We start from the raw sequence: 72,089 nt of genomic DNA on the forward strand, positions 1-72,089 counted from the left end.
TTGTTTTTCTTTAAACTGGTGCATAAGGGTACTGGACCATCACGGCTTCGAGTGTGGGCAGATGACGCAAACTCTTGACTTGGCCACTCTAGCAATAAAAGACAACCATTTCTGAAGCCAAAACATAGTTTCCTCTATATCTATTTCACTGAGAGTTCACTAGGGGTAGAGCCTAAAGAGATCCATTGCTGTTTCAATTTTTAGGTATTTTGGATCATATACAGTTTTCTTGATCTTTTCAATCGAGGTTGATTGGTTTCATTAGTTATAGCATTCTTTCAACAGGATGAGAGAAGCTTCAATTGGCCTGTAGTCGGAGGGAAATGCCGAATTAGAACTGATTGCAGCTTCAACATTCCCATGGTTGGAAAAGATTCTCTGTAATGTGGTTTCTCCTCGAGAGAGGAAACACAGATGCAATGGATGTTGAGACTCAACAGATCCAAAATTAACTGATCGAGGAGCTCTGATGCAACAGGCAGGGGCAGGTTGAAGTCTCCGAGAATTATTACTTTCTGGTTGCACTTGATAGAGGTCAGGAGCCAAGCAGAAAAATTAGTAATGCATTGGTCTGCAACAGGTGGGGGTAAGTAAACTGCACATACTAGCAACTGTAGTCCATCGACTAGATAGCAGCCCAGTGCAGCCTCAAAATCGTTACCACGGTAAGCACAAGCCTTGATCAGAGGGAACTGTTGCCTTTAGCAGATTAAGACTCCGCCTCCTTTCCTATCTTTCCTGTTCGCCAGAACAGACTGATAACCGATGTTGGTGGTTAAAGGCGATATGTCCATGTCATCACGAAGCCAGGTTTCAATAAGGATAACAAAGTCGTAACCTGCACTTAGAAGTATGTCAATCAGGGCATTGAGCTTGTTCTTCAGGCTCCTGGTGTTCTGCATGAAGCATTTCACATGTTTATCGTTGACAGGCTTGATCTGGATTAAGTTTCTAGGGTTCCTTTCCCTGAGGGATGGTGGCTGATTGGAGGTGGATTCCTCTTGAGGAGGGTGTGGCACTAGGACCCACTCTCCTAGTAATGTGCACTTGTATCTGGTTATCAGACTTGACAAGATGATTGCAGGATTTAGTCAGCACGGTGGCTGCTCTTCTTTCATTATGTTGAAAGGTACGGTCTGGTTTACTGCTTAGCTATGCAGAGAGATGCACCCTGCCCACCTCTGGTCTCGAGATAGCATATACCCCTGGTTGCACATTATGATCGCCAAAAGATGGCATCACCAGGAGACCTGCAGGCCAGATATGTGTTTAGATATCCAAAGATATCATTAATTTATAAAATTTGACGCCCCCCCTTCTTTTTACTTTATCTACACAATACATCCTGAATAGCCAAACTAATAGAACAAACTTATGTGCGAAAAGGTCAAACCACCGAAAATTTTCCTCATCCATTTCGTCGGAGCAATATGGCCTTAGTTGCTAATGCTCCTAAAAAACCAAATAACAACAACATCCATTTCGCATATATCCGCTCTCATATTGCATGTCGGATATTTCCTAATTCAGAATCGTCTCTTTTTGATCTCCTCTGACAAAATATCTTTACCCCATTTTGTCAAATTGATCTGTTTCCTTTATCGTTGAGCTATAGTTAAAGATTCTGTTGATTTCGATGTTCTTAGTTAAGTTCTTGGTTGATGATCTTAGTTAACGGACCCAAGTTGGTCGAAATTCTGATGCAGTTTCTTATTTACCAAAATACCAGATAATCGCAACCATTCCCAACGCTCTTCGTCTTTTCCTAACCGACAACTCTTCAAAGTGAACAGTTATTAATAATCCTCTAGGTACCACAGAATAACAGCTGGGATAGATATGTTTCTACAATGAAACATCTCTCTCTCTCTCTCTCTCTCATGGCCATTCTCAATCTCGTGTTGTTTGGCATTACAGTAATGCCAAATGGAATGATCGTGATTTTTATTCCTCTTTTCCTTAATTGAATTAATGTCTTAAATCATGCCACCAATATTTGCTTAGAACGTGTCAGTGAAATTATTCTTGTAAGGATGAGTTCTTTACTTCTCATCTGATCTACCCTAAAATCTCGTCCTTTATGTAAACATTGATTTTCCAATAAACGTGCTAAGGCATTCAAGAAAAAAAATGTGGCTTATCGCAAATGAGTTATGACCATGTCTCCAGCTTAATTTTCTGTCTATCCTAAAGCTCTCAACAATTGTAAAATAATTATTACTGGACCAAAGTTTGAACAAGATAATATCAGAAAACTTGTTTCTTGGTCCAAATTGTTGTCGGATATTTTGGTCTATTGCCAAATCCATCCTTCTGACATCCGATAAAAGGATGTCAGAGGAATTCTGAACAAAACTGGATGCCAAGGCAACTTCCAGGTCCTGATGATATTTCTCCGCTTGGTCTCAAAACCTGTGTTCTGCATTCATTTTATACTTTTATTCCACTGTTTTTTTTTTCCTTCTGCATGGAACTTATTTATATCCAGCCAATTGGGAAAAGAGCAAAAAATCATTCTTTTCTAATTATCGTCGGCCTCATTGCCCTTACCTCTACTCTTTCCAAAATATTGGAGAAATCCATCAAAACCACTCTTAAACTATAACCAAATGTTCCATCTGATTAATGATTGGCAATATGGATCCAGTTAATACCGATCCACAAGTGGATTGATGCTGACGGAATCCATATTGTTATTCATCTTTGGACAGATCTGAAATTCAAGCAGTTGCATGGGAATTTGATGCTTTTGATCGTGTGAATTAGAATAAATGTATGGCGAACACATTTCTTCTAAACAACCTCAAATCTTCTGGATTGCCGTCGTTTGCTTTGCAATTGGATAGACAATTTTCTCTCTGACTGATCACTGCGGATGATGGTAGATGATTATTTTATTCTAAACTAATGACATTTTCCACTGCCTTTAAATCTTATTCATAGTTCTTATGATGATAGCACACTACATTCCACCTTCCAGTTTAAGAAATTATGTTTGATACAAACAGCTTCAACCTCTCGAACACCATAAATTCCTTAAATGGTTTTCTCCCAGGTAATTCTCCAATGCGGCCAAAAGAAACTTAGTTAACTTCATCCCTTCTAAAACTTTGTTCTGTCTTATATTTCTCGCAGAAAAGAGTCTACGGCTGTCTCAGAATTCTCCACAAGATCACATCTCTATTGGGGTTTATCTTGGCTTCTAATCTCTCTCTAGGCATAAGCACATCACAAATGTTGCTTCCTCTGTATCAAAAACAATCAGATTTCCTTTTAATTAATTGCTCACTCTTAGGCCCTGTTCAAAGGAGGGCAGTGAGGCTAATTAATGACCCTTCTCTTATAAAGTCTCTTCAATGTTTCGTAGATATTCAGTTTTCGTTGCCTGCCTTTGTTATAGATACGTCCATGGGGACTGTTCTTCCACTACGGTCTTTCGAACAAGTCTGAACACGTGCCTCAGCCGGTCAACATCCATTCACTGTCCAATTCCAAACTCAGACACTCGCTGTCAGCGAACTTCTTGTGCCCTACTCAACCTTCAAATCATGTCCGGTCCTGAGTACTGTAAGGTCCACTACTTATAGTCTTTGGGGCCTTAGGCTCTTTTTGGAGTTTTCATTAAAAAAAAAAATGTATATATATATATATATAATAACGATTACTGAGTTTAATGAAGTTTAAATATATCATCCCCCCTGATTTCATTAATATTTAAAAGTCCACTTACGCAATAGATTTCTGTCAAGTCAAATAAGTTTATTTTTTCTTAGACATTCTTGAAAATTATATTTATTTCTGGTAGTTTAATAGGCAACGTAATAACCTCAATTTATAACACTGCGTCCATGAAAAAAAAAAAAAAAAACGGTTTCAGGGTTCCGTTTTTCAGAATGTATGAATGAGTTCAATGAATACCTTTTTTAAAATCTTATTTAAAAATTATTTAAATAATGTAATAACGCTATCATTATAGTCCTGCAAAAAGCGTTACAGATTTTATGGATCCACTGGGAGTTTTCTAAGAAAACATTGGGGACACTTTATAATGAAATAGACTATGGTTATATGGCGTTCATCCATCGCTATGGTCCCTCCACTGTACTCTTAACGAGACTAACAAAAATCCCAAACAACATTAATTTCTTTGTTTGCTAACAGATGGCAGCTCTTACCACTTGGTTTCAATTTGAGCAAAATAGGAATGAACGAAAAATGAGTTAGCGCGAGGACATATATTCTTCGTTGTTTTGAATCAACAATGAAGAAAGAAAACAGTTATAACTATTGCGATACAATATAAAAAATCTACTCATAACTGCAAACAAATAGTATATTTATATTTGACTGCTAAATGAAAAGATCATAATATTTCCCATAGTTGGAATAGAAGAATCACTCAGGATTGGCTATGGAATGAAGACTGTAGATATGTATCCTATGTAGGGTGGCTCCGGAAGTTCAACTTCGCTTTTGTAAAGTACACTGTGATGAATTTAGATCTCTGTAAAAGGCCAGAAATGTGTGTGATCTTATGTTTGTGCAGTGTGCGTTGTATTGTTTCTGGTCATTGTGCCACCAGGAAGGAGATCACCTGGAAAGCCTGCTCAGTGTCCGTGTATACCACGAGAAGGTTAGGCACAGCTAAGTGTGAAACGTTGTGGGCCCTAACTGTCCCGTGCTCAATGCTCAAACCGACTTTGTAATCATTAAATTAAAAAAAATAAAACAATAAAATTAATAATAAAATAAAATACAAAAAAATAAAAATAAATAGGTCTCATATTCACTGGTGGAATGAAAGACCATATATGCTAGACCATGGAAATAGAAACCCAGACAGAACTTCAAAAAATAAGAAGTAAATTAAAATAAAGTGGCCGACCAAAAAAAAAAAAAAAAAAAACATTGGTCGAGTGTGTGGCCAGTGGATAACAATTTACATTAGCATTAGTAGAGACATATGATGCAAGAAAGCAAGATTATTCCCATTTTACCCATCCATTTGCTCCATAAGTTTCTCCAATTCAATTCATTTATTTATCAACTTCCACAACGACAAATGGAAGTCTGTTCCGCTGGCTAAAGGCAAATCCCACGCATATTTAAATTTCCCTCAATTTGAATTTATGCTCCCTCAGATACGTAATCAGATCAAGAGGAAGAATCCCATCAGAATTCAGCGTGCTCAACCCATTCAAGGCCTTGTACATCTCAATTAGATCACCTAGAAGATGCCTAATCTTCAGAAGCTGCAATTTGCAGAACTTAAGCCTTTCTTAGTAAGAGCAACCCTTTGTTCCCCTCACCAATCTCGTTGCCTTTCTCTGTACTCATTCCAGCAGCTCTACATTCTTCCTAAAATGAGGTCTCCAGACCTGTATGCAATACTCAGGGTGTGGCCTGAACATTACCTTATGCAAAGGAATAATCACTTCCTTATCCCTGCTAGCAACATTCCTGTATGTCATTGACAAAACCCCTTGAGCTGCTCTGGCAGTCTGTCTGAACTGCCCAGAAAACTCAATATCTGACTACACAATTACCCCGAGGTCTTTTTCATTCTCCACTAACCTAAGTGTAGTACCACATATTTGGTACGTTACTCTGGAGTTACTGCTACCCATATGCAGTACTTTGCATTTGTCAACGTTAAACTTCAGTTGCCATCTCTCAGCCCATTGCCTAATTTTACTAGATCTTGTTGCAGTAGCATATTGTCATTCACCACCCTGCCAACCTTCGTATCGTCTGCAAACTTGGACATTAAGCCTGATATAACTTCATCAATATCGTTGATAAATATAGAAAATAACAGTGGGCTGTACACCGAATCCTGGGGATTCTACTAATTATCCACTCCACTTACTAACAATCCCGTGCCCAGGAGCCCCCAACTCGGGCACCAGCAAAATCCCGCCTGAAGCACAAGGCCAGGAAGGATGAGGAAAGAAAAATTGTGGTGTTAGGGAAAGGGAAAAATAGAATAGTTCTGTGGATAATGTATGTATCAGCATCATCTGCGGTGAAGGGTTGGTGAAGTTCCCTGCATAGATCTATGATCAGGAATCCGATTGTTGTTGGAGTAAAGAATCAACAGTGGCTAGTAGTTGGTTGTCTAGATGCAACAACCTGCTAAAGATATATGCCACTCAGAAAAGGATCAGCTAAATTCTACATCCTCTGGTCAAATAATATTAAGTTGCCGCTCCTCTGTGCTTGTCTATCATGCTACCAAATATACAAACAGTGAATGTGTGTAAAACGTTCCTCCCGTTAATAGGAGACCTGGGATTCAATTCCTGCCTAAAGGAGAGGAATTTTTTTGTGCACTTTTCGCACTGTGACCGAGCTCTACTGGGGGGGGGGGGGAGGAACGTTCTTTTTTTTTTTTTTTTTTTTTTTTTAATCCAGCAAAGTAGGCAAACCGACCATAGAATACTTTCAATTTACAGACAATGCAATGATGTCTCAAGTCTTTGTTTTAATTTAGTTTTACAGCTGTATATATATTTTCGGTCGATATATTTTGGTGGTGTTCCTCTGTCGTGTCAACCGTAAATTACATGCCGGATTTCTGTATATCGCCCCCCCCCTTATACCCTTATTTTTTTTACATATATATATTTACTTTGGACTACTCTAAATTTATCCCCTCTTTTTTAGCCTTAATTCTCCTTTGCCATGGCACGTATTTACATTAGAAACAGAGGGCACTGTGTTGTCGTTAAATTCTGGTGGTTGACACTTGAAGAGACGCCAGGATTGGGAGATTTGCGACAATATACTTATGTTTGTCTTCCCTTTTTTTCTTCTCTTCTCAACAACTTTTATTTATCTATACATAATAGAATTATGGTCGTTGGGTGCTTTCTGTCCATTAGTGGCCCTTGTCCATAAGTTTCCCCTCCTTTCTTTTTAAATAATTTTTATAGTTTATATATCTATATATAATCTGTGTGTCTCATCCACGCAAAGGCATCTATCCAGCTGACCTTTGAATTTCTCTAGGCTGTCGGTCTGAAACACCTACGGAGGTAACTTATTTCAGTAATTAATAACTCGCTGGTTAAAATAAAACTTCCTACAATCCAGTCATATCATATTGTGAAGATTATTCACCGGCTGATTCCAGATCAGCCGGTGAATAATCTTGTTTGCCCTTTCGCTAGCTATGGCTGGTGGAAGTGTCATCTGCCACTTGTGTAGCATACAGTATATTAAAATTCATATATCATACGTTCACCCAACTTTTACCTTAATGAATCCTGAGCAGTTTAGCTGGTGGAGAAAGAAAACAAATCAGCCCTCCCAAAAATTCCTTAAATTTATTCATAAATCTGAACCCAAATCCCAATTCTGCACCATCTATTACTCATACTAAATTGCTATTCAGCAAATATCCATGGGAATGGATGGGAGTTTCTTCTTCTTCTTCTGGTTTTCCCATCCATCCAAACTCTGAGTGTCTAATTCGGAGTCTAATTTAATGGCCAAAATTTTGTCTTTAAGAAATCTGTCTGGAAAGACAGCACTGTACTGTTTAAACAATTATTTCCTCATATTACTCAAGAGAAAAACATAAATAAATGGTGTTTATAAAGATTATTAACGAATTATGCTTTTCGTCATGGTGTTATAAAGATTTTTTAAATTTTTGTTAGTTATTTATATATTCTATTTAAATCGCAATTTAAAATATTCCATATCTGTTTAGAATTTGTAATTTTAACTAACAAAGATGTGACAGTTCTTTAGTACCACATATTTTGAATATTTATTATTAACTTTGATTTTTAGCTTCATACGCAGAAACAATCCGATTTTGCTGCCCTCTAGTGTAAAAACGATACAACGTTCGATCAATAATCTCGATTGTTATCAGCAACGTTAAAAACTAAATTTTATTTTGAACTTAATCACTTAAACGGTCTGCGTTTAAAAGTATCTTGCACAGTTTATTCAGAACTAGACTAACAATATGCGTTTGAATTTACAATCAAAATTTAAACAGCAACTCATTATTCAGTAAAATGGGTTGCTCATACGTTAGGATAAAATTAAGGAAGTCCTCGAGCAGATATTTTGTTTCTCCGAATAAAAAAAAATTAATCTCCATCTTGAATGCGAGGGCAAACGTTTCAAGTAGGGACGTAGTGCCCTTGCTGCACTTAAATTGCTATTCGGGAGATATAAGAAAGCTATGATCCAAAGGCTGTAGAGGTTTGGAAAAACTAACGACGTTGAGACCCAATATAGAATCAAACACTGAAAATAATGCATAATACATTTCCAGATGTTGACTGAAGTTCGCGTACTCGGTAATGGGGAAATTATAAACAAGATCAGATATCGGGAGTTCGTCTTAAAGTTATTTTAGGACTAGAGAAATCAGTTGCTATTAGATAAACAGTATTCGGAATAGCAAGAAGCTTTCCGTCTTAGTATTCTGGGTCAAGCTTCGAAAGTCCAGATATATAAATATGGACCAATAAAACTAGTTATTTGAAGCTAGTAACATAAATATCGAGATAAAAGTAGAGATACTAGTAGCCAACGTTCTGTATCATGATCTAAACAAGACTACACAAAATGTTTCTCGCAAATATTCTATTGTGTGTGAGTCAAAGTATTGCAGATATTTTTATATCAGCAACATGAACCTAATCCCTGCATCCTTTGAGAACGGAATAAGAAATGTGTCCAGGGAGGGACGCGCTTTCTCATTCGTTATTCACAACCCACACAAAGCAGTTTATCTTTAAAACAAAGATCAGCGAACATTTTCGCATGCTTATCAAAAGTCAGAAAGCATTCTAAGAATGTTGTCCTACTGATCCCTAATGCACAAAAGTAAATAATGAATTACCATGTTGAATGTTTTAGTAAAGCAAAGCTGTTCCATCACAGATTTTTCGAAACAAATGTTCAGTTTTTTATCCATCGTAGGGCAAAGTTTTCTTTTACATTAATTACCCAAACAGATAAATAAATTCATCAGGGATTAACAATTTGTAATAGTATAGCGGAAAAGTATTTCATCGTTTGTGTAAGAATTCGAAGTTTGTTAGGCAGACTTAGGAACGACGAGGGAATTTTCGTTAGTAATAACATTGGTTTGTTCGTTCAACTAATTAATTACGTTGATTAAGCGTGTAAATATTGCATTAGGGTGTTTCACTGCTCTCGATTTTATGTGATTGAATGAAATTCGTCCCCTGGGTTCAGCATCTGTTGCCCTGTCAGTTTTCAATATAAAAACCTCGTCTTGAGTATAAGTTGTGCTGTAATCGGACTGAAGCAACATTTCGGTTGATAAAAAAAATTAAGTCTACACAGTTTTTACAATATTCCAAAAGAAAAAAAACTTCGAAATGTTAAGATGAACTTAAGGTAGATTTTGGCGTACCAAATTTCAAGCTCAAGTTACGATAAGTAATCGATATACTTAAATAATTTTCACAGATAATGGTCTGATAGATCGCACTATCAAGGTGAACTGACAAAAGCAATGTTTAATTTTATTTTTGTTGACAAATGCTGCTTTTTAAGTTCGGTTAGAGCACTTACCATAGTACAACTGTCATTTTAATTCTTTCCTGTCATACCTACAGCTTCATTTGTGTTCATTCACAAATTTGAACTTTTAATAATCTTGCAAAACTCGCTGACAGTAAGTTTCTCAACAGTCGCTTGTGTAATCACTTCTTTGTATTCAGCACTCATTCGGTGAAGGCCATGCTTCTTGTTTTGTGCCCAGCATAAGATCATTCTGAAGACCTCGTTATGAGAGTACCAATAAATATCAGTTTTTTTTTTTTTTTTTCAGATTTATTTATACACGAAAATGCTGAATAGTGGGGAGGATATGAAATCCCTAAATGTCACGATGTGCTATTTTATTTATTTTTATTTATTTTTTGTTTTTATTTATTGTTGTTTATTTATTTTTATTTTTATTTATTATTTTTATTTTATTTTATTTATTTAGTTTTATTTTATATTATTTTATTAATTTCTTTTCCTTTTTTTTTTTTGATTACTGGAACACTTCAGAATGATAGAAAAAAAATTAGAGCGACACCAAATCCATATAAATTTCATTTTATTCACTTTCAATGCAAAATTCGTTGTATTCAACACTAAAACAAAATAATTACATCACGATAATTTATTTTTAAAATAGATATATCGAATAATATGATCTTTAAAGTGCGTCCAAATATCGAAATGTAGATGAGGGCTAATACGTGGTGCAACCTTTCTTGGAACACTTGCAATTGCTCACATCGGTTGAAAACCAGAGCTAAATAAAAGTATTGTCATTAGTTCATGTAGTTGACGATAGATGGCGCCTCCTAAGCTGGTTAAATTCTTGAGGTTAAATTCAACGTACTTCTTTGAGCAAATACCGTTATATTCCTCAAAAATCCTGAGGTTCTCTAGAAGTTTCAAGAAATTCGACTTTCTCTTCTTACCCAAGCATTGCTCCCCTGACCTGCCCTTTGGAGTTTAATTGGTAAACTGTATTTTTGTTTATTCAATTTAAATTTCAGAAAAATTTTTGTATTTCCGTCAAGGGCCTCATCAAGGAGGGCGCAACATGTGAACTGCGCTTTAGCGCCAGATACTGACGGACATCATCACGGTACGAATAGCGGAAATTTTTCAATATGCTAACGTTAAGTGGAGGCCGATTATTTACGTACTGAAAAATTGCAATTTGCAGCAAAGATTCGTTGAAAATCGCCATTTTTGTTACGAGTGTATTGCAACTGAAAAAAAAAGGTTGAGAACCAAGATCAACAGTTTTGTCATTTTCGAATGTGTGGGAATGTCCAATGTTTCTTAATTATATGCTCTCCTGGTGTAACTGGAAGGTTGATTTATTGGTGCAGTGTGCCAACAAATGTTATCAGGTCGAAGGTGAGAATACTTGGCCAGAATAAACGATTTATAAAATGATAATAGTTGGATGGGTGCGTTTTTTTAAATTTAAACATAAGCCAAATTCGTCCTAGACATCAGTAAAGAGACTAAGAGTTAATATTAATAGAGCAGCTGCTGTTATTTTTATTTTAATTCAAAAATCACTAAATTTGAAATAAAAAAAACGTATTAATCACTCGATTATTGTTATTATTATATAATTTTTTATTAAGACATCCCTTAATAGATATCATCAGGACCAAATAAAAGACTGTCTCTATCTTTCAAAATCGATAATTGAAATAAAGAAAACGGAATAATTCAATAATTGCTTATTTTAACCTAACATCCATCGACAAAACTCCTCTTCCAAACATCGTGATTTCTGTATGAATTCTGTATGCACCAAACACACAGGTGAATGCAGGCATCCACTTAAGAATAAAAACACAGGAAAGTTTAGTAAAACAACAGTGACCACTTCTTCAAGGAGTCTCTTGGAAATGCTCAAAACACACATTTCTATCATGGGCTTCTGGCAACAAAAGAACCATGAGCATCTTACGAGAGCGATCCAGGCAGGCACAATGGAAAATGAATCTTAAAGATGGCTAACCCAATAACTAGAAGGCAGTTGCCACCTTCTCAGCATTGTCTGTTGTAGTTCTCAAAAATTCGTTTAACGTGGTATAACAGTGTTTAATTTATTTTTCATGAAACAGTCGTACGTTTTGTGTCAATTAGCATAACAAAATTTCGATAAATGAAAAAGCCATCGTTTATTCTTAATATTGGGTGAACAAAAATATTTATACTGCACTATTCAACACCGCATAGAAAAGGGCTGGGCTCAAGTCTTTTAAACGAGAAGAATTTTCACTGGCTTTATTCCTACAGGTATTTGATATTGGATAAGGTTTAAATTACATTTTTCATCCAGAAAAACAAGAAAATTAAGCACAGAAATATACGAAATTTACATACCTAATAGACACACTGGCATTTGAGCCTTTGTAGTAAGACAATCACTGACAGAGGAAATGCAAACAAATGCGAATAAGTGCAAACAGATGGAAAAAAAAAACTGTGATGTGGAGTGACGTGTTGCCGTGATGTGGAGTGACGTGTTGCCTTGAGTACAGACTGCACAAGCTGTTCAATTGCAGTAATCTGAAGCCAGAATGGGGAAATTGCGTGATCTGTTAGACTTTGTAAAAGATATTATCGTGGAGTGCATGTTTAGCAGAAGCTACGATTCAATAAACGAAAGATATAACTTGTTTGTCAAAATCATCCATTTCGAAGGTTTTTAATGACTGGAAAGCAAGCGGTTCTTCCACATCTCAAAGGCGTAAATGTGGTAGAAAAAAAATACTTCGAGAACGAAGCCATCGTACTTTAAGGAGGCATGTACGAAAAAATACTATCTTTAGTGTGCAGCAAATAGCTGCATTCTGAATTCAACCGAGCCCAAACATGCCCCGTTCAATCCGTACCATGCGTAGGGAATTGAAGAAATGGGGTATTGCCAGTCGCCTGCCTATTCGGAAACCACTTGTTTCCGAAAAAAAAAGGAGGCGATTATTCCATTGAATAAGGTAATGGACAAGCCATATCTACTCCATACAGGTCTGGTGGCCTAATTTTAGGAAGGATGTAAAGTTGCTGGAACGAGTAGAGAGAAGAGCAACGAGATTGGAGAGTGGAACAAAGGGGCGTTCTTACCAAGAATGGCTTCAGTTTTGCATATTGCAACGTGTGGAAGACCTCCTAGGCGATCTGATTGAGGTGTAAGGCTTTGAACGGATTGGACAAGTTCAATGCTGTGGGATTTTTCCTCTTGCTCAGATTACGCACAAATCCCTATAGAGGAAGGACGGTTGCAGAATAGATGTATGGAAGTTTGCCTTTAGACAGCGGGTGGCTGATTGATGGAACAAACTTCCATCTGTTGTTGTGGAAGTTGATAGCTTAAATAAATTCAAGGAAGAACTAGACAAACTTATTGGAGGGAATTTTTTTTGAAGAAATTTACAAAACAGATACAGCAGATAACGGGATGGAAGGTAACGAAAATCTTCCTCTCAACTACATTGATACACTAACAGTATTTGAAATCAACCAAGCAGAATTGTTGAGCAAAATCCACAGTATGAAAAAGGATCTCACACGAGGCCCGAACGGTATCCCTACTTTCTTATGGAAACAATGTGGAACCACACTTGTAAAGCCATTACTTCACTTAATAAAATTGGTATTTGAGAGTGGAATCTATCCAGCTCAACTGAAAAAGGTCTGTTACCCCTCTTTACAAAAAAGGAGACCCATCCTCACCCAACAATTACAGACCAGTTTGTCAATTGAATACACTCTCAAAGCTAATTGAATTCATTGTAGTGAAGCAGCTATTTAACTTTATGAAACTTAATTTGTCAATTACTCTCACGGATTTATCAAGGGTCGTTCCACCTGCACAGATATGATTTCGTTTGTTTCGAATATATCCCAGGCGCTTGACGAAGGAAAACAAGTCGACTCCATCTTCCTTGATTTAAGCCAAAGTCTTCGACAAGGTAGTCCATCAGAGACTAATCAACAAACTGCATCACTGTGGTCTCAGAGGACAGGCACTAAACTGGATTGAAAACTACTTGGAAGGTAGAGAAATGTCTGTGACATTTAAAGGTAAAACCTCATATTCTTTCAAGCCTGAAATTGGTGTCCCACAGGGTGCATCCTTAGGCCCACTATTATTTCTTATCTACATCAATGACCTGCCAAGCACCCTTGGAGACTACCAAATCAAAATCAACGTATTTGCAGCCGACATAAAAATCTGTAAAGCAATTGGCAGTACCAATGACTGCATCATCCTAAACGAAGCTCTTCAACGAGTTATTCAGTGGCTGAAGGAGAACAAAATGGCAGTCAATGAAAACAAGTGTGAGCTGATGAGCTTTGCTAATGCACACAAGAAAAACAAACTTAATTTTTCTTATTGTATCAACAACAAGGCAATCAAAAGAGTTAGTACAGCCAAAATTTTAGGTATCTTTATTAAAGAATCGTTTTCCTTTGATGTCCATGTCTCCAACATTGTGAAGGCAGCTAGCAAAAAACTAGGTTTCCTGAAAAGAATTAACCGAGACTTCAATCAGTTGGCACTTTTCATCTTTCTTTATAAAATCTATGTTAGGCCAGCCCTAGAATTTTCCTCACAGGTCTGGTCCCCACATGTTGCTTACCAAAAATTAGAAATTGAAAATATTCAAAAAAGAGCAATCCAGTACGTTTGCTTTAAAAGTGGCCTTGAATACAATGAGAAATCTTACCAAGAGTGGTGTGTATTCTTTGGACTCGAAACCCTGGAAAAAAGAAGAGATAAAGCCAACTTACTCCTTCTTAACCAGCTGTTAAATGGTACCCTGAATTGCCCTCATCTTGTTTCACAAATAAATTTCAACGCTCCAACAAGAGCGTTAAGAAACTATCCACTGCTGAAACCATCCTATGCGAGAACAAATTATGGATACTACAACTTCTACAACAGGACTGCAAGATCAATGAACAAATCAAATGTAGAGATATTTGACATCCCCGTACACTTCAAGAGGCAATTGAAATTGCTAACCTCATCCGGTACCTGACTTAAAATGGACTCTTCTTGCAAGTTCTAAGACTGATTGTGTAATGTGTGTGAAGAAATACCAGGGCTCTGCGTTACTCCTACCCAAGCATTTAGGGGTGGTGTCAGGATATGGAGAATGTTTTGTTGGCACGACTGGGTTCATTGATACCAGTGGAAGGTGAAATGTCATCAAAGGAGTACCTGAATTTTGTATCTGGTCTACTGCCCCCTGCAATGTTACACTTTTATCCCGAAGGTAATGGCCACTTTATGGATGACAATGCAACAGCACATCGTGCAGGTTCGTGCAAGAATAGTTGAGAGAACATGACACGGATTTCCACCAACTTCCGTGGCTTCTACATTCACATGATTTCAATCCTATTGAGAATATACGGGTTCCACTGTCGAGGAATTAGGTTTTCGTCCTTCAACCTTGTCTAATTACGCCATATTTTGTTGGAAGAATTGTTACAATTAGGCCAAAGCATTTTTCACTCCGTGGCCGAGTTATTCGGTCTCAGGAACTCAATTTAGACTTAATACACATGGGTAGATGAAAGTTGTTTTTTTAGGTGACCCTAGTATAATAGTTCAGTTGTTTTTTTTTTTTTTTTACTCTCAAATAAGCATTTGTCATGATGTGAAATTGTATTTTTATTCTTTCATTGAGTGGGATATTCGGCCTACGTACTCAAATTAAAGGATTGGGTTCTGCGAGTAGTCTTGTGCTTTCAACCTAAAATGCGTTGCATGCAGTTAGTTGAAACTTCGGTACACCATGACATAATTCTCCTTGCTTAGATGAATGACCATGGGGAACATCGTCCTCACTTTTCTCGTTGATGACATTCACGGGCGAAAGTTGTAATTCATTAAACTTCGCAGAAACTTTAATACTTTATCCATACAAAGAAACTCGTAAGGTTAAACAAGAAGTGGCAGCTCACGTGCACTGTAAAATCTACAGAAACTGCGCAAGATTATTATAAATGACAACAAAGTTCATCCCGTTGCTTGCCCCTAGTTTATCATTTATTCTTAGAGACACAACATCGATAACTGGAAGTCAACCAGAAGCCTTCGTTACTTCCTCATTTATCATAGGAAAGTGTATTGGCCCGTGCGATGACATCGATTTTATTTTATGTCTTAAAACAGCGCCTCGTCTGCAGTCTTCCGATATTTTCTTCTTCTTCTTCTTCATCGTACGCCGTAACAGTATGTCATTAACGAGGGCAAGGCCCTAAAATTGGAAAATATACGATCGTTTGTAGGCTGAAGACTTGCAAATGAATTTTCTGACTCCTTAAGAAAAGTAAAGGATGCGATGCAGGAACACGAAGAGATTTTTTTGTTTATTTGAATCCATGCACAGAAATTCTGTGGGTTTCTCGATTTGTCAAACGGCATCTTAATGGTCGTGTTCTTATTTGGATGATCTAATTTAGTTCAGACGTCTTGAATGGCCAAAGTGAAACTATTTTCTTGCACCAAAGCATCTTAAAACTTTGAGAAGACATTGCGCTGTCTTTGAAGTGTATATTTTATGATAATTTGTTATTTTGAACGATAAAATGGAGGATAGCGATCGTGACTATTGCTATTCGTGAAGGTACAAGCTGAAACTCATACCAGAAGAGTGGGAGTTGCCAGTAACACCAAGATCCATCAATCTATTCATTCTGTGGCAACTCCTTTGTTAGGATAACAGGGCTGACATTGTACATTCATACAATGAAAACTAGCTGAAAACGATTATGAATTTTATGACAAGAGAAAAGGGCCGGTTTCGCCCCCCAGAAACGTTGCACACTCCAACGAATTTATCATCACCCCGACATCAGCGCATTCCGAGCTACATTTATGAAATATAATGCTTGCGATTCAAATATATAGTTGTGCCTAAAAAGTGTTTTAAATGATTAAGTAGTTATACAGAACATCAACATTAATATCAAATAGCTTTAAAGTAAGTAGTGATAAGAAAAAATAATTTACATTAAACAGTGATTTTCCAAATTTTAAAAACTTATTTTATGGTAAGACGAGATCCACATTATTAGTATTGAATAAAACCACAATGGGTTTGAGAAATCATCTTTAATTTTTGTTAGGGTGTTTGAAGAATTTTAAGGAAGAAATTCGTTATTTTAAATAAATAAATTTTAAGTTTATACTCCGGGAAGGCTACATGAGATCACAGAAATCTGAAAGATGGAGAAAATACAAGAAGAGAACATATTTAACAGTCACGTGACATTTAAACAAGGTCAAATCAAACGAGTCTGTTACTACAATCTAGTATTTGTCCCCACGGCTTCGGGTGGTAATCTTTAAAACTTATACATAAATCTTACGCTCATGATACTGCTTAAACGTTCTAAAGTACACTGAGTGGACAGAAATAATGGGATACCTGCTTAGTAACGGGTACACCCACCTTTCGCCTGGATAAGGGCAGTTACACGGCAAGGCATTGAGTCCACTAGTTCAAGAAAGCGTTCCACAGGTATTTCCATCCGTGGTTGTAGCACCGTTGTCCGTAATTCCAGGGGTGGAGGATCCAAAGCTCGAACGGACCTTTCCATAGCATCCCAAATATACTCTACAGAGTTCATGTCTCAGTGAACGGGGAGGCCATTCTATGATGGTGAAATCTGCGGAATGCTCTTCGAACCATGTTCTAGTCACCACATTTGTGTGGGGAGGCGCAGTGTCCTGCTGGAAGATTCCATTGCCCTCTGAGTGCACGATGACCATGAAGGGATACAGATGGTCTGCAAAGATTAACACGTAACTTGGACCGTTCAGGGATGCATCTATGCGTATCACAGATCCCAACGTGTGCCAGCTGAACACGACCCAGACCATTATCCACCCGCCTGAATAATTCCTTGTTGACATGACGGCTGCATAGCTTCGTGCGGTTTCCGCCAGATCGCACCTCCCGTAGGCTCGAAATAACTGGAAACGGGACTCATTGAACCAGGAAACCCATCTCCAATCATCCAGTGCCGATGTTCTTTCACCCAGTTGAGGCGTCGAGTTCTGTGTCGTGGTGTTAGCAGTGGGACTCTGGTGGGTCGGCAGCTCCCATAACCTACTGGGCTAATGATCGCCTGGTGGTCTTGGTGAAGATGTTTCTGACACCTACCTCGTTGAAGTCGGCGGTGATTTGTGCCACTATCGCTTTCCGGTTGGCTAAAACAATGCGAGACATACGTCGATGGCCACATTCATCCACCACCTTTCTCCCCTCACAGCTCTGTCCACGATGAGATGTTATTCCAGAAATGGCGTATTCCAGATACACTCTTGATAGTGTCGAACGGGGATAGTGCAATTTCTGTACCGCCTCCGCGATAAAATGGCCCATTAGTCGGGCACTCACTATCATCTCTCTCTTTCAAAGTTGATTAACTCACAACGTTTATCCGTACTGACATCTAATTATCGTCTACCTGAACGCAGTGATGCTGCTTAGCGGTGGGTTCATCCACTAGCGAGAGGGGCGACAGCGTTGCGTTGTCTAGGAACTCAATGAATTCTGCCCTTTCAATGAAAAAAAATGCTATATTGCGGTGGATGGGGGCACAGGATGTGACGATATTGTAGCAAACAGTTTTAAATATCCATCGTTCTTATCCTTTGAAATTTGAGTCATCGATTTTTATCCCATATCTCCTCCTGAAATCAGTAACTACAATCCCGGCTCTTGTAGAATCGCTCCACTTCCAAACGGAATTCGAACCCAGACCCCTGCAAATGAGCGATAAGTGGATAAACCGCGTTATACTGCAGAGATATAATTCCAGCTTCACATATTAACCTAAATTAGATAACATCTCCGTTAACAAATTAAACTTTTAAGAATGTAGCTTTTGACCTGTTAAGTACCTCTCCCCTTACCCCCCTCTGAGTACAGAACAGAAGGTCGGTCAACACGTTAATCTGTGGTATGCATAATACGAGGATGTACGTTCCTTTCTTAGATTAAACAGAAACGACCTTTTTTGAGGTTGCTTATTGAGCAACTGTTTAGAACTGTCCTCGGACTACTAAATTAAACCAGAATCGTTTGTTGATTAAGAACAAGGAGCCATCTGAAACCACTTAGAGACCGAAATGCGTTCTTATTTATGTCATCCATTGTAAATAAACTGCTGTCCGCGTTTTCCTGCAGTTGACCTGGCCTGTCGATGAACCTTGGAGTAAAAGGTGCGCTGGTAATCCACCTCGTGAGATACGGTCGCAAATGCTGACACGTTGCGAAGCTAACCTACTTGCAGGGCGATTTGGATGGTGGCAGGTTTGTTGAAAAGAGACGTTTTTAGGTCAACGGTTCTGGACAGCCTCTACAGCTTCTTATGTTTATTTCCAAGTACAAGATGCTCGGAGAAGGCAGCGCGCTTGAAAGATAACGCAGCGTTTGTTTCCAATGAATATTTTCTTTTTGTGCGGACACCGCAAAAAGAAAATATTCTAAACAAACGAAAAAGATTATACAGGCTTGCATCATAAGAACACAAAAAGAGATTAATCTGTCATTTCCTACAGCATGCAACTATGAAAAAAAAAAAATTACTTCGCTGAAAAGAGAACAAACTGTAAACACTGAGGAACTATGGCTTCTAATTAATGAATCGTATCTTTCTGCTATCAATCTGAAAGGTCAAACTGTTCTCTGGAATGTGGGTAATATTGCTTGTAATATATAGAACCCAAGGGGCTCGATTGCAGAGTTTGTGTTGTAGTAATTTAGGTTCAATTACAGTGTACAAAGAAGAAATTTTTCTCTTTATTACGTGTCATTGGTTGAGTCTTTCGTTCAGCTGACAGCCAATAATCTAAATAATGCCATTATTGGAGTGTTTTAGCAAAGAATGAAAACTATAGCTCTTGATGTCTATATTGGAATTCTTGCACCATGACAACATATAGTAATAAGGGTGTCTTGTTATCAAGGTCCAGATTACGATTGGTGGTTATGTTTGTCACAAAAGAGTTACGTTCTTCCTCCAATTACATTATTGATTTAAATAATTATTGATATAAAGGGAGAAGTAGCGTGCTGGAACATGCCCATGCCAAGATAGAAGAAGCCTTGGTGAAAGGGCAAATTTATCTACCAATACCGAAGGGATGATTGGCAGTCTGACGAGAGTTATACAAGATTTCACATAGTGGCTCAAACACGGATGTTCACTTTGGGAAGATCTGGCAAGGAATTCAATTTTAAAGCGTACTAACTCTCTTCTATAGAGACTGTTCACATCGAAGCGATAACGATGGTTCATTTCCTTCCACGTATACTGGAAACCCATAATCTAACTTAGTAAGGTGATGTACCTTACTAAGGTCTGCATCCCAAGACGTAGAGGAGAGTGCACGGAGGATATTCAGACATTTTGGTACACTCTGTGCGCAGCTCATGAATATTTTGAAGGAAAGGCAGCGTTTTATCAAAACTGATCCCCAAAGATTTTGTCTAGTATTACTGGAAAAGCATTCTGTCCAAGCCTTATTTCTGGTTGAAGATTACGCTTACAAAATGTACGCAAAGGTCTTTTGAGGAGAGAACCTAGTCATCTCATAATGCTATCATCATGTCAAACAGCATGATGCCTTAGACAGTTAGAGCTGTTTTTGACTAAGCTACACTAAATGGCTCATTATAAGGGAGAAAATCTTTAGACCTAAAGTTTCGTGCATGATTTTAATTTTTCTCTTTCAGGACTAGGAACTCTGAGGAGTAAGACTGCAGACTATTTAAAAATGTTTCCACAAGAGCATTAGCTATTGCAGTTGGGTCCTCAAGTAGTACATCCATTATAATCTAGTGCAAATGTAAAGCGTATCCATAATTCATTTCAACTCTAAGGGAAAAACAACGTACTTTAGTGCGTACATACTTAAAGGCTAAAAGAGACTCGTAGTAGGATATCTTCGGAATATACTCCAAGCTTTGCTTTAAGTCTTTTTTGTCGCTGTGCATTTTTAATTCCACCATGGTTTTGGAAATGATGGAAACCGGGTCCATGCAGCTGTAATTTCATTCCCGATTGCAGCCATGACAATATTTTGTGTTGCGTACGTTACTAAGGTTACAGGTAGTGATGTTAAATTCTTACTGCATCACTGATAGGCTCCTGGTTGACGGTGGTAATGTTAAATTCTCCAGCTGCTGAAAGGAATTCCAGTCAGCGTGAGCAGTCCTCCATTTGGAAAACCTTAAAGGAAGACTGTCTCCCACTAAGTAAGGAGTTTATCACAGAAATTATCACTTCATACGGGTTCTCCTCCACCTACCAAGAAGTGGAAGAAGGAGAAAAAGGGGAGCAAATCTATGGAATAAAGTGTTGCTTTCTACAATTAGAATGGAGGTGTCATTGTCAGAGAGTACATGCTCTGTGACGTCCCTTTCCATCAATATTAGCATTACCCCACAGGACGTTATGCTCATTGAAATCCCCAAGAAGAAAGAAACTGCATAATAAGATCATCAAGGTCTGTCTGGGGACGATGTCAGTCCCAACTGGTAAGCAGATGAGGTAAACCGTCAATAAAAATCCTACTGTAAAGCGAATTTCTATCTTTCCTATGTTGGTGGTAAGTAGCATCGGTTTAAACGGGGTCTGGTTGCCTTCAAGGATAGCAACTCCTCCACGAGTAGATTTCCAGTTGTATCCTTAAATAAAATGGTAGTATTATGCAAGGAAGAGTTGATTTCCTTTCAAGTATGTCTTATGCAAGCAAGAACAAACCAGCTCCTATTTTTGCAACATAGTCTCAATATCATCAGTATTTTGCCGAAAGCTATGATTTAAAAAAACAACAACAACTATATCATCGTCCCATGTGTATTATATGCTCATAAATTGCAATTGAATATGTTCACTGGTCTATTCATTTGTTTTGCTGGACGAAAAATCCGAGTTTTCAGGTCGGAAGGGGGACCTTGCTCTCCTCTCCGCTCCTGCAGAATCTATGACAGTAGGAATTTAGCCATTATTTTGACTTGATGGGTGTGCCAGTTAGCTTTCGAAGTGCTGAAGGCTTATTTTTCTCAGCTATTGATTTATATCTTTTGGAAAAAGATTGGCTTCGTCTTGTGTCCATTTCATCCTCCTTAAAGAGTTTTAAGACAGAGCGGAGTCATCCGATACCTTTTTCCTTTGACATACATATTTTCTTGTTAGAGGGAGGAAGGTTACTTCAGAATTTTCTCTACCACATTGTTTTGGTAGCGATGGAGGATTAAGAGGTACAGATATAGAAGTAGAAGCTGATTAGTTCGTCTGTGCGCGTTTTTGTGAGCTTAATAAGTAACTTGCTGTTGGGGAAATTACTCTTTGGGCGGTATAGTCATTTCAGTTTGAGTTTTTCGATGGAACATCTCCCTGATACCTTATGAGCGCACAAAGGTTTGTTGATATTAAACCACTTTTCTTGCCTCTTGACATATGTTCAGATCTGCCTTAAATCTGTGTTTCTTTTTTCTTCCTTCCACCCGTGGCATGTAGGTGAGTATGCAGGGTGCTCTTCAATTAACGCAGGTGTTAGGAGACATTGGTGACTTAAAGATGAGGTTTCTAGTAAAGACTAGTCGTCCATCCCGACTTCCAAATTTTGCAGCTGTCACTTCTAGTTTTTAGTTCAAAACAGCTTTCCTCCTCAGGCTAAGAAGATTCTATTCTGAGATGATGTCTCAATGACACATAAGAGATGAATTCAGTGTCTAACAAAAATCGATATTCCCTCCCTCGGTAGATGTGGCTGGGAGTTGTTAATTTTTGTAACTTCTGATCTCTACAATAATGTCGCCTGAGCGAAGCCTTTTGACTGATTTTGGAGGGCCTGTCCATCCTTCTTGATAAAAGAGGTTGACTTTTCCTTATGGGTTTCTCACTAGTAGAGTGAAGTATTAGGCATTGAGGGTTGAACCTGATATTTCTTCAGTTCACTGAAGAAATTTCAGGTCCAACCCCTCGATACCTCTGGAACACTGAATGTTTTCTGGTAGAGACCGTGTTGGAGTCCAAAAAGATTAATTTAAATTTTCAGGATTAATAGTATTTTTAATTTTGTTTCAGTGCTCGGGCTTCCCATCCACCATGAAGCCCAAGGAGATGCCCACCAACCGGCAAGCAATACTTGTAAATTAATTCGGGAGTTGAACGCCAGGGTTGCCTTGCCCAGGCACCAAAAATAATCTATTGCAGTATTGTAGCACTGAAAATCCCGTTGCCATTGAATCAACAGGACTACAATAACGAGATAAATATTCACTACTTTTCCACCTTCTTGCACCTCAAAAAATACATCATCGCACGTCAGGTGCATTTGACGTGTCAAAGATGTTTATAGCCTTTAAACTGTACTCTATACAAGTCAGTATGGGTGTGTATATGTTTACATTTCCCTGCACTATTATTACGACTTTGTAGTATTGAAATTCAAGAAAATAAATAAAACGCTTCTTTATAAACACATAAGTTGTATAGCAAAGAAAAGTACAATTCTAACTGTACTTTAAAGATAACTCAATGCTAGTTTATAATTTTTGATTGTTTGTTTCAGGTAAGATGTGGCTGTCATACTCGAAATCGTAAAGAGGGAAAACTGCAGCGACATCAGCTATTCAGAAATAGAGTAGTCAGCAAGACAAACTGAAGAAAGCTTCTTGTAGCACTTTTTATGAATATCGTTGCCTGAAGAAAATAATACAGTACTTTAGGAACTTTCCTTCAAAACTCCAACGCACAGCTACAATCAAAGAACATTTTGTTGTTAGTTTATAGCGCACCAACATTAGGCTGTATTGCTCGAGTATATTGGTATCGGTAAAGGAATGCGTGGAATTTCTCCCTAAAACCCTGGTTCATCTCGAAAAACCAAAAAAACCACAACAGAATACACAGTTTACAGATCCTCCTTTATTGGACTATTACTGAGTAAATATAAAAGCTTAAAATAAGAAATTGTGGATAGACTGGTGGCTGGAATGCCAGCGTGATCGATCGAGCAACATCAATTATAAGTACCACGCAGCAGAAACTGTTCTTTCCTCACTTCATACGTCCAGTCGCTGTCCTGATCAAATATTTCTGTTCATCCCAAAGAGTTCGGTCAGGTTCAAATGACTCTGGGCCAGACAGAAGGATTGCTGAACTTAATTTTCTTCAAACAGCTTTTTACACTGCTCGTTGTATAGGACGGGGCATTATTGTGCCGAACGAGGAGGACCCATTTACTCGGAACTCAGCCACGAAATTGTCCCATATATCAGTGTACGACTCGGCGTTGATTCACTGATGATTTTTGGCATTATTACAACCCACAGTCCTACCTATCAAGAGCAGCCTTGATCGGACCTCCTTCAAACTTCATTCTGGGCAAATCAACAGCAGTATACGACATTCTCCAGAAATTCTACCATCTACACTCGACTGTCTGATCTGAAAACTGTAAAGTGGCTTTTCGTTCCAATAGGAACGATGTCCACTGTTCCGTGGTCAACGAACAATGGAAACGACGTCTGGAATTCGTTGGTGTGAAGCGGGCTTGTGAGAAGTTGCGTTGCCTTAAAAAGCATAGATTGTGGACATCTAGAGTCCCAGAATGTTTTTTTTTAAGGACGCAACTCCAGATTAATCTTCACCTCCTCCTTCAAATATAGATGATATTTCTATCCATCTCTGTTTCTGGTGTACCTTACAGTGTGAGAACACCTACATCGTCTTCGTTGCCACTAGGTTGGCTGTGGTTGGCTTAGCGAGGTTCAAAGGTATGATTGTCGCGTAGATTGGCAAACAACCGATACGGCATCCGACGATTAATTTTCAGCACCATAGGCAATTTGCCGAGACTCATCCTGCAATATGAAGTTACTTCTCAAATCACTCTGCATAACGCTGTTTGAGCGTAAAATTTACTTTAAATACCGACGCAAAGGCACAATAGTAATTCTATTTCAGGACGTATTGTGGAAAGAAGTTTTCCTGTTATTTGTACACCAGCCAAATTAAGAAACTGTTCGATTTAATATTAACCACTCTCATACAAAATGTAGAAGACGCAATGGTGTCTCACTCTCTGCATTTCAGGCAAACAATTTTCCATCCGTCTCTTAGCAGCATCAATTGATGCTTTTAAAGTTCACTGGTAGACTACTGTTTCCAATACCATTTCAATTTAAGGTTACTAAAAAATCTTATACCGAAAGCTGGAAATGCAATCATCTTGGAGAATTCATGAATTTCGTCAACAAGACCCGCTCTTATACGAATTGAGATAGAAAACTTCAGTAATACTGTAATTTCAGTCGGAGGAGGAAATATAACACACGATTACTAGTCGCTCGTCCTTTATACAGTCAAATCTACCATTTCCTCGACTTTTTTTTTTAATCAAATGCTTTTTACAGTTGCTTTCCTTTTGAAGGCGATTAAACGTATTCACTGAAAATGGCTGTAGTAGCATGGTTTAACTGTAAGGTTAAATGTGTGTTAAGCGCCAAATCAACCAAGACTAGACTATGGGCTTCATATATATCTGCAATTATGTATATTCTTCTATCGGTTTGCTGCTTACCGAACGAAAAATTGCAACCCTCATCTGAGATCGACTAACTCAATCACCTTGGAAAAATGTCCATAAAAATTGCTTGCGTCACTGAAAGGATTCAAACTCAGGCCTTTTTCCAACCTATGTAGGAGGAGGGCTATTATAACTACAATACAGCAATTCAGAAGTTCAGCCATCACACACAAAAAAAACTCAAGTTATTTCTTGCAGCTGTTCTGTTTCAATGAAATAGATTACCATGAGATAAATCCAAATCACTTTTTAATGGGTTGTAGTCCATCGACGCAAAAGCAGTCCATGTTCTGCTGAAACCAAGGCTTTAGGATGTAGCAGCTAAATTCTGTTCAACGCAGGTTCCGGGTCATGGCCCATGCTGAACGGACCCTGTTCTCTCTCTTTCGGTGTTCATTCACAGCGCAAGTGGAAATCAAGTTCTTTGAAAGAGCGCAAACAAACTACAGCTCACATTCGATTTTCAGAGTGAGAGGAATCAATGTAGTCTTAAATGCAATCAACTAACTTGAACCCCGTTAAATATTCGTTGAATTTCTGATAGTTTCCTAACATATATATATAACAAACTCAATTCCACAATACAGATGCGAGTATGAAGCATAAACGAGTATGAAACATCTTGGTATAATTAAAACAATCATCCCCAAGGAAATAGAGCAGTCTGAAATCATAATAACCATCTATAACAATAGCAGCCAAGTAAGATTTTCATCTTAAAAATCTAAAAAAAAATAATGAAAAGACATTCACTGAACAAATATATAAAACATGATCTTGTCCCTATGCGAGAGTATGCTAACGAGTACAAGGTGGATGAGGGGCCACCCAATTCATCCACTTCCTTCTAGTGTTAAATAAAGAATTTTCTGCTATTTTTCTTTGCGCTCTTAGATGGTTTGGTCTTAGCAACACTTCTCATAATTTTATTATCCCGATGCATCTCTCACACAAGAACAGAACATTACATCTGACTGAACATTACATTGACAACTCTATTGGGTGTACTGTTTTAGATTCTATGCGCTTTTTAACCAAAATCATAACTCTCCTCCCTCTTGTTATTTCTGTCTTTTCTGTATACGTTGTACCTACCCTTATGTCAGAGCGGCACCATGTTTCTCATCTTCCTAAAATTCCCCTATTTGATGGCTTCAACTAATACTAGAAATTCGTCGCTTTTGTTTACTATGATCCTGGCACAGTTTGTGGTCTTGGTAACTCTAGCATCTCTCAATATAATTTCCAAGAAGCAGGCCTTGCAATCCGCCTTGTTTACTAGGCTGATACATATCCCAATAAAAGCGATGGAAGAATCAACTAGCCCTGCGTATGGCTGCCACTAAACCGTTAGTCCGTGTATCCCATTAATAATTTTCCTAACTACCCACACTATCTAGACAGCATCAGCAAATATTCGGTTACCCCTATTATTCAAGTGTATCCCGTCTTTTTAAAAATCAGTTTCATTTGTAAACAAGTGCAAACCACACTGGGAAACTTTCTATTCCCCAAGTCTTGCACAATCTCTCCAGGGCTGAATTAATTGACAAGACTGTTTTCATGAACTGTTATGAACTCTTCAGAGAACACACGGAGAATTTTTTACTAATTAAATAGGTTAATGAACACCGCTTAATGAATCGAATGCAAATGTCAATAAGGATGAGCAAACTTCTGCGAATAACTGAGTGTCGAATATTCATTCTTTTCGATGATGGAGAAGAAATAACTGGGCTGTTAATTATCCTGGGAACATCAGATCCATCTGCCGTTGCATTGATTTATTTATTGTAAAGCGCAGTTAGGTAATTGGATATGCATGAAGATGGCGATTGAATATTCATTCACTTTCAAGCCAGTAAATATTTTAGAAGCTTTCTGAATTTGCTACACCTAGGTTGAAATCACTTACCATATATGAATAGATTTAATTTCATGGCTTCGTCTTCAACTAAAGGGCCGTTCTTCGCTAACATAACCGTCTCACACGAACCAATCTGTGGACAATCAGTATAAATACCACAAATGCTTGTCACAACTACAGCAGCGTAATAGACTGAGAACAGATAACTCTAGCAGTTGCTCAAGGCAGCTAAACCAACTGTGAATCAAGATTGGCTCTGCCGAAAAAACGAATAATCAGCACAAAATGAAAAAGAGTAGATCATATGGCAAAGTCAGCGCTGTACTCTTGCAGGAATTTATCATAATTTAATGGGATTTTTAGACACGTAGGTACTGTTCTGGAAGTGAACGTTGGGTCATTTTAAAAAGCGCTTTTCAAAAGGATGTTCGAAGAGGAGGGCATAGAGAGCATGCATTCTTTTTAAGCAAGCAACGAAGTACCTGTTCAAGAAACTATATGCCCAAAATATCGCACCCAAATTTGAAATTACAGAAGCTAGGGGTGGTGCACGGATACAATTTGCTTAGAGAAACAAAGTACTAATGTTTTAATAAACCTAAATGATAAGTATATGCTGATTCCTGCTCCACTTTTTGTCTAAATTCACAATGTCCCAAAAGCAGACCTCAGACTACCTGAATCGAAGACAGGTGAAGATATTTCAGTCTCCAACTGAGATTGTCTCAGTTTGAGACTGGAAGATTTGCATTCGCTGGAGATATGCCACATGGCACAGAGATATTCAGAGTTTTTCATCCCGATAAAACAAGCCAAACTGAACGAAGTTCACTAACCAATAGATACTTTAAGGGATGATGTATTGGTCACTTTAGGATGAATAAAATCACCACCACCAATATGCTTGGTATTCATGGGTATTGGCAACATGGTACTTGTCAATGTCATTTTGAAAGCCTGTAACTGCTGTTGGTGGAACATTGTTGAACGTAGCCAATCAAATTATTTTTACCCAAATGTCGTTAGCTTATGTCAGTATGAGTGGGTTATTTACAATCAGCATAAAATGGCCACCAGGATAGGTTTAATGGCATGGATACACAAGTGGTACACAAATCAACAAATATAATACTGAAGCTATCAACATATTATGGTTAAGACAGTAAACCAGGGTTGTAACCACGTTTTTAGATTCGCATCGTTTTAACTAACAGGTGCTTAAGGTCATGCCAGTACACGAGGAACGATGCACATTTCACAGACGATTCGGCAATCCATCGAATAAGAAAAGTTTACATCCATAGCGAATAGAAAGATTAATACCCAAGTAAATTTTAAGAAAGACGTCAAAGTTACCAATCTGAAGGAATTCCACGAGATCGATATCACCAAGTTTCTTGCCTGCAGCTAAATGTAAGGCTACTTTCACCGGATATTGTTAACGGTGAAAAGTCCAACAGCTGAGAATGAACCACTCCTTAATGCTCAGGCAAATTCCCAAATTCTCTATTCATTAAAATTGTTTCAACCAGCCAAGACGGCTCTTTGTCTCAGCAACAAGACCATAATTGCGAAGAGATTCAGGCCTTAATTTTTTAAATGGCAGACTAACTCTCGAATTGCCATTATTACCTCTTAATTCCAAAATGCCCTGAATAACATACATTCATTCCAGACGCCTAGTGATGCTGTTGTTGCTGTATTTAGGCCCGCCCTTGAGCGACTTAAACCGTATTGCACTCACTCTCTCTCTCTCTCTCTCATGTTTGTAAATTGTGCGAGTTCTATGATCTACGTGCCGTCTGCTGAGCAAAAATCCTGAGTTTCAAGGGGTTAAAAAAACCATAGAACTCTCACGTGAGACAAACTAACTCAGCCACACAAACGACAAAAGCTCAGAAATTCCTCGCATCATTGATGCGATTCGAATCGAGGCTTTTTGCATCCAGTTTGGGGGGGGGTGCAATGCTTATATGCACTATGCCACTCGCGAGAGCCCTAGTAATACAACTTCCTCAAAAGAGGCTGCATCCACCATGACGCGAAAATACTTATACGTATCCTATCTTGATTTCGGTTGCGATACGTTTCTGTTAAATTTAGAACGTTTGCCTCGATATCTGAAAGGATCATGGTGTTGGCGAATCAAGTGGAAAACTTTCCATTCTGGTCTGTTTGCAAGTTGAAACCTGCATGAAGGAGTCCTGTCTGGTTTTATGTATTACCTTCGGTCAAAAAGGTAAAGCACTCTGGTGTACCACAGAATGTCCGGAAGTAATATTTCGATCCAGTAGGTGTGGTAAAAGTCCTCATAACAGCAATGGGTAAATTAGCCTTATGTGGTCATTCCCTAGGAGCCTAATGTGAACGGTTTAGATTGCAATCATTTATTTACGTCTTGAAGTCTGCATACGAGTGGAAGAAGAAATCGCACTGTCCGAGCTGAAGGAACACTGTCCGCCATATTTGAACCATTGTTACAGTTGAGTAATGTTTGGATTGAAGTGTTAATTACTGGAACTACCAGGGAGAATGATATGGAGGCATTAGTCAAACTGGTATGTCGACTATGAATTTCACGAATACCATTGTATGATGAAGATACATTCTTATCATTAATGATTGGCTTTGATCACCTTGCGATAGAGATCCTATGTACTCGATTCTGTTAGCTAAACCATATAATGGCGCCGCTAGCTTTTAAAGTCATAGAAATCAGCTGCTCTTGGTAGCTGTCATCGTCATTAGATTAACAGTTCATATGATATTTCAGGTTCGGATTCCATCAAATTTTGGGTCAGAATCAGATTAAGAGGGGGGGGGGTTAATCATTGAAGGCCATGAGATGACAGTATATTGTCTGTAAACTACATGTATTCTGTGGTCGATTTTCTGAATGCTAAATTTCTGGATGAAAATTCAGAATTTCTGGGACTCCATTTGTGATGTGGCTGGCACCACATTACAACTGGAGCGCGAGTTCTTTGACCACTGTTACTTCGGACATTTATAATACTTCTCTTTTTAATAACAAAAAAAGTAAACTGCAGCTATTATCAATCTACTGCGGGATGGAAGCCTCTTCAACAATTGATGTTGAGGGAAATGAACCATAATCTGCCACGCTGGGTCAATGCGGGTTGGTAGATCGACTGTATTTAGCAGTCAGGGCTTGAACCCCGGTCTACTCAAAGAGCGAAATGCTACTGCACTCCCGCTCCTGACCACTTTGCAGAATATGTTTTCAGACATATGCTGTTTCTCGCATTTTCCGGGGCAGATATGATAAGCAGCGTTCTCTCATAAATGCTTGTTTGCTTGCAAAGACCAAGCTCCATATACTGTTAGTTTAGTTGCGAGAGGAAATCTTAGTCATCAACAAGACAGGTTATACTGATTTCAATACTGGAAAATCAGTTTGAACCTTATTTGAACACCAAACTACCATTGCAGAGTGTAAATGTTGTTAATTTAAATGTTCCGAATTATTTTAACAGTATTTTCAGATATCTGCTCATTGACCACTTTAACACGACTCGGCTGCCAATTAATAGTCTTGAAATTACGTCTGTTCAACGTGTGTTTAAGGTCCGATTTTTAGCATGTTGGTGCTGGATGAAAAACCCGAGTAACTCACGGGGCGATACCTAACTCTTTCACCTGAGATTGGCTAACTAATCTCGAATGGAGAGGATTCTTAGGAATTCCTCACTCATAAGGGAATCGAACCCAAAAAGTGACGAAAGACCTTATAGTTGTCCGTGGTTCATTAAATAATTGATTTTATATATTGTTAAATAAAAAACAAAAACGAATAAATTTATTTTAATTTATTTTTTTCTTTTACATTCAACCTTATGGGACAGAAGATTTCTTCTGCAGTCTATAAAGCATTACCTTTCTCTTTCTTATAAACATCGTTAAGTTGAAAATAGGCGTATATTCGATGATAAAACTCAATGGCCGATATAAAATCCCCAAGAAACTAGCTTTCTTCAGTTCATGAAGAAAGCTGGTTTCTTGAACCAGCTTTCTTCCCGCAGTGAACAGAAGTTCAAATGTGATGAAGTAAATTTAACAGAGACGTCCCCAGGCAATTCATTTCAATGGCTCCTAAGCGCGAGAGAGTCATTGCAACCTGCAGAATGGAAACTGCAGCGCGACTGAAAATGAGAACAGCCATTCATTGACTATGGGATAATCAGCAAGTGGCTGCAGATGGGAAAATAAATTCGAAGCCACTCTCTGATAAGCGTTCGAGTTCGACCATATAGAGAGGCCGCATTTCCGCGGACCACAGATGAGTGGTCTTGTCTACAGCCTTCATTATTTAATGGTAGTCTGCAATAAGGTTCGATTCGTATCAGAAGGAACCACGGTAAAGTGGTAAAACGGGGGGGGGGGTCAGTCTGATAAGTTTATGTAAGTAGGCAGGAATAAAGTACAGCGCGATAAAAATAATTCATTCACGATAAACTCGAAAACAAAACAAAGCAGCTTCAAACATTGAGAAGATTCTCTAACGATGGAAAATATTGTAACTAGCCGAATGTCTTGAATCATGAACTTACAGAAAAACCATCGGATCGGCAAAGATAGCGATTTAAGCAAATTAACAGATGTCGTTCACTCAACCATTCATGAAGGAGGCCCGTTCCCTAAGAGGTAAGGGACGATGTTAACTGTTGCTTACTTGCTGCTGTATAAACAGTTAAAAATCGTTGACTGGAATTGAAATAAAAATAAAATGCGTACCATACGATTTTCTTCACCTTCTAATTCCCCAATTTTGCCTTCTCATCCAAGGGAGGTTTTCGTACTGTCATACGAAACGAGAAATTTCTACAACCATTTTACGCGGTTTTAGTAGATTGGCCATTTGCCAATCTACTAAAGCTCCTTATTGTTGATGCAGTTGGAATGCATCTAAAAGTCCAACGTGAATATATCTAAAAGGGAAGAAACATTGCCATGCGCTATATCTAAGCGTTTATAGGAGGATAGTATAAATTCAACAAGTATTGAAGTTTTGGAGTATAAAGGATACAGTTACGTAGCCTGAAGTTAAAGTTGCATTAATCCTACACTGCGAAGAAAGTTACCACGAGTTACGCCAATTATGCACTTCAACTGAGGAGGATATTGCATTTCAGAAACTGTAATATCCTCAGCTGAGAAATTATTTGCTGTTTAAAAATTTTTACACTTTTCGCATCTCTCATATTGTGGAAATAATTCATCACCAGCTTAATCAGTCCTAGACTGCTTATTACCCAGTGATGACGTGCCACTAAGCATCGGTTATCCGAATAATGGCATTCATTATAAATGAAGATAGCACATTATCCCCAAAGGAGCAACGCTATTTATCTAGAGTGCAAGACTGAGGCAGCCTGTGATAGCTTTCTTCAAAATATGGGATGGACGCACTTTTGTAAAAAAAAGAAAAAAATCCCAATGGAGACTGCATCGAAATTAAATTTATTTTAAAGACTGTTGGCCACAAGAATTTATAAGTTAAGTTAGTAAGAGATATACAACTATTGCTTTTCTATGTATAATAGAATTCATAGGATAACTATAATTAATACTAGCAAATAATAATTATAATAAATTAGCTGTTATCTCGATGCTTGTAGACATAATACTGAAGGTCCTGTGTACAGATTATTTATACGATTCTTAATTTGTTTTGAATTGCCATTAGAGAAACTCGATTGACATAAAACAGAGCATCCTGTCCACAAACGAGTTAGAGATTCACCTTCTGATTCACCATCGATTACAAAATGTTTCCTGATAATACTTAAAATGAGGGGGAAGCTTACAACATACATCGTGTTGGGTTCCTACTCATGGTATTTCGGGCTACAACAGCTGTTCGCCATCCTTAAACGCACGTGCCGTGTATTGTCACGGATCAATAAACCCATAGTTTGATTACAAAACCATGAGTGGATACTCCGTTATCTCAGTAACACGTGCATCTGTTCAGTACAGCCAAGTGTTGGGTGAAACTGAATTTCGACAGATTCTCCCAGGATATTGTTCTGAATAATGGTTGCGTGTTAATACTGGCTGGATTTCAGTGAACCCTTCTGTTAAACCTTTTGTGGATACACTGGCTATAAAGTACACATTTCAACAAGGAAGTTATAATATTTCAATTAATATATTTTTCCCACAAAACGGCCCATGAAAATAAGAGTAAACTTGGAAGCCCCTAAAATGATAATAATTTTATATCTCATCGGTACGCCATGATTTTATTCCGGTGGACTAAATTTCTATTAAATACTACACTAAGATATCAGAGATTAGAATGATAGCGTAAGGAACTAAAACCATAAGGTGTCTTTGGAAATTGTTTTAAGATCAGTTTACCTCTGAGGAGTGAAAAAAGGCTACATATTTGTGGGTTAAATTATGTAATAAGTAACAGTTATATATGAAGTTTTGTAATCTAGCCCACAAATATGCAATATCCATTTGATTTTTGATCTTCAACAGCCAATATATGGTCTGATGGCGGGTAGAGGCAAGGTTCCCGAAACGTCATCTTAATGTATAGGAATTTAGTTATTAACTGAATAAAGTATTTGAATACTCACGTGGTATGAGAGTGGGCATTACCAAAAGTATGCTGTTCATTGTAATCGATAAGTCGAATGGACATACACAAACCCATTGTCTTATCCCTGCAAATCCGTTTTCCAGTATAGCTTAAAAGTATTGCGGGGACGTTTGTGTTTCAGAAGGGCAAAAATACCACCCTAGTTGCTTAGACGCTAGTGAATTAATATAATTTTCTGAGGAAACTATATTTTATATTGACCAAAATAAATCTTGAAACTACCAACGAAACGCAAGAAATGAACTATTAAAATATAATTAAGAAAATAAAAATAATAAAATACAGCATAACGGAAACTATAAAGAATAACGGCCAAAACATTGTCCTGCTGGAAGAGTCCATTGTCCTGTGGGTGCACGATGACCCTGAAGGGATTCAGGTGGTCTTCAAGGATGGACACGTAACCTGAACCGTTCGGAGATGCGTCTTGATGTACCGCAGCGAAGAACAAATTATACACCAAGAAGCTTTCAGCGTGATATATTCCTTTATCAGCTTTGTAGTATGGCAAATCATCATCATTCTCAGAAACCAAAGAACATACTACACATGAGCTACAAACAAACCAAAGCAGATCGGTGACAAAAACAGAAAAAAGAAGGGGGTGGAGTCAAATCATCAGCCCCCATACGTTATAAGTTCTCTATCGCTCATCATAATGTAAAACAACCGCTTCAATAATGGGGTGTATGCTGGTTTCACGATTGCAATTAATGTTGTAACCGGCCACAGGCATATGGAGCGCTTCCAACCAGGAGCGCTTTCCAGAATTTCAAAATTGGAACGCGAGTTAAACTGATATGCTGCTCGCAACAGTAATATACCAAGGTCACGGAAAGGGAACCCACATGCCGAACCAAGACAGGAGCATGATCCACCTCTAATTTCAGAGTAAAATGAACTGAAATACTGGAGGAGCAGCGCCTCTGACTGGTGGGGAATGAACGCTCTTTAACAGAGCCAACTAGCACAGGCAGATTCAAAAAATGTCCTCTTCCAAGACCTCTTCTGTAATATATGCTATGGAAGTATTGACTAGAGCACCCACAGTTGAACCAGAATCTGCCATAGATCGTGATAAATATTCTCCTCAGATAACATTAATCTAAAAATACTGCCAGTAAAATTACACATATTTTCGATTACAAAAATAATACGATTGCCTTTTCCTTAAAAATTAAGGACTTTAATCATCGAAATGGTAAAATAAATCCCTCAAGCTGCACCACGAAAACATAGCAAAAGTCTAAAATTAGATAGACAGTGACCATAAATTTCTGTTAACCACATCAAAGTTAATAATTTCCAGAGTTTTAAAAATGCTGGTTGATAAGTCACTTACTACATTATACACAAATTTCAAGTTGTTATAACTAAAATGATAAGTTCTATAATAATTAAAACTTTTGGCACAATAAGGAACATTTGTAGGACTTACAGTAATTTTGGCATTCCTCCATCTACCTCTCCTTGTAATTTATCAAAGCTTTGTTTGTGTTGGTCGAGGAAAATTACGATAATCCTTCCTAATTGAACAAAGAAACCCGACCCAGTTCTAATACGTTATACCATTCTTTACTAGGCACTTCAAGGACAGATAAAGCATCGTTCATTTTCTAAGTAATCTCATATAAATCCTTTCTTAAGTAGATGTGCAGTTAGCAAAAGCTAAATAGAAATCCCCGACGATAGAACCGATTGTGAAATAAAAACAGAAGGAAATACTATCGAAGAAACATGACAATCCACATTCAGTAATTAGTTTTCGTAATTAGAGCTTTGGTAATGCAATTACTGAAGTACTAAAACGATAACAGACATGAAAACACAGTCGGGTTAGAATCAACATTAAATATACAGACATTTCTGGGTTTTATCTGGGTTACAATGAAATTAAGTCCAGAATACGAGAGATGCCAAATGGTATTTAGTAGTTTAATACTTAATAAAAAATTCAGGATAAGAATCTGAGACTGCTGGAAAATTTACAGACATAAGTTAGGGCAAATTGTGGACTCAATTTCACAACTGGATTGTCAGCTTTTACACCAACTAAACAACAATCCAAAAATAGAACCCACGCGATTTAGAAGCACTGAATTGATACCTTCGTATATGCCCATCTTCTTCCTTTCCCTCGCCTCAATGCCCAAAAGAGAACAAAGTTTGTTGAAAATACTTTACAATGCGTAAGTCCTCAGTGGAAAAGTACCACTTTTAAACGCGTGATGTAATTTCACCCTCATTAAAAGAAAAGGTTTTGAAAAAGACAAATCTTGTGATATCGATGAAAAAACTTCAGCCTGCTTATTTTCTGGGTGCATCATTATCTCGTGTTGGTCGTTTGTGTGCCTTTTGGGATGATGAAACACTCTTTGCTGCAAATTTCATATAAGAGCGTTGCGTAACTTGTTTGTTATTATTAATGCGAAAGCTGCTCTTTGTCGGGACACCATTTATCAGTTTTTTCGCCATTTCAGTTGTCTACATGGGGAGGAAGATGATGACAATCGTGAACGGCGTGCAGGTTACTCCACATGTAATTACGTCGGCTGAGAAAATACACACTCGGGATATTGTAATGTGAGAGTGTGCCATATTTTGTTATTGTCACGTCTAACACGCCTCATACTAATACTTATCATACAATGGAAGGGAAGATTTAAATCCATAAAATACACGTAAAGTCTCGTTACCATGGAGAAACACAAGCCACTACTCCACTCGCCAACACCAACTGTTGCGACAAACTTTCATTCCACCTACCCCAGCTCTTAATGATTAATGGGTCTGTTGGGTATTCCATACATCAAAAGACACCGCAGTCATGAGCATGTGTGAATGGTCTCATCCCCTTAACCAAATCACCCATTTTTCTTGGATAATACACATTCTTATGGTACGGTTCGCATGCTGAATTAAATACACATTAGTCACTTACAGCATGTTGCTCAGGTATTTTAAGATAGTTTAAAAGGTCTGAATAAACGTTTAAAAGCTTCTTCTTGGAAGGAGTATATCTTCCAAGAAGGGGTATTTCTTCTCTCTAAATATCAATGAAGATACCGTTAAGAAAATCTAAATAAGAACTGCAATCAGGCGATCTCCTTTATATTTCTATTCAGCGTGCTCCTGACATATCAATGGAAGCCAAGCCAATGTGTATTAATACAGAAGAAATAAATAATAGAATTTTATATAAAACTTTCTTAAAAGCCGGTAACCTTATCTTAATCTCACCCTTTTCTTCCCATAAGTCCTTAATCTAACTGCTTGTGGAGATCTTTAGAAAAATAAGCAGTGAAGATGAGTAAAAGGCCCGGTTCTTATTTAAATATAAATGCATTATTAAAATATCACAATTAAATGTCGCTTACTTGATCTTTTCAGTGGCACATTAATTGACAATCCAGGTTTATAATCTTCCAGCTTTCCAATTATCTTTTGTTAATGAGAAGTCACTGCCTTTGGACTAAATCCATGAGCACGTTTATGTTTTCTTTTATGAAAAGATCAAATTCAGCTAATTAGTATTCATTTGTTAAGATATTTAATATTTAGCTTTCTCTTATACCGATTTCATTCACAAATGTCAGAATATTAACTTCATTTCATGAAACTTTGAAAATACACTTACACTAATCAAATATTATTCTTATTTTTCCAACTATGGCTAAGCTAATTAGAAAGTAAAATTAGCTCAAATCAATGCAGACAAACGTCTCTAGGAATGTTGATAATTTAACCCAAATACAGTACAATCCAAAGGTAGACTATGCTGAAAATTCCTGATCAGGGACATCAGAAGTACATTGTCAGGATACCCCTGACATTCACTTTATAGTGTGATTACTATTTGTACGCTTTTCAGACTGAAAAAAAAAAATCGGAATAATAAACGGTGGAAACTTCTGCTCCCATCACCTATTATTTTCAAGTCTATGGTTGTTTTTCTTTTTACATCCCTAAATACAGTACCCAATAAAAAGACTTCTTAGTGTGGTGAGTTCACGAAACTATGTTGGTGGAATCCAGCATCTCTTACCAGTCAATGCAAACAAACAGATGGAAAAAAAAAAAGTATTTCGTCTGTTGATGACTTATCTTGTTCAGATTGAGGTCAATTTTGAATTATTGCGAATTAATTATAATTCTCCTTAGTTGTCAATGGCAGCCACAGAAAATCTTTCGAAGTCTGCATAGGTGAACATCAAACCCGACGGACTTTGCAATTTAAAGGAAGAATCCCAGAAAGCCTTGTTCAAAAACAGAATTGTAGCTGGATTTTTTACTTCTATGGCATACCCCCTGTAAATCGGTTTTCTCTGCATGACTCAAAAGATGGCACAGCAAGTTCTAAAACATGAAGTGAAAACTCATCATCCTGCTGCATGTTATTCAAAAGTCTGCGCGTTTATAATTGTGCCATTAAGTCAAGGCACAATAGGTTTGGTGAGAAACACTTTAAACTTACAGTAGTCTGGACAGCATGTTTCGATGGCTGGGTCAGAATGAACGGATGTGAAAAACAGTCTGCGCCCCTTTTTTCTGCTGAAATGTCTGCACGCAATCTCAAAGGCACTTGATAACTTTTGAGTGTCACGGATCTTGCAGTATTAATAACGATTAGCGTTATATTGGTAAAGTAATCTTGGTTTCTTATCAAGTTCGTAGACATCTAGATATCATCCTCTTCCACCAGCACTTATCAGGCGTCTACTGTTCTTTATAATCCCATTATTCCATCTTTTAAAGAAAATTATTTATTTTTTAGAATAAATTATAATAGTTAAAATTAATTCGAGGTTTATGTTTCAAGTATAAATTAATTATCGCAAATGAGATTACTCTTTGCGCAGGAGCTTCTACCTTTGGAGGTCTCAAAGATCTGCATCACACAATTGGTTTAATCGTTGGTCAATTACGATAGAAATTTGACTACGCTTTTGTGTGATTTGTCCGTTAAAGTTACACGATGCAGATTTAAGCACAGTCGCCATTTTCTCATGAGAACTAAATATTTCATGAGATATTTAGCTCATCAATTAACCAACTTGTCAATGTGCTGAAATGTAATCCTCAATTAATAATTTTAGACATTTTAATGTTAATTTTAGAAAAGCTACTATCTAGTATTATAATGGAGGACGTATTGTGCGTTTGAGTATTGATATTGACTTCATATGTCAATTATTTAATATGTTCACTTGCATCGTAACGTGGATCATTTTACTTAAAATACTATGAGGAAGAAAATGTCCATTAAGAAAAAAAACATATTTAACAGCCGTTCACATTGTAGACCGTTCTGGTGGCAACTAGAACTGCTCATAATGATTGGCTATCAATTCTTGAGACTATTTCTTTGCGCGAAAAGGGGGGTCTACAAATAAGCATGTTACGAATGTCTGTTAAATAAAGGGACTTGAACCCCATTCCAGCCACTATTGATCGACGATTCTTTTCAGATGAAACCACGGATCCAGTCGAAGATCTTCTTCCTGAAACCTGCAAACATCATTGCATATGTGATTCATTTATACTGAAGGGGTAACGTCCTCCCCTCTCAAATTGGATATTTGAAAAAACAAACAGAAAAGAAAAAAAATGATCATAAATATCGCTGCCGTCTCACTTTTTCTAAGGCAATTTTCAATCACCAGACAATCTTAGATAATGTAAATAGTAAATAGATTGTTTATTTTAAAAACCAAGTGGAAAATCAGTCTAGAGGGGCCACCCAGTTAGCCTCTAGACAACAGCGTCGTTTCCACGATGAAAACAGGAGACGCTTCAACTGAAATCGGAAGACAGAGAACTCACGTGGTACAGGCTTTCCGTTACATGCAAGACGTGGGCGTCATTCGCACGTGCACCAGTATCTTTCTACAACAACTGTACTTCGTAATAGTGGAAGCGAATTTTCTTAATCCGTTTTACTTTCTGTTTCTTCGATGCCGTTCCAAAGTGCTTTTCTCCTCTCCCTGCCTCCCGAAATCTTCGAGGAAACCATATAAATTATGAGGAAACGCACGGGAAAGAGCGGCTCTGCGCACATGCGCACAACCCCCTTAACGGCCGTCAAGTCGCGTGATGCTCTGTCACGTGTACTTCCAGTTGCTTCTAGTTGCCAAGGCAACGGTGCAGGCTTCCCGTGAATTCGGCGCTCATCCAGATAAATACCCCCGGTACGCACAACGGAGGGACTCGAAGAAAGATTCTTCGGTGCCGCAAGATGGGAAGGGACCAGGAATACCACGCTCTGCCGTTATCTCCGGCATCCCCAACCTGTGATGCTGAAGTGGTTGTTGCACTGAGAAGTGCTATGGTTGCCCAATGATCACGCGGACTCTACACACCTTACAATGTTTCTGTGCTGCCAGAAATTGTGATGATCGTTATAGTTTAGGAAAATAATGTAGGTGAGTAGTCTTCGATATTTGCGATTGTTTATTGCTTAGGTGTGCCAAGTAATCGACCGACCTGATAACTGTAATCTGTTTCACAAAGCGAGCATAAAGGTGCGTGTGTGTGTGTATGAATCGATAGCGATACAACGGTATCTGGGTCATAGATGCAAAGTAAGGATGTAACAGTTCCCTTTGGTGTTCGGAGGTCAAAGACGCTCAGCTGCAACATCCTTCTGCTCTCACTTATACGTAAATGTGGCTCACATTATCCCAAAAGATAAAGTGAATCAGCAGTGCGATTTTCTTATTATTTTACCATTAAAACATTACCATCCCATTATGTATTCCACGTATGTATACTGTATAATGAAGTAGTGCAGTCAGTCAGTCCTATTTTTGTTATCAAATGACTAGAGCCACCTGTTGGTTCACTACTGCTATCCGCATCATTTGTGATGCAGATAACAAAGTTCCAGCTAGTACTCAGCCCGATAAGCAAAGTTACAGCTGAGTGCTTCATACCTCAATCGATGCACACTTCCATTTACCAATCGTACTTTTAATTGAGGACTTTAGAGTTCGACTATGGTTTGAATGCACTCGGATACTGCGACAAAGACAAACTTCTAATTACAACAGCACACGTCACTCCGTGTTTCTCGTGGAGGCAAGCACGTGTTGTCAGTTTAAGTAAATGTGCCGTGATAATGAAGTTAGGCATCCCCAGCTGCGTTAGCAACGAAGTGTTTGACCTTCTCATTATGAATTGCAGAGCTAATGAATTAGAAACCGCCTTCATCACGAGGTAGGTTTAAGAAACAGATGAGCAGCATCCGCAGCGACTAACCTTACTCAAGACGACTAATCGAATTTATTCCAGGAGACCTCCAGCGCATTCTTAAGGAAGTTAATAGACTTCTTTCTCAATTATCGCTACTAATGAAAGCTTAGCTGCTGTTTACCTTAACAGCTGATTTTAATGAGCATTCAGATATTAAGCGCATTCTCATAAACATTTTTATTTGTCTACGCATGAGATGGAATTTAGTACGCGTCCATCAGTCTTAGGCTGGATAGAAATGTGTAAAGATGGTGGCATTTTGTGACCAACCTGTATGGAGGTTGAGAACGTTCTGAACCAGTCCCTAGCTCCTGGAAGGGAGCGGACCATATCGGAGTATATAAATAATATTTTTAAATATAAAAGGAGACCCTTCGAGCATTATTCGGCTTTTGATTTAACTCTAACGTTAATCTTATCCTAACTGGATTATAAATTGTAGGGATAACTGAACTGGAATTACTTCTAAGCTTAAATTCACGTATGCTACACGGATATAATGCTACCCGGAAGCTTAGTGTTCCCTGAATAAATTTTTTATACATTTGATGGAGAAAAAAACTGACACAATCTCCGAAGAATATTAGCTTGATAACAACTCATCAGGATGCTTCCAAAATATCCTATTACTGCTCTCCATTCCCTTGTAATAACACTAAAGGTTTCCTACATTACTGTTCAACATGGTGCTCTCGCTATTGAGTTGCGTGTCGCAGTCCCAAGACGGGTATAAACTCGGTTAACGAAAGAAAACTCCAAAGCACCATAAACTCCTCTACTCATAAATATTCTGTCCAATAGTCACCTCACAGTTTATGCCATGTTTGTTCGGGTACCAAGGCAACCATACGCTTATGTGTGTGTGTTCCGAGCGGTAGTAAGCGTCTCAGCTTCGCCGAGTCATAATCAATAAGTACCCTCTGACCTCCGTGTCCTCTTGAGACAGGTACGAACAGACGCTCAATGCTGTAATAGAGGGACGAAACCATTCTTTGCCTCGCTTCGCTGACATATCAACCACGTGCGAGCCCCTCGAGACGTGAGAGGGGAAAGCGAGAGAGACGCGCTGCGGCAGCGCTGTCTTTATTAGATGTTGTCGAGGGTTTTATTCTTTACTCCCAACACAGCACGGGAGTTTCCTTAAGCAAATCACACGCAGAAACTAAGCCTGGGTCTGCGTGTTGGTGAACGTCTGTCTACTGAAAGGAAAAACTATGGATGGATGGATGGATGACGGCCATGTTTTTTTCCTTTCTCTAATCTCTACTAGTGACATCTGTAAATATTGAGCTCAAGAGAGTTTCAGGTTGGGTATTATTGATAATTTTATAAATAAAATCGTATAATTTACAAAGTTCAAAATATAAATGGAAAGTTCCTCCAAGTGGAAATCTTTTAATCTCAATCACATCAGCCTGTTTGCTATCCGATGATGATAATTTCCCTCAATAACTCAACCCTTTGCACCTCTTATCTTGCTGATCCAACTTAGGCATTCTGCATTAATGCATAGAGCTACAGAATTAAATATGTCTGCGAATAAATTCAAAATTAAAAAGTTATTCTTTTCCTCCTGGAGAGAAATTCAACCTTTTATGGAAATCCCAAACAATGCGATTATTTATTTTGTTATACAAGCCCACCCAAGTGTGAATCACTGGGAGGAAAGGGGTGTTGAGGTGCCCCCCTACCCGAATCCAAAACAGAAGAAAATCTGAATATGTGTAGATCAAATGATATTTTATATTTTTGGTAGTGGTTTTTCAACATCCAGCGCGAAACTTAACTTTGACTTGTTTACTAGAGTCTGAAGTGGCCAAAACCATGTTTAGACCACAGTACTAATTGGTGACCACCCTTAACAGTTAAACACAACCAACTGCAACTGCCACTATATGACGAAGGATGAAAAAATTCTGATGTTAATCTGCTGAATAAACTTGTTATAATGCCAATTTTGACCACTACGAGTTTGAATTGAAAGATTCTGAATTTTTTTACAAGGAAATTAAGGTGAAAATAATCAAGTTGGTTGAATGTTCTTCATGCGTACGGCATTCTTAAATATTTCTTCACTTTAAATTAAACCTTAAAATGTTTGAAAAAAGTTAATCCACCTTTTTTATTCTTTATTTTTACATTTCATTCTTAACAACGTGTAAAAAGTAATTGACAAAGTAGTAATGGCAAACGTTTCCTAAATAACTTCAAAATTTGAGGCGTCAGTTTTAAATCTCAACGAATACGTTTAAGTCTACAACTTGCAAATTTTTTTTATCAGAATTCAACTATAGGTTTTCTCCACCACTATTCAAAGTTATTGCCAAACTGTTGCTTATTCTTAAAACGAAAGAAATATACATTCTAACATTCCTTCCATTTTGAGAGATATTTCTCTCAAAGTATCAGAAATAATCTTCGTAAACCTTGGGGTTATGAGTCCCAAATCCTTGACTATCCGAGAGTTTTTTGAAAAGTCCATCAAAAAGCGACCAAGTTAAAATTAATGCCTTCTCCCAATCTAATTCCACTCCTCATTACCCAGGCCTTCGGTGTCTGCAGGTATTTCCACAGATAATGTTACTCTGAAATGACATCTGTAGCATCAAGCAAGTTTTCTTCTAAATCACATACAGTAATCAGTGGTTCTCCTTTTAAACTCCAAACCTTACTTAACCTATTTTCCTTTTTCACTATTCTCCTTAAATTCATTCATTGAGAATCTCTTCTTTTTAATATCTTCAAAACTACAATCTACAGAACTTCAAGTCTAATATCATCAAGTTTCTTTTGATACACAACTCAATTCACTGGACTAGAACGTCATAGTTTCAAAAGGGCTTTGCATTTGGAGTCACCAGAAGAAACGCAGTTAAAAACTAAACAGGCAAAAGGACTCCTAGTAGGCTGGAGAGTGAATTATTTTGATTTATTGTAAAAATCTGCAGGGATAGAGAGGATCAAATTTTCTCAAAATAATTAACCGTTTTATTTGCTTTAAGAGTTTAAGACATTTGCTTAAAGCTTTAAGTCATGAGTTATTAATGAATATCAATTTAATCGTTAAATAAATTGAAAACTGAGTCATAAAACGAAACGTGCATCAATAAGCTGAGATACAGTTAATTTTAGTGACTAAAATATTTAGATTGTCTGAATTTTTTATAGAATTCAGAATGAGAAGCAAATTGGGAATTCCCAATCTGTTTTTCATCCAACTTAACTTTTAAAACACTTTAAAAGTTAAGTTGGATGAAAAACATCTTATTAGTTTACAGATATCCATTAATATTTAAAAAGAGAAACTTCAACAACAGTTTGTGTATATTTTGTTATAAAACTGACGTCGAGTTGGAGGACTATTTTTTATGAGATTCTATAAATTAACAATACATTTTATATCTTGAAGTGCAGTGTCTAAAATCTCGCTGATGAAATTATCCAGCCTCATGGCATTGAGTGTTGCACGAAATGAATGAATCACCACCTGAATCACTCTGTGAAACAGTTATAATCAACAGCTACAAGAAGTAGTTGATAAATGAGCGATTTTCTTCTAATTTATAGAAGAGTGCCCACTAGTGAAGAAGATTGAAAGCCAATAATTAATCCTTCGGCAGTCCGGTCTAAATTTGGTTAATCAATCGATATTTCGTGTTCCTGGAGGAAATGCCAACAAGGCGCTTTCGAAAGGGGCAGAGAAGGGGGGGGGCTGATAATCACGGCGCTGTTTAGCCATTGAAATATAGTTTGAGTCTTGAGGGAGTTTGAGTGCCCGTTCCATATGACATGCGAATCGATTCAAACTTCGCAAGTAGGCCACATTCGGATCTTTAAAATCCCCAACGGAGAAAAGGCTCTCTTGGAGTATGGGGACATCCATGGGGTCTGTGTGCAAGGGATCGCTAATCCAATTGTAAGATCTTCTTTTCTGGAAAAGACAATTTAGAGGCATTAAATATTGATCAAGTGGTAAAATTTCGATAGCTCGTTTTTTCTGTAATACTTCGGAGAGTTCGTATTTGCATTAAGATTACCTGTAATACGTAATTTATTCGTGACCTATATTTATGCGCTACTACAAGCCATTTTAAACACGGTACAAGGATATTTTTTATAAGTGGTATATAAAATGCATACTGCATTGCAGTACAAAACTGACTGACACTGCTGATTAAATATTCAACTTATTTTTCGCTGAAATCAATAGTCTTTTCTCAGATGAACATACATAATGAAGTTTTCAAATTCCTGTAGGGATGTCTGCTTTTTTAAAACCATATCTTCTATTTCTGGTTGCAAATTTTAATCATCAAGGTGGTCACAAGGGGGAAGTGTATTAAACAGACGCATTGAAACGAATTTCAATTACGTGGCAGCTTAGAATTGTTCACAGTTTGATATTCTGATCAAATTAAAGTTCTGGTGATGCAAATTCAATCTATTAAAGTATCAGCTTCTTCTAGAAGAAACTAGAAGCAAAAAATCGAAAATAAATTATTTCTGAAACATGCCAGATACGTTTTAAAATGTTAGCACTTATTCATTCATTTAAATCGAATCAATGTTTAATCCAAACACCATAAAAAACATATCTCTAGAGTGCAGTAAATCACAATTTAAAATTTAGGTTATTTTAATTAAATTAGATAAGAATTAAATTAGTTAGTGGATTTTCCTTACTCCACACAATATTGTGGCTTACTTTAAGTGTTCGTATATGCCGTGTTAAATTCAAGATATCTGTTTTTTCTCCAAACTAGTCGCGCTTTGCCTCTGCTCGAACACGAAAACATACGGTGCCAGCATCGTGAACTCTGAGAGATCAAAGAACATCTGACGGATAGATCGCCCTTCAATAAACAGAAAATGTTTATGAAATTGCCTCTAGATCGCGGAGAAGGCATGTCAGAAATTCAAAGAACGTCACTGCCAGCATGCTTGCTTTAAGCCTGAAACGAGACGTAGAAGCAGTCTAGAAAGCTGGTCAAGAAACCAAAAGAAAAGAAATGCAGTATACAAGCTTAAAGAAAAATTATAAGAGAGTAATAATAAGTCCAGAAATCGGTATAAAGGTGTGGCTAACATGATTCTTTTACCAGTAGATGTATAGTACTGTAAACTACATTCCAAATTAGGTTTTTGGATATTTATTACCTATCGTAGGCCTACATGCAATAATATCAATGTAAATCCATATCGTGAGCAGTAAGGATCCTTCAGAAGCAAACATAAGCATCATATTAATGTGCAGAATAAATCCAAAATGAAGTCATGGTCGAAAAGAACGTCAATAAACTACAACACCTGACATTCTGCTGGTTAACCTTCATATTAAACTACAGCTGAGGTTATATTTGCACTGCACGAAAAAGCGCAATATTTATTTGACTTCAACCTCACCTGTCTCTCCGCAATAACTGTGCCTCTAACCTTCCCCCACGAAACGCTAATGCGAAGAGGCCACAGCATGTACACAGTTTACCCTGCCAATTGAGGTAGCAGCTGCTGTATATTAGCATTCATCTCCTGCCTGTCACGTCTGCCTCTGCTCAGCATCGATTTCTTCTTTTATGAACTGCATTAAAATTGGACACCCAAGGGTTTAATTCCTCTTCTAGCAAAGAAGAAAAATAGTCGACTTCGAACAACAAATTCAGTTACAGTTGCTATTAACAAGAAAATTTTCTGAGTTAATAGTAGCAAAAGCATTTCATTGAATCGACTGTACCACTGTTGCGACAAGGATTCTCATCACGCATTTTTTGTACAAAAGCATACGTATCCGTGGCACGTAACTTAGCGTGAGAGGCAGCGAATCAAAATGAGTCTTATAGAAGGCTAAAACTATTCATCCCCCCCGTTTCTCATCTTTCAATCCTCCTAGAAGGAATGGAAAGTGAAGGACACCATGGATTAATTCATGGTGTCCTTCACTGTTAGAATGAATTATTATTCATTCTAACAGTGAAGTGATTCATTCTAACTTTCCTGTTAGAATGAATTATTATATAATTCATTCTAACAGGAAAGGACTCAATGAAGTTCCAGTGTTATCTATTCATATATTGGTCATCGGTTTTTCAATACACAATTATTTTTTTTAGTCAGGTTTATAAACGCTATAAATTCTAACTCGTAACGAACTCCAGCCCAACTCAAAGGTTTACCAACTCTTAAATTTGGGACTGCTACTGAGCAGCCCCAACTTTAATATTGTAATCAGTTCAGGACGTCCATAAAGATTTAATCTGCTCATATGAGCAGAAGACAGAGTTCAAAAATCGGCCACCTTCATGATCAGACACCCACGAGTATTTACATATTTCTTTCAACAGAAAATTTGCACTTTTCACTTCGAAAAACAAACTTAAATTTCCTCTGATGAAGAAAATATTTAATTAAAAATTGTTGAAACTTCAGCTGTTATAAATAATGGATCTAAATTTTTGATACGAATTTATGAACCTTTTATTATTTAAGATACTCTATGCACTGCTGTTTGTTTTTAATTCCATGTTCTATCAGAAATATATGAATCGCTGATTTTAATTAAGCTCTTCAATCTGCCATTTATAATCTACCATCAAAAATAAATAAGCTTTAAATATTTCGATGAGCGAATAAGAAGTATTTTGTTCTTTTATGTACACCCTAAACTGAGCTGTTCTGCTGTTTATATTAGACATCATTCCATAAGAAGAGGTGTGCTGACATTTCAGACAGCTGAAAACATTCCACTCTTTTCATTACCGATCTACTGAACATCGAATATATGGAAGACGTTCGTTAATCATAAGGAACACGAGCCAAAAATAATGGACTACATTTGCATTTATTAGCGCAAGCATTTTGAGCTGAAAGAGAATAATTTAGCGAGTCTTTCATAAAACCAGGAGAGAGAGAGAGAGATATTATTTTTAAACCGGTTATTTGAAATGGTTTGAGCTGTTTAGAAAAAGCCTCGAGGCTTTTTGTAAATGATCATCAGGCGTTACTCGGTATATTTTGTAGTCAGTTATCTATAGCAGGATGAAAATCCTGAACCCCATCCGGAGACCGGCTAACTCGGTACAAGAGTGCAATCAAAACGATATTATATTGTATTAAGAAGAATGTTGGCATTTTTCGGGTTATTCCATGATCCACCAGAATTAGTTCTTGTGATAGTTGACATAGCGAATTCAGTGATCCGTCACTGTTAGTCATTTCATGGGTCCTTATTATTTTTAACCTCCTTCTAGCACGCTGAAATAATTCATTGACGTCCAAATGTCATGAAATCGACCCTTTTGATTAATTTTTTTTCGAGAAGAAATCACGGAAGGTTGAACTGAAGAATACAGAGAGTGAGAGAGCACATGTTTCTCTTGGTCAGAAACTGTTTCATTTCAGTTTAGGTGAGCAGGTCCCACTCTAATGCCAAGAAGAAGTTCGTCATATTTTTAATTCATGGAATTGTAAATTAAGAATTATACCAAACCAAATTGTCCAGCTCTAACAAAAAAGTTCCACCGTGGATATTATAAGATGAGTTATGAAAATATCAGAAAAAAAAACAGCGTGCTGAAGACACTTGCTGCTTCTGTATGGGTGACAATTTCTGACCAAGGATTAACACGATTTCCTCTTTGTATACGTATATACTGATCTAGCTTCCTGTTGTTTCTTATTCCCCGAAATTAAACTTCTGCACTCAAATATAGATGGTGACATTTCGGAGATCCACGAAAATTACAGGAAACACTGAAGGAAATCGCAAAAGAGGGGCTCTGGAAAAAAATAAAGGTTCAGTGAAGGTTGAATTTACGTGTAAAAAGTGACCAAGACAAATGACGTAACTTACTTCTTTTCTACAACAGAGCGTAGAGGTTTATCTCAGAAAGAAAAGCGCAAAGTACTGGAATATTCATATAAATGTTCTGTAATCCACCGATGTGCCAATTCCAAAGAAGATTAAACCATTAAGTGTAGAGCAAATTCAGTTAGCGCTGCATTCTAAAGCCCAGCAGCACGTGTGGCCATGCCTTTAGTCGCTGAAAATTAGCAAAGCAAATTACGATGAGCTCCCGTGTGAACCACATCATCCTCAGTTCGGCCAATGCATGCTGCTAATGACGTTCAGATAATCGCTGGTGCTCCCTAACATAACGAGAAATGGAGACGGGAAAGATCCTTTCCCGGACACTAAGAAGCATTAATGCATTCAGCGTGCGTGTTAAGGTGACGCTGACCTACATTTGTGCAACTCCAGAGTCAAACATCACACAGGTATCTGGAGAGATGCGGCCCTCCCTTTCCCACCTCACCAACTAGAATTAAAACGGCGTTTCCAGTGCAAGTGTATTGCAGAACTGTGGGACGAAGTATAAATGCAAATTTAATACTCCATAATGATTTTTTCCTATCTCTTCGACATCTCTCTCTCTCCCCGATGAACCTCGATCCACGGGACCACAGTCGGCGAAGCGGTATTGATTTCGCATGCGGGTCAAGGCTACAATGCAGCAGCAGCGTACCAGCACAGCTGACACAGTTATGTAGATATGAGGTATAGCACAGGAAACGCCAAGCTGTCTGCCATCTAATCGTTCACTCGCGTGTCACGGCACTTTCTCTCGCTTCATCAGCTTAATAGACATCGCCAAGACTTTCATACTATCGGGAGTTTCCTATTAATTATGGCCGAGTGGATATTCTTCATAAATTATTATTACAGACTAATACATTCCAGATGTCTATTGAGCGGGGAAGTGGATGGAGATTCACCTGAACTCATCCACATCGATCGAATTTCCCACACTTTAATATAAGCTCTAACAGGCAGAGCGCAACTTAAAACGAATCAAAAATAAGACCATTGCAAAAAACACACTTAAAAGAAAAACTCCTGCTCTTTAAGTGTGAAAATTCTTATTAAAACCATTGATGCGCAAGAGATTATCGTTTCCAAGTTTAGATCCAACTTTTCGTTTGAATAGTTCGCAACAAAATGGCGGTTCATTGTTGAATATCGCAATCGAACCTCAGTCCATTTCAAATGGTGATTAGTGTTTATTAGTGGCCTGTCAAACTACTTCAGCTCTTCCATTCTTCTGGTGTTCATCGGCTAGCTCTTGTAGGTCACTGATCATATTAATGAATCTTCAGAAGATGCGTAGGTGGGCTCCTAAGACTGGTGCAGTCGTGTCCTATGAGAGTATCATCTGCGTTTCATTAGACGTGTCGTATCTGGCGCATTCTCTTCGCCAGTTGCGATAAACAGCTGACGAATATCGTAGTCGTCCTTATGGTGTGCACTGAGAATTGAGTACGGGTGTCGACGGAGTTCTTATCTTCCTAACAACATTGTCTCTGTTCAGCGATTTGGTATCGGTAAACCTATCGAGATACCTGGAACTGGATGAGATACGGTTAATAATGCTTGTCTTTGGAGACTGAACAGTCATACTTTATACATTTATCATTGCAGATTATTTTAGAGCCACTTGCACGGAACAGTAAATACTTGGGACATTTAAATATTGGAAAATGGCAAAAGAATATTAAGGTATCGATTAGTTGGTGCAACAGAACCTACAATGAATTAGTCACAAGTTTATTGAATAATAACCGAAGAAAATCTATTGTATATTTTGTTAATTTCTTTTCGTTGGTTTTGGTGGGAGGATTTCTTGGTATATCAACTGATTTGATTATAGTGTGACATTTATAGATTATTGTGCATTTTTACCTGTATATAGGCAAGATCGGCATGTTGTCCAGGATGAAAACTCCTGAAATAACTCATAGGAGAAACTTTTCGCTGAGACTGAGACCATCTAAAGAGGGCTTCAGATATTCTTTCACTTCCAGACGTGATTTGAACCCGAATCTTTCCAGAGTGACAACTGATGAAGCCACTATTTCTGATTATACTGTGGGAAGGGCCACATAGGCTGGAAACAATTTAAGACAGAGAATATGAAAAAGAACAGCACCATAGTTAGTAGTTACATGGGATAGAGCCATGGTCAAGTCAAAAGGCGTTTACTTCTGTGCCCTCGCGTTCCATCACCTGGGTTAGAGCTGTTATGGAGGACATATATTACTCCTATAAATAAATATAATGTTAACGTTTAATGTCCAGATGAAAAATCGCGCGCGGTTACTGAGCTTGAGGAAATGTTCAATCTATTTGATGCTGAAGAGTAAGAAAAATTAAACATACCTGAAATACACGATCAATATTCTACATTTCAGGTATGTTTATTCCACGTGTAAAATCAGATTGTTTAAATTCGTCAAATTAACTTTCGTGAAGCTGGACGAATGTTAATTTGTGGATATTTCTCGCAGGAGTTAGAAGGATATTCAAATTAAGACATTAATATTCATTATTTCCTTTCGTAATGAGATCGCCAGACTACCTAATACCTACACTAATCGCACCGAGAATGATAAACTGCAAATACGCATTTAATGCGCCAGACTACACTTTCTCTGAGTTATGACAAGCTGGAAATGAAGTTTAAGCAATTTGAATCTTCAGGAGATCGAAGCAAAGTATTTCGCATATTCAGAACAGAAAGTTACGAAACTCGCCATAAATATTACAAAATGTAAACGATCAATCAAATGTAAACTCCAATTAATTGTAAATTAGGTGTTTGTTTCTTAAAATATCATTCGGCAAAATTTGAGACAATGCGCAATAATCTTCAGATTTCAAATTCTGTTAATATTTTTCGTGCGGTTTTTGAAATTTGAAATTACATTAACTTCTAGAAGTAAAACTTTTCAATGATTTTAACCATTTTTACACGAAATCTTGATTTTAAAAATGTTAAATAGCTATCAACACTAATTTGAAGCAACAAATTGCTTGGCCATACCCACGGTAGGGATTCAATAATTCTCTTCCTCAGATTATTATTCACTTTCTGCACTCCAGGAGATCAGAACTTGGGATCCCAATATAACCACTAAAGGAGTCCACGAGAATTACTTGGCTTCTGCTAGATCCAAGTAGTTAAAGCATGGACAGAAAAACCAACGTTCATAATTATGAATCATAAAGATATGCTGATAAGAGTCCAATCTAAAAAAAACTAATTCAGATAAAATAAAATACTGTACGAAAGGAAGAAGGGACGTTTGCCAAATAAAAACAACGTAGCAATGATCTAAGAGAGCATCGACATGCCCGAGACGCACCTGAAAGGAAGCGCTTTCTGCGACCTACTTCTGGCACTTAACGCTTTGAGTTATTGCTGTTCAAGAATGAGAACGGTTGAAATTGCTGCAATTCTGTCTAGACCTTCCTTCACACCCTTTTCTGTGCGCGTGTTTGTCTGTGTGAAGACTTGAAAGAGTGTCTATTCTGCCGTGCTCTGCAAATATCAACAAACAGCATTATTATTGCTTGTCCATTTTGTCAGGCGACATTTTTCTGTCCATGGCTGGCCGCATCAGGAATTCGATCATTTAAAGGTGAGAGGTTCACTGGACGTTGAGCTGCGCGACAGTCCACGAACAACTAACTGTAGACGTTATAAATTGCTTCATATCTAGCGAAGATTACCAGTTCCTAAGAAGTTAAGCAGCCCAATAGGCAAATGTTTGCACGAGATTCACCATTATTCGGTTAAGAATTCTCTGACACCAAAATGTATGAAAAGGTATGATGGAAGATGTCGTCCCACACCACATTTTTTTTTTAACATAACGGGGATTGAATAAAAATGAATGTCATTTTTGTTTTTAAAACTAGAAAACCTTTTAGATTCACATGAAAATATTTAGACTTTTATATATATAAACGACGCGTCAGGCACTCAGCTGTTAACTGTTTTCTTTACTTTCTTTTTCTTCCAGTTTTATCCCTATGGATCTTTCACTATCCGACAAGGTTCAAGATCTGCCAAATAACCCGACCTCCCTCAATTCTTCCGTAGTCGTAACCGTAGTTAAAGGCGATGCAGGATCCAGTTCTTCGGAAACCGATGTGGAAGTTCCGCAGAGTGCTGTGGACCAAGCGATACACCACGTCGAGATCACCGTGCTCGCTCTGGTCATGCTCACAGGCATCGTCAGCAACGGCCTCGTCTTCCTGCTCTTCTACCGGAAGCCAACACTGAGAAACTTTTCCAGTCGCTTCATCCTAAACCTGTCCGCCATTCACCTTCTCCAGTCCCTGCTGGTGGTTCCTTTCTATCTCGTCTCTCTCATCACGGATTCGTGGCTCTTCGGTCTGGTGTGGTGTAAGCTGACGGGGGTGCTCGTGATTTGTCTCAACATGGCGTCGGTGCTGTCGCTGCTGCTGATAGCTGTCGATCGCAACTGCGCCGTCAACAGTCCCCTCCACTACTCCATGACGATAACCAAGAAAAAGACGGGTGTTCTAATAGCGGGAACGTGGGTGGTGTCCGTTCTTGCCAGCGTGCCGCCTCTGTTCCATGTTTCCAGCATTGAATACCGTCAGGCCTGGCACATGTGCGTAATCATCTGGCACAGCACCGAGCCGTGCAGCATCGCGTACGGAACTTTCCTCTTCATCCTCGGCTTCCTGGTGCCGTTCGTCAAAATGACGTGGATATACTGTTCCATGTTCCGAGCTGCTAGGACGAATAGTGCGCGCGCTCGGAAGCACAGTCTCAACAGTACCGTGAATGAAGTCTCCCCGCCCGAAGTAGCCACCAAACCCTGTCCTCTGTACACTCCCCCACGCAAGAAACCCTACCGTCGATGGAGTTCATGCTCCAGCCAAGCTTCCCTGTTCGGCGAGGAGTGGAAGGCCGTCTGCACCGGCATGCTGGTTGTCGTCACCTTCACCCTGTCCTGGCTGCCGTACTTCTCTGTAAATCTCGTCGCGGTGTACACCAGCCTTCTCGCCCCAGAATACATGCTGTTTTTAGTGACTCTTTGTTCCCTCAGTGCTTGCGTCATCAACCCCTACCTGTATGTGTTCCGAAACAAGACGTCACGTAAACACGTGTCCAAGATGTTCCGTTGTAGAACCCGGATGGCATGGCCGACGTGCCTGCGTTGCAAAAAGGAACGCTGCCAGAACGGAAGGAGCACCGTACCCACTGCCACTCCCGGAAAAGACGTCACCAGTCCACTGCCAGTGCTGTTCCAAGACAAAGGAGGTCATTGGCAGGTCATCAGTACTTCAGACGATCTCCGTTCCCGTGAAGATCTGGCAGAAACAGTCTCTAACCTCTCCGATGAATGTTTTGAGAGGGAAGCGAGTGAACACGCGACTTATCAGCCCTCAAGGAGCTTACACGAGCCCCTTGGAGAAACCGTGTACAGAAATGTTATAGGGCGTCCTTATCCCTCACGGGACATTGACTTTTATGCACTTCGCTCAACCAATCGGATGCTGATATTTCGACTGAGGTCCCGGATCTATAGAGATTCGACCAGCAGCGACACCACAGACAACTGCAGCACGTCTTTTGAAAGCAGCAACGGCATTGACGATTTTCCCAACTGGTCCGCTCCTTTATGCGTCCGAAGAAACTCGCGAAGCAGCATGACCGCTTTGCTGATGAAAGAAAGTAGCGAGTCGAACACACGGCCCACCCTGAAGCGCGTCAGCTCCTTCGTCGTCGAAGAAAACGAATTCAACACGATTCCCTCCGTCATTTCCCACCTTGGATTCGCCAGAAGACATTCCTTCGTCCTCACCCATCTCCGAAACCGAGGGTCCAGCGAAACGACCTTGACCTCCTCCGCCAACTCTGATTCCCAAGACTCCTCCACAACCACCCCTCCAACGGTTCGAGCCTCGAGAGTACGACCGCAGCTTATTAGACAGCATTCGTCTCTCATGCCGTACCCGGAGTGCAGATTGCCGAAAGAGTTGTGGGCGGAAGATAGTTTTCCTTCCTCTAGAGTAACGGGAGGCGCCCGTGGCTACGGCGAGGACCCGTGCGGCTCAACGACCAACCTCCGTTTAGTTGAAGAATGAAGAATGGCTATTTTTGTATGGGGAAAAGGCTTCGTTGTCCTTCTAAAAGAATTTACATCCGTTTAACGCTTGTTTGTATGTATTTTCGATGACTCTATTGGTGTTCATAACTTCCACGTGCGTCTTCTCCCTGCTTGTTGATGGTTCCTATTCAACTGTTTATTGTTTGGATGCTGTTCTCGCCGTTGTGAATAAAGCTGTTCTACTCTTGATACAATGGACTCTGAGTGCCTTTATTTTTCTCGTCAAGCAAAGAAACAATGAATCTTTAATATCACGCAACACCCAACATAACCTCCCCTGATTAACTGGCTATAAGATTTAAAGTTAACTTTGATTCCTCCTATTACTGCTGCATCTCAACGATTTAATGACAAATAATTTCAAAGTATTTCGTTATATCAGAATTAGAAATTGAAAACTGAATCAAACAATAACCGTTAATTTGAATTTGGGGAATTGCGCTAAGATTCATAATGGCTTCCAACAGTAACGTTCCATTGTATGCTAATACCAGGAATCATGCGTTAAGAATAATTTTACTGTAATTCATTGAGAACAGAATGGCGCCTTAAAAATCAAATATATATTTGATTTTTTTAGATAATTGAGCGTATTTACTCGCTTATTCTCCGATATGCGTTCTTATCTGCTATTCTGGAAACTTATATTGATTAAAAAAGTCGGTAAGAACTCTTGAGTTCGAAATACCTAAAAGTATCAATTCCCAGTCCATGAAAGGTAACGGGCAACAAACAGATACAAAAAGGTAAGACAACGTAACAGAACAGTTATAAAACTATAAGGATATCAATTTTTATTGAGTCTCAAGGATTAGTGAGTCTCTAATGATAAAATTGCACCACAGAAAGATGAACCAACACTATCAATGACTGCTGTTCACGTCTCCCCCTGACACTGCGTGACTGCAGAACTGTTTGGATGAATTCTGTTTGCATACCAATTACTTAATCCAGTTCAACACATTGGCGTGATTAGCGAGCTCGTATATGGCCCTTTATCCACACCAGTCTCAAAGGGAAAGTAGTTAGAATTGTCAGTGGCACATTTTAATACATTTAGATGCGATGCACATGCTCAACAGAAAACCCAATTAATTTTTAAGGACTCCAACGTGAACAAAAGTCGCCTATTTTCGGGTCTTTTTGGCAGATGGCGTGTGATTCGTCATAAGATCGATTCAACAAACATTAAGCGGATTCAGTTTTTCGTACGACGACTCCTACTCCTTATCGCTGACGGGGTGTTGCACGAACCGCTGCCGTTGTTATCGATTATTACGAAACTGAAAGGTGAGTATCCGCGGTAGATGGCTACCCCAGACTAACGGACTCATTACGATATAAGGAAACAATTGGGTTGTTCAGCTACGTTCTGAGGCAACTAAAGCGATGACGCATCGGGGTATTATGTCTGTAAATGGAGTGTATTTCGAGTTACTCTGCACGCGAACGAAAGGAAAAACCCAATCCGAGGGGGAAGTCCGTGTGACACTGTATAGCAATTAAACTTTCACTTCAAAGATGGCTCTTTCTGTTAAAGACAGAAAATACAGTCTTAAATGTTTATTGGGTTTATATAACGAATTTAAGGAACAACTATTCGATATAATGCTTCCAACTTTCACCTTATAGGACATAACGAATCACCCAACAATCAAATAAGTTGACACATGAAGAATACATATTCAACATTTTGGGCAATCCGGCAGGAGTTAACAGGTTGCCATGACGTTTCCCTAATATGCCAAAATATAACAAGCTGTCTTATGCCTATCGTTTCTATGCTTCAGGGTTCTGGAAAGTAATTAATATTGATGCATTAAATCCGGACAAGGTCTACAAAGATTCATAGCTGTTCTAACTATGGTGTTTAAATTTTTGTCATCACGTTTTAGGCAATATAAGCAGTTTCTCTTTCTCCTCATCATTTTCAGGGGTCTGAAGCCACAAGGTTATCCACGAGTTGAGTTCTGCCAATGAGTTTTGCACCAGTATTTTCTGTTTGCTTGTCTCTCGGAAATATTGTTTGCAGATCAAGCAAAATCAAATGGAAATGTTATTGAGAATCAGGGAAACACTTCGAGCAGTCGCACCAAGAACAATTCAAAATTAAGATGTGGCCAGGCATCCTTGAAAACTGGCTAAGGATCTTATGTTTCTTTAAGCAGACTGATAGGATGATCTGTTATCGACAGTTCTTAGGAACCTGTATGGCAGAGCTATTTGCAAAAGATATCCCTTTACTAATAATGGTGAGGATGTGGTGTTCGTGTACTTTTGAACATTTATTTCGTTTCTTTATTTTATTTATTGAGTGTGGGCATGTGTGTGGAGCCGACAAACAATGTAAAGAACGTACAGCATTCTGTAAAATGTTACGAGTCAACTTGGAATTATCCAGTGATGTTTAATACAAGCAGGAGAACCAATAAGACTACTCCAACACTGCAAGGAAATGAAATGACTAGATTTTGAACGTTTCCCGGAAAAAATACCTCCTTAAATTTCTGTCATTTTCCACAACTACGAAATAGGGCCATTACTCAAAAACAAAAACGGGGACACTTGCAAACAAAGGGGAAAAAAAGGAAACGCGACTCAAGTCAGTAGACCAAAAATAATGATCCCAAGGAAACTCAATTTAAAACCAACATTGATAAGAAATCAAACACACCCTAAAACATTTCACCAGTGGATTTACGCACGCCACCTCAAGTGAATTTTTTGAGAAATTTGCAAAAGACTGAAAAATTATGTACATAAATTCTTTTAAATATTATTTCTTTTCCTATTTTGACTTTATAATCAACATTAGTGCCCAGCCCTCTTGGGTAGCACAGTTGGTAGAATTGTGGTCCTCCCCACACCGGGTGGAAAGGACCTGAGTTCGAGTTCCGTCGATGACGTCAGGAATCATGAACCTCCTGGAAATTCGGGTTTTTCGTCCAGCAAACAGAAAATTGCATCGCAGAACACACGCAATTTGCAAACAGTATATACAGAAAAATATGGCTTTAGTCACTGATGATCCTAAAACCCTATTACAACAACAATTAGGGCGGAATTATTGCCAAAAATCAAAATTTCGTAAATATGTTTTATTTATTTATTTTTTAACATATACACAACAGTCATGCGCCCAATTAAAGTGTATAGAAAAAAAGATAACAGAACAAAGACTGTACAAAACATAAAAATAAATAGTAGACTAATACAATTTGTACAATAAAAGTTTATTCAAATGTCCAATTCACGGAAATAAAAAAGGAATTCATGACGTAAAGTCCAGCGCCATAAAAAATCACAGACAGCAGGTTGCTGCAGGAGACATCATCACACACACACACACACGAATTACTGAGGACATCTTTAGCTCAGAACTCATCCGTCAACCAGTTACCCTACTCCAAACAGTTCTGTGAAACTGTTTCTTGTTCATTCACAGCCATATCCAAGTGAAACTTGTTCACGAGTGCCAATGTTCTTTTGAAGAAGGAGTTCCTGGATATCTCTAATCTAGAGTTATTGATGTGGAATGTAGTCTTCTGTCTAGTAGCCACCGCTGGAGCGTGACGATCAATATGGCATAGACGATCCGGCAGATAGTTTGAACCAGCGAAGATATGGTACAACAATTTTAAATCAAGAACAGGTCGCCGAGTTTCCTGTAGAAGATTGTGGTAAAACGTGGGGTTACGACGTCTGGAAAGATCGTGGATAAATTTCATTTGGAGCGATTCTATTTGCTGTATCAAGTATACATAGAATGGGTTCCATATAGGAGAAGAAAACTCCACTATAGGGAGTACAGTTGTTTCGAACAGGAGCACAGAGAACTGAGGATCTTTATGTCTACAGTTTAATGAAGCCAATTTGTTTTTTCGCTTGATTTAATATATTTCTAACATGTTTATCAAACCCGCATGCAGCGGTAAAAGTAACTCCCAGATCTTTAACTTCGTCAACTCTGGAAATCGACATCTCCTTGATGTAATATTGATTAACTAAAGCCTTAGATTTCCTCGAAGCTGAAAAGGAGCTGCATTTCCTAGGATTAACCTCCAGACCATTCAAAGCAATGCAATCAGCGAAAGAGTTGAGAGCAGCCTGAAAGTTAACTGCATCATCTTGACTGCTGATACGTGAAAATAGTTTCACATCATCGGCAAACATTAGGATCTTAATACCACCTCTCTCAACAAATTGCGGTAGATCGTTGATAAAGATGGTGAATAAAAGAGGCCCAAGAGATGATCATATGGTACTCCTCTCGATGGAAAAAATTCCATTGAGACTTCCTGTCCGATGATCACCCTATGTTTTCGATATGAAATATAACTGATCAACCAGGATAGTAAAGGGTCAAGTATTCCATAGTGGCTTAGTTTTTGAGCAAGTTGATTATGCGGGACACTGTCAAAAGCCTTAGTAAGGTCTGTATAAATCACATCAACCTGTCATCCGCGATCGACGGTGTCTAGAACCTGCTGCCAGATAATGAGAAGATTAGTGGTAGTTGATTATTGAAAAAAATCGTCATTACTTTTTTTTTCCTTCGTAGTAGAGTTCCCCAATAGTTTCATTAACAGCCGTATCCAAATTCCAGAGAATTTCTATTTTGGCCTGTGTATGATCATATGGTCTCGACGCTTGCTAATGGGCCAAACCCATTAATAAGCGTCAAGTAGACGTTTTTATATTTACGAAACTATTGAAAATGTAAAAACAGCTACTATTAAACTCAGTTGATATACGCCAGCATGTCTGTAGAATTTTAAGCGAATTTACCCAATCAGGAGTTTGCGCGCACTCATGAATGGGTCAATGAGCTGACTCCAGAGACAGTGAACGGAAATTGGATAAGTGCAGGAACAACAACAATCAGAAGAATGGGTTCCAGTGGTCGCATAGCTGCCCGTAAGTCGAAGTTGCTGCCCAACAGTGTGCACATTCACGTCTATATTGGTGCAGAGAACGAAAGCACTGGGCATTAACAGCAATGACTGAATGTTACTTCGAGTTATGAAATACGCTATGTAAGGGTATCAGTTGTTCGTTTTGTCAGGAGCATCAACGATTTAAACCATATTTCTCCGTGTATATTGCGTACTCACGGGCCAGTTTATATTGTGCGGGCTGAAAATTCCAAAATAACTCACGGGGAACTCTACTCCTTTCCTCTGAGAGCGGCTAACTACAATTCCATTTGAAGACATCTACAGAAATTCCCCCGGTCATCAAGAGGATTCAAATTGGGTATCAAATTGAGGCACCACGTTGAGACGAAAGCCCAAAAACGGGATGATCGTCTAGCGCCAGCTATAAAGTTTGGCAATTGATGAGTGATCCCATGGACCTCATTCAAGTGCCTTGAACTCGGTTCAGTGGTTAACATTGACGAAACCATGAATGCAGATGTCTTTTGTAACATTCAGTGCAATTTTATCTTACCTGCGGTGTGTAAGTTGTTTGGGGGGGGCGTATTTGTATGAGCATGACAGCACCCAGTGTCGTCCGTACGACAACGGTTCAAAGAGAATAATGTGGTGAATTTGTTATTCCTTGTCACGTCTGATTTGAATCTAATCGAATGCCTTTGTGGTACTTTGGAACAACAATTGGAAGCCAGAACAAGACTTTCTGGAAAGAGTGGATCAAGATTCCACTCTCCGCATACCAAACTCGCAGGACATCTTCCTTACAAGGTTATTACTGATGTTCATTAAATCCTATTAAAGTTAGATGGAGGCGGTCACTTCTATTAAATTTTGTTCTAACCAGATGCTTTCTCATTTAGAGTTCATATATTTGTTTGAAGACATATCTGAATCACATGTTGTTGAATATTAATAGCTGATTTTCATGAAGCAAATTAAAGAAATTAATAAAATGAAAGGCGAAAATGAGTGGAAAAAAAGATCTCTAACATTCATAGCCAAATAGCACAATCAAATTACAGCTATCAATTTTGGTGCACTGTGGGTGAAAGACATTGCTGAGCAGTTTATTAAGGAGCAATGAAAATTTCTCTTCCACGCTAGAATTCTAAGATGGGAAACTCAGTCTCAATGATGCTAATATTTCGGTATCATCGCTTCATCTGGTCTAATTAGCTGACAGCTGACTAAGGCCAAGTTTGTTAATTAGATAATAAAAAAGACGGGATGAAATAATTGACATTTTAATTATTTCCTCGAGCTAAACAATTTTCGCATCTGGCTACTAAAATTCGATTGTGTTCATCCGACTATCGTTTAATTCACTGACAAACTTTATGTTCTTAGCCATGCTTGGAATGCAGGCGTTAATTACTTCTCTTACTTCGTTAACCATTTTAGAGAAATCAGTTTCTACTGTGCACATCTGAACAGCGTTTAAGTGATGTTAAATTGTATTTAAGCTGGAACAGTCTGCAGTACGTACTTTACAAAATGAAATAACGAAATTATATGATTAAAAATGATCTACAATAATCCTTCTGACAAGAAAGTAAAGTGCCAGACTGCCATCTTCCCAGAGAGAGAGAGAAGGAATGATTATTTCGACCGCTGTATTAAACTTTTCGTCCAAAGAGAGCAAATCTTCAACCCCAGTCACGCTCACTACTTCAAACACAAGTTCACTTAAAATGAATAATTTGTATTTAATAAATAACTATGACAAATGAACACAAAACGAAAGAGACTCGCTGTTTTAAACATGGGTGCCTATTACAACACGAATTAGATTCGAATCCGCGTTGACCATTTGTTACTTGTGACCACAAGTTAAGACATGGGATTATTTCGCTTTATAATCGGATTTACATTTCATTTTCATTGGAAAAGACTTCCATAAGAGTGATAAATACAAAGAAGTTGTGATCAAACACTTCACAACCTGTTGCCAAAATTCTTAACCGCTCCATCCGAGATCAGTTAATTCAAGCATCGACTGAAGGAGCTTTTAGAAATTCTGGTAGTCTTGTGACGTGACTCGAACTACTCGAGGACTTCACTTCAGTAGTTGAATTTCCTTTGAGCATATCTAATTGAGAAAATCTCCGGATAGCTGAAAAACGGCCATTTTTCTATTCTACAAATTATGGCCAGTTTCTCGCTCACGTATTTATGTTCCCGCTAGTTATGTTTATGAACCACAATATAATTATAATGCGGAACGTAATTAGCGAACACCTGCTGCAGTTCCAGCCATAATTCCACCTGTACGTTGAAAACAGACCGAGTATTTACAATGTTCACAAAGCGGTCCTCTTCGGGAGGAATTAATCACACAGGTTGCTGAACTCCGCTTAATCCTATCATTAAAGAGTAAACAGAATACGACCTTATTTGGTTCCAGCAATAATTTGTACCTCACCGCCTTGTAATCCCTCCCACCTGATTAACTGTAACTGCATTAAGTGGAGGAAAATCCTATTGAAACAACGTATACGAATAGTTGCTGCCTGAAGCCGACAACAAACCTGTTTAATGCTCGATACGCACATGTTGCCAAAGTTGCTGAAATAAGAATTCGGAGAAAGAGTAAATTCAAATGAATTGCAATGTAACGAACAGACTTTGATGATAATGGAAGTTGGGATATTTTTAGTAGTTTTCATCGAGTACTTTGTGCCATCCGTTTGGAAAAAGTGATGAAGAATTAAAGTGGCCATCTGCATCTAAATAAAAGTACTTCGAATTCCATCTAGACCATCGGAAAGTGATTTTAATTTCAGAATCGATTGCAGAATAAGCAAGCTACTGGATCCCAGTAGCTTGCCGATTTATCCTTACGAGTCATAATGATCGTAAATTGCGTAATTTAAGTAAATTATGATCAATAAGCGCGAAATGGAATTAAGCTCGAGGAACTCGTTTTAGATACCCAAATTCATAGTCTTATTTCTTTCGAATCCGACACATCTTAAGACGCCTATTAGTTTCAGAAAATATCTCGCGATTAAATCAATCATTAAATTAAACAAATAATGGCAGGTGATGTTCCATGCTGTTCTAATATTTGCGTGCCCTCAAGAGTCTGATGCGAGATGGAAAAGTCGTGTTATCCTTTCGTGAAACAGCGTATGGATGAGGTAATTGGATTTACCCTTGAGCAAATTAATACCGTCCATTACAGGAATGCCTTTATTATCTCCAAGATGCTGAATGTAAAATGAGCTAACAAACACTGCATGGGCTCGTCTGGAGATGTAGCTGAAAATAAAGGAAAGGAATTTTACAAGATTACTTTTTTGAAATGAAGGAGATCATTTTACCACTGATGGAAAAAGATTAGTCACAACTCAGAGGGTACAGCCGTTCAGGATTTACTTCGAGGCATCAGTATATGTCTGTAAATCGCGCATATTCTGTGGTCGGTTGGCTCTTTTGCGGGATGAAAATGCCAAGTTTGTCTGGGCGAAAGACCCGTGTCCGAGAAATTCATCCAGATTGCGAAAGGATATCTATTAATGTTCAGTCAACTGTATTTTAGTGAGAAGAACTCTAACTCAAACTAAGGCCTGACGTAGCCCAGTGGTCAGGAGCGAGAGTGCATAGCACGCGTTCCTTGAGTGGACCGGGGTTCAAGCCCGTGACTACTAAATACGATAAATATTTGTATTGACGATTTATTGTAAACTCTACTGACTTGGTTGTCGTGCCGGAGTATAAACAGAAAATTTATTTAAATAAATAAATTTATTTATTTATTTAAAATATTCTGAAAATACCGGCATGGCTCAAATAACAGTGGAAGAAAAAGCCGTTCACCAACATAACTTGATAAAAAATAAAAGCTAAAAATCCCAACTTTCCCTGATTGGAATATAAAACAGTCAGCAGGAATACAAAATCTTTCAGGCATGTTAAGATATGGATAAAAATGTACTCATCCAGCAGGGAAAATCGATAGGCATTTGTGTCATCGAAAAGCATTAGATATTGCGTTTTGCGATTTCGACGCTTTTAACTAACTGACAAAATTTTAATGGAGATTTAAGTACAGAACAAAAAATGTCCTCCAACAACAACGTAATGTCGCTACTTATATAAAAAAACAGGAAAAATACCTCTTCCGATTTAGTTTATTGAAAACCGAGACGAGTTAGAAAAGACAGTTCGCAATTGCTTCTTACGAGACGAATATTATCGATTTCCTTTGTGGAACTGTTTTATTTTTATTCACATTTTAATGATATTTCAATGCTTTTCGATGAAATTTTTGTCAAGGAAGGCTTCCAAAATTCAAGTATTAAAGCTTTTCTTTTCAGCAATGATTTGACTAACCATCACATTACTTGGTCTTCTCCGACATTAGAACTGGTTTCTGCTATATATATATATATATATATCAATGAAACGATGGTATTCTTGAATGCGTAAGCTCTGCAGCTGTTATCATTGCAAAACTTTTTGTAGGATCTATGGCAAAAGGATTATTGAGATTAATTGTGTTAGATGGGAACATTGTTCTTGAGATGTAATACATTTTTGAAAACACTCAGGAGTAGAAATCTCGTGCAACTTCGTTCTCGGCTGCTTGCCAAATTTGAACACCCAATAGTATTTGAAATCAATAGGGAATCTGTCTTCACTGCGATGCGTTTTGTCAGCAGCTGGATGTTTGCAGCTATAATCTGTATTTTCCATGAGGTTTGGCCGAAGTTGGAGTGGAAACCGATCTTGAGATAGCGAAGGAATGTAAACAAGAAGGCCGGTTGACCCACTTCACGATTCAATATTCGAGCCCATATTGATCTGCTGAGTTGTAAAGCTGCGGTACAAATAACAGAGTCACAGAACACGGTCAGGAAGAGGCATCTTTGGATGTACCGTGTTATCAATGCGGAGATCTCCCCCCCCCCTTGCTATCTCCTGCCAAATCGTCCACATAGCAGCATAGGTCTTGCTCTGCACGCTATCGAAGTACAGTCCAAAAGTCAAGCCCTATCACACATGTGAGGTTCGGGAGGGAGGAAGTTTTCATCACTAGAATGCCACCTATTCGGATACCGATGTTATTCTTATTTATTATTTTTTTTACTCACTTCCGGTTGGGCTGATTTTATTGGGTTAAGACCAACTGAAGTAAAGTTTGAAGTATCTGTATTTCGCTATTTGTCCTTTTCTGTAAGTAGGGAATCTGCTCAACATCTTTTGAATAAATTTATATAGCTGATTGTATCTCCTGCAGAATTTTGGTTCATTAGGCTGAATCTTGAAAATTATCAGGAGATGTAATCAGCATGACGATCTTCTTACTCAATAACGAAAGAAACACGTGCATCGGAGTGTACACAAATGACGGCGACAGATTCGCGAGTCTTGTGGACATTTTTCGAGTACAAATTCGCTTGCAACAAAAAATACCCATTTTTTATGGTTGTTTGTTTGTTGTGGATTTTAAATAGCACCAATAACACAAATGTGAGAACGAATTTTGAAAAGGGCACACACGAAAAGAATGACTGAACAGCCCACCTTTGAATTACAATGGAAAGCCAGTTTAGGAGGAACAAATTTCATTTACTGCCCTCTTTCTGGTAAGCAGTCCTTTAAATCAAAAGGTAAAATCAGAACCACCAGGTTTGTGAGCTGTAGTTTTTTTTAGCCATTCTTTAGCCATTCGTCAAAAAACAATGAACCCTTTTTGGCACATATCAGTAATAAATTAACGGTTAAAATCCTCTACTTTATGCAGAGGATTATTCGTCTTATGCAGTGAATATCATAAATTTCTTTTTATCTTAGACTTTCTCTTCTGATCAGCTTACAGATCGCTGAGGTTAACCAATCTGCACCCGATGACACCAACCTTGAACCATTACATTGCTGAGACAACGTGTCCAATTATCTAAAATCTCATGTTTTCCAAGGATAGATGGGTGCATGGAACATGGCTGTCAGAGCCGCTTCTACAAGAATTCCTCCATAAACATTTATGCTTGGAAGAAGAAGGGAGTTGCAAGAAGCTGCTTTTCAGATTTACTTCAGATAATGAATGCCACTCGTCAAACAGATAATGGAAGCGTTCCTAAAATTTATTTACAGTATTTACTTAAAGCTCACGGAAGCATGAACAAAAGAGTTGGTGGCTTTTAATTTTTGCCAAGAAAATTAAGGCCATGGGTCATCGATATACGAGGGTGTATCAAAAAGTTCGTAACCTGACCTACATAAGCCATCAGTAGGAAGATGCTGTTTTTAATATAAGTTGTTAGTTACTGATTATGTCTACATATTCAATAACTAACATGTGAAATTTCATTCCCGTAGATGATCGTACGCCAGAGGTGGAGCCCGGAATCTAAGTACAGAAGCTATGTTTGACAAAGTGGAGTATCGAGCAGTGATCAAGTTCTTGCATTTGCAGGGCAAGAAAGCTCAGGAAATTGACGGATAAATGAAAATTGTGTATAAGAGAAGGAAGGCGATCAACTTCCACAGACAGTGAGACGGTTGCAAAGGTTGAGTAGCTGGTGCTGGGTGACATAAGTGTGACAATTCATTTCATCGTAAATGCAGTGGGAATTAGTTATGTGTCTACCCACAGCATTTTATGTGACCATCTGCACATGTCTAAGATCTCCGCACGATGGGTTCCAAGATTGCTGACGTCTTTGCAGAAGCAATGTTGAATGCAATGTTCTCCCCAACTGTTGGATTTGTGTAATGCGGATATTGAGAACTTTTTTGATCGGTTGTGACAAATGACGAATGCTGGGTGTACCAATATGATCCTGAGACTAAAGACATGTCGGTCAAAGCAGTGGAAGCAAAAGGCAAAGACCACTCCAACTGCAAAGAAGGCGGTGTTGTCCGTGTTTTGGGACAGAAAAGGGGTTATCCCCACAGATTACCTATCTTGTGGTACCACACTTATCGGAGAATACTACAGATCCCTTTTGAAAAAGTTACGCGATGCTTTGAAGGTGAAAAGGCGTGGAATGTTAACCAAAGTCGCCCGTCTTCTGTCAGACAATGCACTGGCTCACATGGCCGTTGCCACCACCAACTTTGTTGCCCAGTACAGCTTCAAACTACTGCAGCACCCACCCTATTCCCCTCACCTAGCACCGTCACACTTCTTGTTTCGAAAAATGAAGAAACCATTGCGTGGACGCAGCTTTGATTCGTCTCAGGAAGTCATCAATGAAGTGGAACCGTGGTTTCAGGAAAAAAGTGCGACTTCTATGATGAAGTAATTAAACAACTGATCCATAGATGGGAGAAATATGTTACTATACACCGAGAATACACAGAGAAGGATTAAAGTAACCCTCATCTGAGAAGTTCGACCATGAAGTGAAAATAGCTCATAACTGTTTCTCCTACAGAGACGAGGTTCGAACTCAGAACCTTTCCATATGGTGTTGATGGCTAACACTAATAACCACTGTGGTTGGCACACTTTGGCCATAGATGCCGATGCGCCCAATAAATCCCCGAACGAACAAACAAACAGACCACTGTGGTCTCTGCGAAAGCTGTTAACAAAAGAAAATCACACAACAGATCCTCCCATTATGTCAGAAACACAAAGGATTAAGAATTACAAAATTTCATGGTCCTAGCAGGTTAGGTTCTCGCTGCCATGAGCATTTATCACACTGCATTGCTTTAGAGAGGAGGATCACAGACACGATACATTTTTATTTAACAAACATCACCTACTGTATAAAACAAGACATGAACTATTAAATAGATAAATGAAATTGTAAAGAAGCTCTGTTATAAATATAAAAGGGATATAAATATCCATTCGCTATTACCACTTCTATTATTCGAAAGAGAACTCTCCACGCTGCTCAAAATGTGTGAATAACTAAACTTGAAATTCATTGCGCAAAGATTTTCTTTTATGGAGCTTCCATATGCAGTTTATTCTTATTTTAATTGGTAGAAGAAATTTGTTTTCTTCGTTGGTTTAGCCGAGTTTCCTCATGGGGAAAATGAAAAATAGTTTACTCGCGGCATCAGCCCTTTACAAAAATTATTTTACTGGAAAATTCATTCGACAGGTTTTAAAACGAAACTTGTAATCACATCGCACTTTATTTTCTTTTCAAGAAGAAAAAAAGCTGTAAAAATACAAAAAAAAAAGTTACTATTTTAAAGAAACCAATTTCAGTGCGAAGGAATTGTCATCTCTTAATGTACTAATTAAACATATTTTGGTGCGGATTAGAGAGATTTTCTTGAAGCGAAAAAATAGATTACTTCCATTAAAAACACTCAAAGAACGTGCCATTCTCTTCTTATAGATATTACAACTCTTAAGGATGAAGAAGAATCGTGATAACAAAAAGACAAATAAAGCAAACTGGTAATTTTATGTGGAATGTAGTTCAAAATAAACCTCTTTATTATTCTCATATTCTTGCTTTCAGAATAATATCAAAAATTCTATTGTTTATTCTAATTTAACGTGTTTAATCAGCCACATTTCTTGCACAATATAATACGTTGATATTTCATTTTATTTTTAGCAAAAGTAACGCTCGAAACAGGACGATATAAATCCTAATATACTCTGCCCTACCAAAAGAATAGACTGTATCCGTATTTACATTGATAGGCGACAAAATGCAGTCCTCAATTTATCTTTCTATATTAAAATAATCTTAAGTACCGTGCAAGAAGTTAAATACATTTATAATTATAATTTTAAGCGTTAGACTTAGATACTATATCCTTTAAAATCATATAATGAAATTTTAAGCAAGTCCTTACTTTCAAACAGGCACATATCAAGAGATTGGATCTTCATTCTAAGGTTAGCGTGTTAATTAATGCGCTTCAATTCTAACCTGGATATCCAAACAATAATGCATTATAATATACGGGGGGTGCACAAAAAATTAAAAGCAATTTTGCATATTAATGACCTTCTTTAGTCCGACCATGCTTATTCTTCCACCTTTTTCAATCTTTCCACCCACAGCTGACTAAAATACAATGACCAACGAATTTGCATCTTGGAAGAATGCTCTAAATTCTTTTTTCGTAATAGCTTCGAGTACTTCCTGCATTTTTATGAATCTTCAGGACATTGTTAAATCTTTCTTTTGAACATCTATTTCATCTTTGGAAAAGAAGTCTCGGGGAGGGACGGAGATTGAGGAAGAAGGAGAGGAGGGCATGAGTCCTTGGCCAGAAACAGTCGGGGTGGCAAAAGTGGGCATATAATCTTGAAAACAAACAGAACAGTTCTGCTTTTGATAAAGCACCTTCTTCACAAGCTATTTGTAACGCGCAATATTTCTGAAGTAGTTTTATCAAGCATGAAACAGAACTCATTTTTATTTTGAACGCAGAGATGGTTAAACACGTTTTACTAAACAGCTTCTCATATACATTACTAACTCAGCATAGACAATAGTCATTTAACAACGTTATTGCACTAGAGTATTATCGATTATGCATCCAGTGACCTTTCGGCAGCCCTCAAAAGGTCACGAGAGTCGTTACCCTACATGCTTTCTATAAATGCAGCTCTACATAGCACGTGGACCACCATATATCTGTAGATTAATCACTTCTAACCCGAAATACCACACACAACCACAGCCTGCGGACGTGGTGGGGCATTGGATTTCAAGGCAAAGGTTAAACTTCGACTCGCCTGAGAAATTGGCATTGTTCCATTGCCTCTCACACCAACTGACCTGTTCTTCGTAACACTTCAACAGATTCCCGTTCTTTTTCGTCAGAAGATGCCATTGTCTAGGAAACGATACATTCTCAATCCCATAGTATACTGCTAAAGAAATTATTAAAGAACCATTAAAGAAATGGTTCCAGCATGGCCCGAAAATCAAATCAAAGGTTTAGGTTTGAATTCAACGAGCAATGACACAAACGAGGAACAATCTGGAGAGATAATCTTCTACTTCCCGTAGCAATGGAAACGTTTCCATGATGAAATGGCCGGTATAAATCATTACAGAGTTTTGGACCGTGTACTTTAATCTTCGCTGCCTCATTACGCTCGTGACTCAAAGTACAATCCGATTTAAACAACGTTATGAAGGCTGTGGTTCGTAGCAGAGAGATTAGTCAGCGCATGCAGGCGGGTAATCAATGATTTGGTAAACAGCGCACAAATGATATTATTCTCTCTCTCTCTCTCTCTCTCTCTCTCTGCTTGTTTAAGAATATTGGTGTATGTAACCTTTTGCAAATAAATCTTTGCAAAACATATTTGAATAAAAATCGTTGAAGGCTTGAATGTAACGAAAATTACTGAGTGGTTATTAAGAGTTTTAATTATTTCCATCTATAAAAGTTCGGATATGATTATTCATAAAGGTGGAAATCGTTTCATCACGGCTCATCATCGAAAACTATTCAAACACCATTCTTTTCTACCTTGAATTCATCTTTTTTTTTCATCCTAAGTTATCTACTTGAATGAGCTACAGAAAATCTCGAGGTGGTTACAAGCGAATGTTTACACAATCGATACTTTCTCGGAGGACTTAATTATCCTTGGATGCACCCTCGCCTTTTATTTCTTATTGAAGAAGTCAGAGTTTTAAACAAATTAAGAGTTTCAAACGTTTCACCTGAATTAAGTCACAATTCCTGACATCCTAAAACACTTCAGGACTAGGACTAAATGTAATAACTTACTAGCCTAAGAGTAGTGTGGGGTGGAGTATATTAACTCTTCTTCATTGTTTGTTTTCTCGATAATGAGTCGCCTGAAGGAAGTCTTCAAAAGTTATGGCGTCTTATATTCTGCGACACTCTCAGGATTAGGAGAGTTCTGAAGTGTTTTCCACGTTTAAAAGCTTTATTTCGCTTCAGCAGCAATTCTACTTCCTGTTGGGCGATGCAGTCACCCAACAGGAAGCCAAAGTTAAGCTGCTTCCTTTCTGTGGTTCTGTCTTCTTATCATCTTACCCAACTATGTTGAACGCAAGTCTTTTTGTGGTCTTCTGTGACAGTATAGCGGTTTCGCCACTCATTTGGAGAGTTCTGGATCCGATTATCCTTCCTTCTATGGCTAGAGAATTTCTAAAGTCCTCTTCAATGCACAACGGCACAATATAGTATAAGTCAAGTCGCTGTTGTGCCTAAACCTTTACAGCGACAACGCAGTTTTCAGTCATAAATTGATAGTGATAAACTACAAACACAGCAGCACTATTTTTAGTCTTTGCGCAGTATTTCCTTCGTGTTATTCTTTGAAAACCTTGAAGCCTCTGTCGAGAATCCTCTCAGCAACTGTGATCTTCCAGCCCATCCTGAGATGAACGCTTCATATTCAAGCCGCACGTTTTGTCGCAGCTTGTTGGTCTCCCCCCACCACCCTTCTCTCGGGCATCGCAGCTTCTAATCACTAAATTACATTACACAAAGTACAAAGTATGTTGAGGGTCAAACGGCACCAGGAATTTCTCCCATCTCCGCGAGTGTTCGCTGTATCGAGGGACAGTACTCTGTCAAGACCAGAGATTTAAAAGTGTGTGGATCATGTGTTGTGTAGTATGTTGTGCCCATTGTTCTTCTGGCCTATTGGCCGTCGAGCCCCTGATGAGACCCGACGTTGTCCGTACTATGCCAACGAGGAGGCTGGCCAGGTGTACCTTGAAATTTATTATACTCTGGCAGGTCCCGCCGCCTAATTTCCTGGGATTTCAGCGGCTGGGTCCTATAGAAAAAAAAAAAAAAAAAAAAAAAAAGATAGATAATCGCGGTGGTATAATTGCAAATTCGCTGTTAAGTTAGTATGTGGGGTTTGTTCCCCGAAATTACCATGGGATTGTACGCTAAAATGACAAGTTCTAGAGGCCTAATGGGGCGGGCAATAATTTTGGTACTAATTTAAATTTGGATGCGTGGGGCTTTAGCGGTGTATAGTCAAAGGGAAGGGTAGGGAGACTGAAGGCTGGGGGGAAGAAAGAGAAGTAAGGGGCCGATAGGGTAGATGGCCCCTGCAGTCAGTGGGGCATGCGCATGCCCCACCAGAGGGAAAGGGGGATGGCAGGAGGAGGAGAAGACAGCGAGCCATCTCCCCCCCTGCCAAGGAATAGGAGTGAAAGCAGGCTGGTCAAGGTTGCCAGCAAAGATCGCCATATGGCTAGGTGGCAGCAATGTGCTGCAATCATTTCTCTGAGCCCTTGCATGGTAGTATCTGGGAAGGTTTCCGTGGTTGTGTAGACATTCTGCTGGCCTGCACGGCATGGTTGTTTACTGCAGTGGTTG

At 38.4% G+C, this 72,089-nt stretch overlaps 1 protein-coding gene across 2 annotated transcripts; it reads left to right on the plus strand.

Moving 5' to 3' along the window:
• Window positions 1-39,882: 39,882 nt before the first annotated feature.
• LOC150085833 (uncharacterized) lies at window positions 39,883-55,001 on the plus strand. 2 transcript variants are annotated; one of them, XM_090373512.1, is made up of 2 exons: window positions 39,883-40,082; window positions 52,768-55,001. In XM_090373512.1, the coding sequence occupies exon 2, from the start codon at window positions 52,778-52,780 to the stop codon at window positions 54,866-54,868; it is 2,091 nt and encodes a 696-aa protein (XP_090229638.1). In that variant the 5' UTR covers window positions 39,883-40,082; window positions 52,768-52,777; the 3' UTR covers window positions 54,869-55,001. The 2 variants fall into 2 exon arrangements, with proteins under 2 accessions (XP_090229638.1, XP_090229639.1); XM_090373513.1 differs by having other exon boundaries at window positions 39,883-40,078.
• The last annotated feature ends 17,088 nt before the right edge of the window (window positions 55,002-72,089 follow it).

The sequence above is a fragment of the Mastigoproctus giganteus genome, chromosome 5 (assembly GCF_048544385.1).
Source record: "Mastigoproctus giganteus isolate SK-2022 chromosome 5, ASM4854438v1, whole genome shotgun sequence".
In the NCBI taxonomy this organism is placed as follows: Eukaryota; Metazoa; Arthropoda; class Arachnida; order Uropygi; family Thelyphonidae; genus Mastigoproctus; species Mastigoproctus giganteus.

Bases quoted from the DNA above. Each gene is read 5' to 3' on its own strand.
- LOC150085833 (XM_090373512.1), top strand. From the start codon at position 52,778: ATGGATCTTTCACTATCCGACAAGGTTCAAGATCTGCCAAATAACCCG.